The sequence below is a fragment of the Aegilops tauschii genome, chromosome 5, assembly GCF_002575655.3.
Source record: "Aegilops tauschii subsp. strangulata cultivar AL8/78 chromosome 5, Aet v6.0, whole genome shotgun sequence".
In the NCBI taxonomy this organism is placed as follows: Eukaryota; Viridiplantae; Streptophyta; class Magnoliopsida; order Poales; family Poaceae; genus Aegilops; species Aegilops tauschii.
In genome coordinates this window covers 4880415-4952503 of record NC_053039.3, presented here as the reverse complement: position 1 = coordinate 4952503, position 72089 = coordinate 4880415, and the positions used below count along the sequence as shown (strand labels likewise).

At 43.6% G+C, this 72089-nt stretch overlaps 3 protein-coding genes across 8 annotated transcripts; 1 reads left to right on the top strand and 2 right to left on the bottom strand.

Annotated features, from left to right (window-relative positions):
* Positions 1-30883: 30883 nt before the first annotated feature.
* Positions 30884-34065, top strand: LOC109769217 (MEIOTIC F-BOX protein MOF). 2 transcript variants are annotated; one of them, XM_020327968.4, is made up of 4 exons: positions 30884-31030; positions 32089-32932; positions 33181-33336; positions 33573-34065. In XM_020327968.4, exons 2-4 carry the CDS (start codon positions 32105-32107, stop codon positions 33768-33770), a joined length of 1182 nt encoding a protein of 393 aa, XP_020183557.1. In that variant the 5' UTR covers positions 30884-31030; positions 32089-32104; the 3' UTR covers positions 33771-34065. The 2 variants fall into 2 exon arrangements, with proteins under 2 accessions (XP_020183557.1, XP_020183560.1); XM_020327971.4 differs by having other exon boundaries at positions 30892-31030; positions 32134-32932.
* A 374-nt stretch (positions 34066-34439) lies between these two features.
* On the bottom strand, positions 34440-50178 carry LOC109769218 (protein ALWAYS EARLY 3). Of its 3 annotated transcripts, none has more exons than XM_020327972.4 (21): positions 49965-50178; positions 49624-49708; positions 46329-46459; positions 45621-45716; positions 44831-44893; positions 44322-44399; positions 42841-43030; positions 41759-42021; positions 41300-41672; positions 40720-40803; positions 39596-39876; positions 39450-39497; positions 38302-38613; positions 38028-38206; positions 37678-37960; positions 36635-36793; positions 36335-36499; positions 36094-36234; positions 35786-36010; positions 34888-35178; positions 34440-34779 (listed from the first exon to the last, which is right to left on the bottom strand). In XM_020327972.4, the coding sequence occupies exons 3-21, from the start codon at positions 46431-46433 to the stop codon at positions 34606-34608; spliced, it is 3510 nt and encodes a 1169-aa protein (XP_020183561.1). In that variant the 5' UTR covers positions 46434-46459; positions 49624-49708; positions 49965-50178; the 3' UTR covers positions 34440-34605. The 3 variants fall into 3 exon arrangements, with proteins under 3 accessions (XP_020183561.1, XP_020183562.1, XP_045084168.1); XM_020327973.4 differs by having other exon boundaries at positions 41759-42009; positions 49965-50158; XM_045228233.2 differs by lacking the exons at positions 49624-49708; positions 49965-50178 and adding an exon at positions 47148-47287.
* A 4812-nt stretch (positions 50179-54990) lies between these two features.
* On the bottom strand, positions 54991-63770 carry LOC109769219 (uncharacterized). 3 transcript variants are annotated; one of them, XM_020327974.3, is made up of 10 exons: positions 63547-63770; positions 62647-62831; positions 62316-62571; positions 61926-62148; positions 61708-61828; positions 60502-60714; positions 60256-60309; positions 59315-59431; positions 57770-57827; positions 54991-56096 (listed from the first exon to the last, which is right to left on the bottom strand). In XM_020327974.3, exons 2-10 carry the CDS (start codon positions 62806-62808, stop codon positions 55102-55104), a joined length of 2199 nt encoding a protein of 732 aa, XP_020183563.1. In that variant the 5' UTR covers positions 62809-62831; positions 63547-63770; the 3' UTR covers positions 54991-55101. The 3 variants fall into 3 exon arrangements, with proteins under 3 accessions (XP_020183563.1, XP_020183565.1, XP_020183564.1); XM_020327976.4 differs by having other exon boundaries at positions 62316-62583; positions 63547-63769; XM_020327975.3 differs by having other exon boundaries at positions 63401-63550.
* Between the last annotated feature and the right edge of the window lie 8319 nt (positions 63771-72089).

The window sequence follows — 72089 nt, the reverse complement described above, 5'->3', positions numbered from 1 at the left end:
CACGAATCGAGACTGGGATTTGTCACTCTGTGTAAACGGAGAGGTATCTCTGGGCCCACTCGGTAGGACATCATCATAATGTGCACAATGTGACCAAGGAGTTGATCACGGGATGATGTGTTACGGAACAAGTAAAGAGACTTGCCGGTAACGAGATTGAACAAGGTATCGGGATACCGACGATCGAATCTCGGGCAAGTAACATACCGATAGACAAAGGGAATTGTATATGGGATTGATTGAATCCCCGACATCGTGGTTCATCCGATGAGATCATCGTGGAACATGTGGGAGCCAACATGGGTATCCAGATCCCGCTGTTGGTTATTGACCGGAGAACGTCTCGGTCATGTCTGCATGGTTCCCGAACCCGTAGGGTCTACACACTTAAGGTTCGATTACGCTAGGGTTATAGGGAATAGATATACGTGGTTACCGAATGTTGTGCGGAGTCCCGGATGAGATCTCGGACGTCGTGAGGAGTTCCGGAATGGTCCGGAGGTAAAGATTTATATATGGGAAGTCCTGTTTTGGTCACCGGAAAAGTTTCGGGTGCTATCGGTAACGTACCGGGACCACCGGGAGGGTCCCGGGGGTCCACCAGGTGGGGCCACCGGCCCCAGAGGGCTGCGTGGGCCAAGTGTGGGAAGGGACCAGCCCCTAGGTGGGCTGGTGCGCCTCCCACTAGGGGCCCAGGGCGCAGGAAGGGGGGAAGGGGGAAACCCTAGGCTCAGATGGGCCTAAGGCCCACCTAGTGGTGCGCCCCCCTCTCTTCCCCTTTGGCCGCCCCCCTAGATGGATCTAGGGCTGGCCGCACCCCTTGGGGGGAAACCCTAGATGGGGGTGCAGCCCCTCCCCCTCCCCTATATATAGTGGGGGTTTTGGGGCTGCCATAGACATGAGAACATCTCTCTCTTGGCGCAGCCCTACCCCTCTCCCTCCTCCTCTCCCGCGGTGCTTGGCGAAGCCCTGCAGGATTGCCACGCTCCTCCAACATCACCACGCCGTCGTGCTGCTGCTGGACGGAGTCTTCCCCAACCTCTCCCTCTCTCCTTGCTGGATCAAGGCGTGGGAGACGTCACCGGGCTGCACGTGTGTTGAACGCGGAGGCGCCGTGGTTCGGCGCTTAGATCGGAATCAATCGTGATCTGAATCGCTACGAGTACGACTCCTTCATCCGCATTCTTGCAACGCTTCCGCATCGCGATCTACAAGGGTATGTAGATGCACTCCCCTTCCCCTCGTTGCTAGATTACTCCATAGATTGATCTTGGTGATGCGTAGAAAATTTTGAATTTCTGCTACGTTCCCCAACACTGGCATCATGAGCTAGGTCTATGCGTAGTTTCTATGCACGAGTAGAACACAAAGTAGTTGTGGGCGTTGATGTTGTCAATTTACTTGCCGTTACTAGTCTTATCTTGATTCGGCGGCATCGTGGGATGAAGCGGCCCGGACTGACCTTACACGTACACTTACGTGAGACAGGTTCCACCGACTGACATGCACTAGTTGCATAAGGTGGCTAGCGGGTGTCTGTCTCTCCCACTTTAGTCGGATCGGATTCGATGAAAAGGGTCCTTATGAAGGGTAAATAGAAATTGGCATATCACGTTGTGGCTTTTGCGTAGGTAAGAAACGTTCTTGCTAGAATCCCATAGCAGCCACGTAAAACATGCAACAACAATTAGAGGACGTCTAACTTGTTTTTGCAGGGTATGCTATGTGATGTGATATGGGCAAAAGGATGTGATGAATGATATATGTGATGTATGAGATTGATCGTGTTCTTGTAATAGGAATCACGACTTGCATGTCGATGAGTATGACAACCGGCAGGAGCCATAGGAGTTGTCTTAATTTATTGTATGACTTGCGTGTCAATGAAAAACGCCATGTAATTACTTTACTTTATTGCTAACCGTTAGCCATAGTAGTAGAAGTAATAGTTGGCGAGACAACTTCATGAAGACACGATGATGGAGATCATGGTGTCATGCCGGTGACGAAGGTGATCATGCCGCGCCTCGAAGATGGATATCAGAGGCGCAAGATGATATTGGCCATATCACGTCACTTTATGATTTGCATGTGATGTTTATCATGTTTACATCTTATTTGCTTAGAACGACGGTAGCATAAATAAGATGATCCCTCACTAAAATTTCAAGAGACGTGTTCCCCCTAACTGTGCACCGTTGCGAAGGTTCGTTGTTTCCAAGCACCATGTGATGATCGGGTGTGATAGATTCTAACGTTCGAATACAACGGGTGTTGACGAGCCTAGCATGTACAGACATGGCCTCGGAACACATGCGAAACACTTAGGTTGACTTGACGAGCCTAGAATGTACAGACATGGCCTCGGAACACAAGAGACCGAAAGGTCGAACATGAGTCGTATAGCAGATACGATCAACATGGAGATGTTCACCGATGATGACTAGTCCGTCTCACGTGATTATCGGACACGGCCTAGTTTGACTCGGATCATGTATCACTTAGATGACTAGAGGGATGTCTATCTGAGTGCGAGTTCATTAAATAATCAGATGAACTTAATTATCATGAACATAGTCAAAAGGTCTTTGCAAATTATGTCATAGCTTACGCTTTAGTTCTACTGTTTAAGATATGTTCCTAGAGAAAATTTAGTTGAAAGTTGATAATAGCAATTATGCGGACTGGGTCCGTAAACTGAGGATTGTCCTCATTGCTGCACAGAAGGCTTATGTCCTTAATGCACCGCTCGGTGTGCTGAACCTCAGCGTCGTCTGTAGATGTTGCGAAACATCTGACATACATGTTTTGATGACTACGTGATAGTTCAGTGCGTAATGCTAACGGTTTAGAACTGTGGCACCAAAGACGGTTTTTGAAACGTCGCAGAACATATGAGATGTTCCGAAGACTGAAATTGGGATTTCAGACTAGTGCCCACGTCAAGAGGTATGAGACCTCTGACAAGTTTCTTAAGCCTGCAAACTAAGGGAGGAAAGCTCAATCGTTGAGCATGTGCTCAGATTGTCTGAGTACCACAATCGCTTGAATCGAGTGGGAGTTAATCTTCTAGATGAGATAGTGATGGTTCTCCATAGTCACTGCCACCAAGCTATTAGAGCTTCGTGATGAACTATAACATATCAGGGATAGATATGATGATCCTTGAGCTATTCGCGATGTTTAACACCGCGAAAGTAGAAATCAAGAAGGAGCATCAATTGTTGATGGTTAGTAAAACCACTAGTTTCTAGAAGGGCAAGGGCAAAAGGGATACTTCATGAAACAGCAAGTCATTTGCTGCTCTAGTGAAGAATCCCAAGGTTGAACCCAAACCCGAGACTAAGTGCTTCTGTAATGAGGGGAACGGTCACTGAAGCAGTACTACCCTAGATACTTGGTAGATGAGAAGGCAGGCAAGGTCGACAGAAGTATATTGGATATACATTATATGAATGTGTACTTTACTAGTACTCCTAGCAGCACCAGGGTATTAGATACCGGTTCGGTTGCTAAGTGTTAGTAACTCGAAATAAAAGCTGCGGAATAAACGAAGACTAGCTAAAGGAGAGATGACGATATGTGTTGGAAGTGTTTCCAAGGTTGATGTGATCAAGCATCGCATGCTCCCTCTACCATCGAGATTTGGTGTTTGCGTTGAGCATGATTGGATTATGTTTATCGCAATACGGTTATTCATTTAAGGAGAATAATGGTTACTCTGTTTATTTGAATAATACCTTCAATGGTCTTGCACCTAAAATGAATCTCGATCGCCATGATACACATGTTGTGCCAAAAGATATAAAATAGTATGGATAGTACCACATACTTGTGGCACTGCCATTTGAGTCATATTGGTATAGAACGCATGAAGAAGCTCCATGTAGATGGATCTTTGGACTCACTCGTTTTGAAAAGATTGAGACATGTGAACCATGTCTATTGGTATATATGCATGAAGAAACTCCATGCAGATGGATCGTTTGGACTCACTTGATTTTGAATCACTTGAGACATGAAAATCATACCACATGGGCAAGATGACTGAAAGGCCTCGTTTTCAGTAAAATGGAACAAGAAAGCAACTTGTTGGAAGTAATACATTTGATGTGTGCAGTCCAATGAGTGCTGAGGCGCGCAGTGGATATCGATATGTTCTTACTTCACAAGATGAGTTGAGTAGATGCTGAGAATATTTACTTGATGAAACACAAGTCTGAATTATTGAAAGGTTCAAGTAATTTCAGAGTGAAGTTGAAGATCGTCGTGACAAGAGGATAAAATGTCTATGATGTGATCATAGAGATATCTAAGTTACGAGTTTGGCACACAATTAAGACATTGTGGAAAGTGTTTCACAATTAATACCGCCTGGAACACCACAGTGTGATGGTGTGTCCGAACATCATAACTGCACCCTATTGGATATGGTGCATACCATGATGTCTCTTATCGAATTACCACTATCGTTTATGGGTTAGGCATTAGAGACAACCGCATTCACTTTAAAAGGGGCACCACGCAATTCCGTTGAGACGACACCGTATGAACTATGGTTTAGAGAAACCTAAGCTGTCGTTTCTTAAAAGTTTGGGGCTGCGACGCTTATGTGAAAAGTTTCAGGCTGATAAGCTCGAACCCAAAGCGGATAAATGCATCTTCATAGAACACCCAAAACAGTTGGGTATACCTCCTATTTTAGATCTGGAAGCAAAAGTAATTGCTTCTAGAAACGAGTCCTTTCTCGAGGAAAAGTTTCTCTCGAAAGAATTGAGTGGGAGGATGGTGGAGACTTGATAAGGTTATTGAACCGTCACTTCAACTAGTGTGTAGCAGGGCACAGGAAGTTGTTCCGGTGGCACCTACACCAATTGAAGTGGAAGCTTGTGATATGATCATGAAACTTCGGATCAAGTCACTACCAAACCTCGTAGGACGACGAGGATGCGTGCTACTTCAGAGTGGTACGTGATCCTGTCTTAGATATCATGTTGTTAGACAATACTGAACCTACGAGCTATGGAGAAGCGATGGTGGGCCCATATTCCGACAAATGGTTAGAAGCCATGAAATCCGAGATAGGATCCATGTATCAGAACAAAGCATGGACTTTGGTGAACTTGCCCGATGATCGGCAAGCCATTGAGATAAATGGATCTTTAAGAAGAAGACGGACATGGACGGTAATGTTGCCGTCTATGAAGCTCGACTTGTGGCAAAGAGTATTTTCACAAGTTCAAGGAGTTGACTACGATGAGATTTTCTCATCCGTAGCGATGCTTAAGTCCGTTGGAATCATGTTAGCATTAGCTGCATTTATGAAATCTGGCAGATGGAAGTCAAAACAAGTTTCCTTACCAGTTTTCGTAAGGAAAGGTTGTATGTGATACAATCAGAAAGGTTTTGTCGATCCTAAGGATGCTAAAAGGTATGCTAGCTCCAGCGATCCTTCCATAGACTAGAGCAAGCATCTCGGAGTCAGAATATACGCTTTGATGGAGTGATCAAAGTTTTTGGGTTTATACAAAGTTTGTTAGAAACTTGTATTTACAATAAAGTGAGTGGGAGCGCTACAACATTTCTAATAAGTATATGTGAATGACATATTGTTGATCCGAAATGATGTAAAATTTCTGGAAAGCATAAAGGGTTGTTTGAAAGGAGTTTTTCAAAGGAAGACCTGGATAAAGCTGCTTACATATTGGGCATCAAGATCTATAGAGATAGATCAAGACGCCTGATGATACTTTCAAAGAACGCACACCTTGACATGATTTTGAAAGAGTTCAAAATAGATCAGCAAAGAAGGAGTTCTTGGCTGTGTTACAAGGTGTGAGTATTGAGTAAGACTCAAGACCTGACCACAGCAGAAGAGAGAGAAAGGACGAAGGTCGTCCCCTATGCTTTAGACGTAGGCTCTACAGTATGTTATGCTGTGTACCGCACATGAAGTGTGCCTTGCCATGAGTTGGTCAAGGGGTACAATAGTGATCCGGGAATGGATCACATGACAGCGGTCGAACTTATCCTTAGTATCTAGTGGACTAAGGAATTTTCTCGATTATGGAGGTGGAAAGGAGTTCGTCGTAAAGGGTTACGTCGATGCGAACTTTGACACTAATCCGGATGACTCTGAGTAGTAAACCGGATTCGTATAGTAGAGCAGTTATTTGAAATGGCTCCAAGTAGCGTGTGGTAGCATCCACAAGATGACATAGATATTCGTAAAGCACACACGGATCTGAAAGGTTCAGACCCGTTGACTAATAACCTCTCTCACAAGCATAACATGATCAAACCAGAACTCATTGAGTGTTAATCACATAGTGATGTGAACTAGATTGTTGACTCTAGTAAACTCTTTGGATGTTGGTCACATGGTGATGTGACCTGTGAGTGTTAATCACATGGTGATGTGAACTAGATTATTGACTCTAGTGCAAGTGGGAGACTGTTGGAAATATGCCCTAGAGGCAATAATAAATTGGTTATTATTATATTTCCTTATTCATGATAATCGTTTATTATCCATGCTAAAATTGTATTGATAGGAAACTCAGATACATGTGTGGATACATAGACAACACCATGTCCCTAGTAAGCCTCTAGTTGACTAGCTCGTTGATCAATAGATGGTTACGGTTTCCTGACCATGGACATTGGATGTCGTTGATAACGGGATCACATCATTAGGAGAATGATGTGATGGACAAGACCCAATCCTAAGCCTAGCACAAGATCGTGTAGTTCGTTTGCTAAGAGCTTTTCTAATGTCAAGTATCATTTCCTTAGACCATGAGATTGTGCAACTCCCGGATACCGTAGGAATGCTTTGGGTGTACCAAACATCACAACGTAACTGGGTGGCTATAAAGGTGCACTACAGGTATCTCCGAAAGTGTCTGTTGGGTTGGCATGAATCGAGACTGGGATTTGTCACTCCGTGTAAACGGAGAGGTATCTCTGGGCCCACTCGGTAGGACATCATCATAATGTGCACAATGTGACCAAGGAGTTGATCACGGGATGATGTGTTACGGAACGAGTAAAGAGACTTGCCGGTAACGAGATTGAACAAGGTATCGGGATACCGACGATCGAATCTCGGGCAAGTAACATACCGATAGACAAAGGGAATTGTATACGGGATTGATTGAATCCCCGACATCGTGGTTCATCCAATGAGATCATCGTGGAACATGTGGGAGCCAACATGGGTATCTAGATCCCGCTGTTGGTTATTGACCGGAGAACGTCTCGGTCATGTCTGCATGGTTCCCGAACCCATAGGGTCTACACACTTAAGGTTCGATGACGCTAGGGTTATAGGGAATAGATATACGTGGTTACCGAATGTTGTTCGGAGTCCCGGATGAGATCCCGGACGTCACGAGGAGTTCCGGAATGGTCCGGAGGTAAAGATTTATATATGGGAAGTCCTGTTTTGGTCACCGGAAAAGTTTCGGGTGCTATCGGTAACGTACCGGGACCACCGGGAGGGTCCCGGGGGTCCACCAGGTGGGGCCACCGGCCCCAGAGGGCTGCGTGGGCCAAGTGTGGGAAGGGACCAGCCCCTAGGTGGGCTGGTGCGCCTCCCACAAGGGGCCCAGGGCGCAGGAAGGGGGGGAAGGGGGAAACCCTAGGCTCAGATGGGCCTAAGGCCCACCTAGTGGTGCGCCCCCCTCTCTTCCCCCTTGGCCGCCCCCTAGATGGATCTAGGGCTGGCCGCACCCCTTGGGGGGAAACCCTAGATGGGGGTGCAGCCCCTCCCCCTCCCCTATATATAGTGGGGGTTTTGGGGCTGCCATAGACATGAGAACATCTCTCTCTTGGCGCAGCCCTACCCCTCTCCCTCATCCTCTCCCGCGGTGCTTGGCGAAGCCCTGCAGGATTGCCACGCTCCTCCAACATCACCACGCCATCGTGCTGCTGCTGGACGGAGTCTTCCCCAACCTCTCCCTCTCTCCTTGCTGGATCAAGGCGTGGGAGACGTCACCGGGCTGCACGTGTGTTGAACGCGGAGGCGCCGTGGTTCGGCGCTTAGATCGGAATCAACCGCGATCTGAATCGCTACGAGTACGACTCCTTCATCCGCGTTCTTGCAACGCTTCCGCATCGTGATCTAGAAGGGTATGTAGATGCACTCCCCTTCCCCTCGTTGCTAGATTACTCCATAGATTGATCTTGGTGATGCGTAGAAAATTTTGAATTTCTGCTACGTTCCCCAACACTTATCGCACCCGATCATCACGTGGTGTCTTGGCACGACGAACTGTCGCAATGGTGCATACTCAGGGAGAACACTTATACCTTGAAATTTAGTGAGGGATCATCTTATAATGCTACCGCCGTACTAAGCAAAATAAGATGCATAAAAGATAAACATCACATGCAATCAAAATATGTGACATGATATGGCCATCATCATCTTGTGCCTTTGATCACCATCTCCAAAGCACCGTCAATGATCTCCATCGTCACCGGCTTGACACCTTGATCTCCATTGTAGCGTCGTTGTCGCCTCGCCAACTATTGCGTCTACAACTATCGCTACCGCATAGTGATAAAGTAAAGCAATTACATGGTGATTGCATTTCATACAATAAAGCGACAACCATAAGGCTCCTGCCAATTGCCGATAACTTTTACAAAACATGATCGTCTCATACAATAACGTATATCATATCATGTCTTGACCATATCACATCAAAAAAAGTTACACGTCCTCTACTTTGTTGTTGCAAGTTTTACGTGGCTGCTACGGGCTTCTAGCAAGAACCGTTCTTACCTAGGCATCAAAACCACAACGATTTTTCGTCATGTGTGCTATTTTAACCTTCAACAAGGACTGGCCGTAGTCAAATTTGATTCAACTAAAGTTGGAGAAACAGACACCCGTCAGCCACCTTTATGCAAAACAAGTTGCATGTCTGTCGGTGGAACCGGTCTCATGAACGTGGTCATGTAAGGTTGGTCCAGGCCGCTTCATCCAACAATACCGCCGAATCAAAATAAGACGTTAGTGGTAAGCAGTATGACTATTATCGCCCACAACTCTTTGTGTTCTACTCGTGCATATCATCTACGCATAGACCTGGTTCGGATGCCACTGTTGGGGAACGTAGCATGCAATTTCAAAAAAATCCTATGATCACGCAAGATCTATTTAGGAGATGCATAGCAACGAGAAGGGGAGAGTGTGCCCACGTACCCTCGTAGACCAAAAGCGGAAGCATTATTTGAACGCGGTTGATGTAGTCGAACGTCTTCGCGATCCAACCGATCAAGTACCGAACGTACAGCACCTCCGAGTTCAGCACATGTTCAGCTCGATGACGTCCCTCGAACTCTTGATCTAGCAGAGGGTCGAGGGAGAGTTTCGTCAGCACGATGGCGTGATGACGGTGATGATGATGTGATCTGCGCAGGGCTTCGCCTAAGCACTACGACGCTATGACTGGAGGAGTAAACTGTGGAGGGGGGCACCGCACACGGCTAAGAGAACAATTGACGATCTATGGGGTGCCCCCTGCCCCCGTATATAAAGGAGGAGGGGAGGAGGCCGCCGGCCTAGGGGCGCGCCATGGTGGGGGGAACCCACTAGGACTCCAAGTCCTAGTAGGTTTCCCCCTTCCTTCCTATGGAGGGGGAAAGAGGGAAGGGAGAGGGAAGAGGAGAAGGAAAGGGGGGCGCGCCCCCTCCCCTAGTCCAATTCGGACTCCCTATGGAAGGGGGTGATGTCGCTTGAAGCTACGTCGGTATTTCCCCAAAGAGGAAGGGATGATATGCAGCACAACGGCGGTAGGTATTTCCCTCAGATATGAAACCAAGGTTATCGAACCAGTAGGAGAACCAAGCAACACAACGTAAACAGCCCCTGCACACAAATAACAACCACTCGCATCCCGAGTGTGAAAGGGGTTGTCAATCCCTTTCGGGTAACAGCGCCAGAGATGGCTCGTGGACGGGAAAAAGTTGTAATAGATTGATAGATCGAACGCCAAATAAATAAATAATAATAAAACGCAGCGAGGAATTTTTGTGTTTTTAGTTTAATAGATCTGAAAATAAATGCAAAGGAAAAGTTGATCGCAAAGGCAAATATATGAGAAAGAGACCCGGGGGCCGTAGGTTTCACTAGTGGCTTCTCTCAAGAAAAATTAGCAAACGGCGGGTGAACAAATTACTGTTGGGCAATTGATAGAACTTCAAATAATCATGACGATATCCAGGCAATGATCATTATATAGGCATCACGTCCAAGATTAGTAGACCGACTCCTGCCTGCATCTACTACTATTACTCCACACATCGACCTATCCAGCATGCATCTAGTGTATTAAGTTCATGGAGAAACGGAGTAATGCGATAAGAATGATGACATCATGTAGACAAGATCTATCTATGTAGATATAGACCCCATCATTTTATCCTTAGTAGCAACGATACATACGTGTCGCTTCCCCTTCTGTCACTGAGATCAAGCACCGTAAGATAGAACCCACTACAAAGCACCTCTTCCCATTGCAAGATAAATAGATCAAGTTGGCCAAATAAAACCCAAATATCGGAGAAGAAATACAAGGCTATAAGAGATCATGTGTAAAAGAGATCAAAGAAACTCAAATACTTTCATGGATATAAAAAGATAGAACTGATCATAAACTCAAAGTTCATCAGATCCCAACAAACACACCGCAAAAGAGTTACATCATATGGCTCTCCAAGAGACCATTGTATTGAGAATTTAGCGAGAGAGAGGAAGCCATCTAGCTACTAACTACGGACCCGAAGGTCTACAAAGAACTACTCACACATCATGGGAGAGGCACCAATGGAGGTGGTGAACCCCATCCGTGATGGTGTCTAGATTGGATCTGGTGGTTCTGGACTCTGCGGCGGCTGGATTAATATTTCGTCGACTCCCCTAGGGTTTTGGGAATATTGGGGTATTTATAGAGCAAAGAGGCGGTCCGAGGGCACCCGAGGTGGGCACAACCCACCAGGGCGCGCCTGGGCCTCCTGGCGCGCCCTGGTGGGTTGTGCTCTCCTCAGAGCACCCCCAAGGCGCAGCCAGGGCCCATTATGTGTCTTCTGGTCCATAAAAATTCTCTGTGAAGTTACGTTGAATTTGGACTCCGTCTGATATTGATTTCTTGCGATGTAAAAAATATGTGGAAAACAGCCACTGGCACTTGGCACTATGTCAATAGGTTAGTACCAAAAAATGATATAAAATGACTATAAAATGATTGTAAAACATCCAAGATTGATAATATAACAGCATGGAACAATCGAAAATTATAGATACGTTGGAGACGTATCAGCATCCCCAAGCTTAACTCCTACTCGTCCTTGAGTAGGTAAGTGATAAAAACAGAATTTTTGATGTGGAATGCTGCCTAACATGTCATATCATATTATTTTCTTTATAGCATGGACATTTGGACTTTTATTTGATTCAAAGCAATAGTCTAGTCTTGACATGATAATTTAAATACTCAAGCATATCAACAAGCAACCATGTCTTTCAAAATATCAATGCTAAAATAAGTTATCCCTAGCCCATCATGCTCAACCATTGATCCATTCATGAAACACACTCGCATATTAGCTACACCCAATACTCAAGTACGATCATGTTGCCTCCTAGTTGGTGCTTTTATAAGAGAAGATGGAGACTCAAATTCAACATAAAAATTGCATAAAGTAAAAGAAAGGCCCTTCGTAGAGGGAAGTAGGGATTTGTAGAGGTGCCAGAGCTCAAAGCGAAAAACTTAGAGATCAAAACATTTTGGGAGGTGTATCCATCCCACCAACGAAAAGGACTTAGAGTTCCCAACACTTTCCATGCTAGATATATCATAGGCCCTTCCCAAACAGAAAATAAAGGTTATTTCTTTTTCCACCATACTTTCACTTTCCATGGCTAGTTGTATCCACGTTGCCCTCCATACCAACACTTTCCAAGGATTTATTATTTGACAACATAAAGTAAATTCATTTTTTCATTTCGGGACTGGGCATCCCTAAAACATTTGCCTTACTCTCGTGCAATGACAAGTGAATATATAAACACTCATCGTGAGAATAACACATCCAGCATGGAAAATATTAGCCACCCCTCACCGCTTCGCGAGCGAAACGAACAAACAAAAGAGAAGTTTATTTTGAAAATTAGAGATGGCACATACAAATTTGCTTAGAACGGCAAAAGAATACCGCATATAGGTAGATATAGTGGACTCATATGGAAAAATTGGGTTAAAGGTTCTTGGATGCACAAGTAGAGATCATACTTAGTGCAAAATGAAGGCTAGCAAAAGATTGAGAAGCGACGAACCAAGAAACGAATAATCTCATAAGCAAGCATTAAGCATAATTAACACCGAATAATGCACCACAAGTAGGATATAATTTCATTGCATGACTATTGACTTTCGTGCTTGCATAGGGAATCACAAACCTTAACAGCAATATTCTTACTAAAGCATAATTACTCATCAACATAACTCACATATCACATCATCACATCTCAAAACTATTACTAAGAATCAAGTTTATTTTATCCAATGATCTTCATGAAATTTTTTATTATATCCTTCTTGGATATCTATCACTTTGGGACTAATTTTCATATGTTGCTTTTCATAAGCTCAAACAAATATAAGTGAAGATCATGAGCATAACTTTTTTCTTTCTCTCAAAATAATTTAAGTGAAGCAAGAGAGAATTTATTGAAAATTTTATTAACTCTCAAATAAATCTAAGTGAAGCAAGAGAGCATTTCTTCAAAAATACTAAGCACACCGTGCTCAAAACGATATAAGTGAAGCACTAGAGCAAGTCCATAGCTCATAAAAGATTTAAGTGAAGCACAGAGAGCAATTCTAGCAAGTCATGACATAATTTTGGCTCTCTCAAATAGGTGTGTCCAAAAAGGGATCAAGACTTAAAACACAAAATAAAACAAGCAAAGAGTCATATCATACAAGACGCTCCAAGCAAAACACATAGTATGTGACGAATAAAAGTATAGCTTCGAGTAAAATACCGATGGTCGTTAGAAGAAAGAGGGGATGCCACTCGGGGGCATCCCCAAGCTTAGTTGTTTGCTAACTTTTGGATAATAGCTTGGGATGTCGGAGCATCCCCAAGCTTAGGCTCTTATATCCTTTATTCCTTCATCCATCGTAAGATAACCCAAAACTTGAAAACTTCAATCACACAAAACTCAACAAAACCTTCGTGAGATCCGTTGGTATAAGAAAGCAAACCACTACTATAAGTATTGTATCAAACCAATTCATTTTTTTTGCATTATATCTAATGTATTCCAACTTTTCTATGGCAAAAACTCATCAAAGAAAACCATAGAGCCATCAAAATAAGCATAGAACACAAAGAAAACAGAATCTGTCAAAACAGAACAGTCTCTAGCAATCTGACTATTTTGAATACTTCTGTAACTCCAAAAATTCTGAAAAATTAGGAAGACCAGGGTAATTTGTATATTAATCTTATGCAAAACGAATTGGCATTTTATCACGCTCTGGTGATTTTTAACAATTGTTTTCGTGAGCGCATAAGTTTCTGTTTTTCAGCAAGATCAAACAACTATCACCCAAGAAGATCCTAAAGGCTTTACTTGGCACAAACACTAATTAAAACACACACAAAAACACAATCATGACAGTAGCATAATTGTGAAAACACACAAGAACAGAAATCAAAAAGCAAAATAAAATTTTATTCATTGGGTTGCCTCCCAACAAGCGCTGTATTTTTACGCCCTTAGCTAGGCATAAAGCAAGGATCTAAGTATTGTCATATTTGGTTCGAAATCCATAAGATGCCCTCATGATTGATTCATATGGTGGCCTAATTCTTGTTCTAGGAAAATGTTCCATACCTTTCCTCAAAGGAAATTGGAACTTGATATTGCCTTCTTTCATATCAATCACGGCACCGATAGTGCGTAAAAAGGTCTACCAAGAATAATTGGACAAGACGGATTGCAATCAATATCAACAATAAAATCTATGGGCACATAATTCCTATTTGCAAGAATAAGAACATCATTAATTCTTCCCATAGGCTTTTTAATAGTAGAATCCGCCAAGTGCAAATTCAAAGAACATGATTCAATATCGGTAAGACCAAGCGCATCACATAAAGATTTCGGAATTATAGAAACACTAGCACCCATCTCACACAAAGCAAAACACTCATAATTTTTTATATTGACTTTGATAGTAGGTTCCCATTCATCATGCAATTTTCTAGGTATGAGACTTATAATTCCATTTTTTCTTCAAAAGCTTTCATCATAGCATCAACAATATGTTTAGTAAAAGCTTTATTTTGTTCATAGGCATTGGGTGAATTTAACATGGATTGCAACAAAGAAATACAATCAATCAAAGAGCAACTATCATAATTAAAGTCTTTGTAATCCAAAAGAGTGGGCACATCACTAGTTAAAGTTTTGACCTCTCCAAACCCACTTTTATCAATTTTCTCAACAAGATTTCCACCCTCCAAAATATCGGGACGCCTTATAGCTAAAGTTGACTCTTGTCCAGTCCCTTTTTCATCAATATTAACTTTACTAAACAAGGAATCGATAGAAGAAACACCAATCATTTTAAGATCTTCATCACTTTTACGAAAGTAATCACTAGAAAATGCTTTTTCTAAAAATTCTCTTTTAGCTCTAAGCATAGCGGTTCTTTTCTTACTTTCATCCATAGAAAAATAAAGAGATTTAATTGATTCATCAACCTTAGGCACAAAATTGTCATCTTGAGATTTTCCACATCATGAGAAATTCTATCAATACTTCTAGACAAATCATCAATCTTATTCAGCTTTTCTTCCATGGTAGTGTTGAAAACTTTTTGCGTGTTGATAAATTCTTTAATATTGTTCTCAAGATCAGAGTGTTCCTATTATTATTATAAGATTGATTTCCATGGGAATTACCATAATTATTAGAGGAATTATTAGGAAAAGGCCTAGGATTAAAATTACCTCTATAAGCATTGTTATTGAAATTATTTTGAGAGATAAAATTCACATCTATGGCATCACTATTTTGCTCAATCAAAGTAGACAAAGGCATATCATTAAAATCAATAGGAGCACTTTTACTAGCAACCAATTTCATAAGAGCATCAACTTTTTCACTCAAAGAAGAAATGTCTTCAACCGAATTAATTTTTTTACTAGTAGGAGCCCTTTCGGTATGCCATTGTGAATAATTTGCCATGATATTATCAAGCAATTTGGTGGCTTCACCCAAAGTAATTTCCATAAAAGCACCACCCACGGCGGAATCAATAAGATTACGAGAAACAAAATTCAACCCCGCATAAAAAATTTGTATGATCCTCCAAAGATTTAACCCATGATCTGGGCAATTCCTTAGCATCATTTTCATCCTTTCCCGAGATTGTGCAACATGCTCATGTTCAAGTTGCTTGAAATTCATGATCTGGGTTCTAAGGGAAATAATTTTTGCGGGCGGAAAATACTTAGTGATAAAAGCATCTTTGCACTTATTCCAAGAATCGATACTATTGCGAGGCAAAGAAGAGAACCAAATTTTTGCAGAATCACGCAAGGAAAACGGAAATAATTTCATCTTCACCACATCATTGTCCACATCTTTTTTCTTTTGCATATCGCATAATTCCACGAAGGTATTAAGATGGGATGCGGCATCCTCATTAGGAGTACCGGAAAATTGATCTTTCATGCATAACAAGATTCAGCAAAGCAGTATTAATATCACAAGACTCCGCACTAGTGGCGGGAGGAGCAATCGGAGTGCCAATAAAATCATTGTTGTTGGTATTTGAGAAATCACATAACTTGGTGTTCTCTTGAGTCATGATGACTACACAACAAGATTGCACTCAAAAACAGATCCGGCAAGAAAACAGTGAACAAAAAAAGGGCGAATAAAACGGCAAATTTTTGTGAAGTGGGGGAGAGGAAAACAAGAGCAAAATGGCAAATAATGTAAATTGCGAGGAGATGAGATTTGGGATTAGGAACCTGGTATATGTTGAAGATCCTCCCCGGCAACGGCGCCAGAAATTCCTTTTGATGTCGCTTAAAGCTACGTCGATATTTCCCCAAAGAGGAAGGGATGATGCAGTAAGCGGCGGTAGGTATTTCCCTCCGATATGCAACCAAGGTTATCGAACCAGTAGGAGAACCAAGCAACACAACGTAAACAGCCCCTGCACACAAATAACAACCACTCGCAACCCAACGTGTTAAAGGGGTTGTCAATCCCTTTCGGGTAACGGCGCCAGAGATGGCTCGTGGACGGGAAAAAGTTGTAATAGATTGATAGCTCGAACGCCAAATAAAATAAATACTAATAAAACGCAGCGAGGTATTTTTGTGTTTTTAGTTTAATGGATCTGAAAATAAATGCAAAGGAAAAGTAGATCGCAAAGGCAAATATATGAGAATCAGACCCGGGGGCCGTAGGTTTCACTAGTGGCTTCTCTCGAGAAAAATAGCAAACGGTGGGTGAACAAATTACTGTTGGGCAATTGATAGAACTTCAAATAATCATGACGATATCCAGGCAATGATCATTATATAGGCATCACTTCCAAAATTAGTAGACCGACTCCTGCCTGCATCTACTACTATTACTCCACACATCGACCGCTATCCAGCATGCATCTAGTGTATTAAGTTCATGGAGAAACCGAGTAATGCAATAAGAACGATGACATGATGTAGACAAGATCTATCTATGTAGAGATAGAACCCATCGTTTTATCCTTAGTAGCAACGATACATATGTGTTGGTTCCCCTTCTGTCACTGGGATCAAGCACCGTAAGGTCGAACCCACTACAAAGCACCTCTTCCCATTGCAAGATAAATAGATCAAGTTGGCCAAACAAAACCCAAATATCGGAGAAGAAATATGAGGCTATAAGAGATCATGCATAAAAGAGATCAAAGAAACTCAAATACTTTCATGGACATAAAAATATATAACTGATCATAAACTCAAAGTTCATCAGATCCCAACAAACACACCGCAAAAGAGTTACATCATATGGATCTCCAAGAGATCATTGTATTGAGAATTCAGCGGGAGAGAGGAAACCATCTAGCTACTAACTACGGACCCGAAGGTCTACAAAGAACTACTCATGCATCATCGGAGAGGCACCAATGGAGGTGGTGAACCCCATCCGTGATGGTGTCTAGATTAGATCTGGTGGTTCTGGACTCAGCGGCGGCTGGATCAATATTTCGTCGACTCCCCTAGGGTTTTGGGAATATTGGGGTATTTATAGAGCAAAGAGGCGGTCCGGGGGCACCCGAGGTGGGCACAACCTACCAGGGCGCACCTGGGCCTCCTGGCGTGCCCTGGTGGGTTGTGCTCTCCTCGGAGCACCCCCGAGGCGCAGCCAGGGCCCATTATGTGTCTTCTGGTCCATAAAAACTCGCCGTGAAGTTTCGTTGCATTTGGACTCCGTCTGCTATTGATTTCCTGCGATGTAAAAAACATGCAGAAAACAACAACTGGCACTTGGCACTATGTCAATAGGTTAGTACCAAGAAATGATATAAAATGATTATAAAACATCCAAGATTGATAATATAACTGTTGGAAATATGCCCTAGAGGCAATACTAAATGGTTATTATTATATTTCTTTGTTCATGGTAATTGTCTATTATTCATGCTATAATTGTGTTATCCGGAAATCGTAATACATGTGTGAATATATAGACCACAACTTGTCCCTAGTAAGCCACTAGTTGACTAGCTCGTTGATCAACCGATAGTCATGGTTTCCTAACTATGGACATTGGATGTCATTGATAACGGGATCACATCATTAGGAGAATGATGTGATGGACAAGACCCAATCTTAAGCATAGCATAAAAGATCGTGTAGTTTCGTTTGCTAGAGCTTTTCCAATGTCAAGTATCTTTTCCTTAGACCATGAGATCGTGCAACTCCCGGAGGGCCCCGTGGGCTGAAGTGGGAAGGGAACCAGCCCCTAGTGGGCTGTGCGCCCCCCCCCCCATGGGCCTCCCCCCATGCGCCTAGGGTTGGAAACCCTAGGGTGGGGGGGCTTCCCACTTGCCTTGGGGGGCAAAGCACCCCCTTGGCCGCCGCCCCCCACCCTAGATGGGTTTGGCCGGCGCCCCCCCTTCCCAGGGGGCCTATATAAAGGGGGGAGGGAGGGCAGAAAGATCACAGCCTTGGGCGCCTCCCTCCTCCCCTACTACACCTCTCTCTCTCGTAGAAGCTCGGCGAAGCCCTGCCGGCATCCCGCTACATCCACCACCACGCCGTTGTGCTGCTGGATCTCCATCAACCTCTCCTTCCCCCTTGCTGGATCAAGAAGGAGGAAACGTCGTTGCACCGTACGTCTGTTGAACGCGGAGGTGCCGTCCGTTCGGCACTCGGTCATCGGTGATTTGAATCACGGCGAGTACGACTCCGTCATCCACGTTCATTGGAACGCTTCCGCTCGCGATCTACAAGGGTATGTAGATGCACTCCTTTCCCCTCGTTGCTAGTATACTCCATAGATGCATCTTTGTGAGCGTAGGAAAATTTTAAAATTATGCTACGATTCCCAACAGTGGCATCATGAGCCAGGCCTATGCGTAGTTACTATGCACGAGTAGAACACAAAGAAGTTGTGGGCGTTGATGTTGCCAATTCTTCTTGCCGCTACTAGTCGTTTCTTGTTTCGGCGGCATTGTAGGATGAAGCGGCCCGGACCGACCTTACACGTACGCTTACGTGAGACAGGTTCCACCGACTGACATGCACTAGATGCATAAGGTGGCTAGCGGGTGTCTGTCTCTCCTACTTTAGTCGGAACGGATTCGATGAAAAGGGTCCTTATGAAGGGTAAATAGAAATTGGCAAATCACGTTGTGGTCATACGTAGGTAAGAAACGTTCTTGCTAGAAACCTACAAACCACGTAAAAAAACTTGCAACAACAATTAGAGGACGTCTAACTTGTTTTTGCAGCATGTGTTATGTGATGTGATATGGCCAGAAGATGTGATGAATAATATATGTGATGTATGAGATTGATCATATTCTTGTAATAGGAATCACGACTTGCATGTCGATGAGTATGACAACCGGCAGGAGCCATAGGAGTTGTCTTTATTATTTTGTATGACCTGCGTGTCATTGAATAACGTCATGTAAATTACTTTACTTTGTTGCTAAACCAGTTAGCCATAGAAGTAGAAGTAATCATTGGCGTGACGACTTCATGAAGACACAATGATGGAGATCATGATGATGGAGATCATGGTGTCATGCCGGTGACGAAGATGATCATGGTGCCCCGAAGATGGAGATCAAAGGAGCATAATGATATTGGCCATATCATGTCACTATTTGATTGCATGTGATGTTTATCATGTTTTGCATCTTATTTGCTTAGAACGACGGTAGTAAGTAAGACGATCCCTTATGATAATTTCAAGAAAGTGTTCACCCTAACTGTGCACCGTTGCGAAGGTTCGTTGTTTCGAAGCACCACGTGATGATCGGGTGTGATAGATTCTAACGTTCGAATACAACGGGTGTTGACGAGCCTAGCATGTACAGACATGGCCTCGGAACACACGCAATACACTTAGGTTGACTTGACGAGCCTAGCATGTACAGACATGGCCTCGGAACAAAGAGGACCGAAAGGTCGAGCATGAGTCGTATAGAAGATACGATCAACATGGAGATGTTCACCGATCTTGACTAGTCCGTCTCACGTGATGATCGACACGGCCTAGTTAACTCGGATCATGTTTCACTTAGATGACTAGAGGGATGTCTATCTGAGTGGGAGTTCATTGTGTAATTTGATTAGATGAACTTAATTATCATGAACTTAGTCTAAAATCTTTACACTATGTCTTGTAGATCTAATGGCCAACGTTGTCCTCAATTTCAACGCGTTCCTAGAGAAAACCAAGCTGAAAGATGATGGCAGCAACTATACGGACTGGGTCCGGAACCTGAGGATCATCCTCATAGTAGCCAAGAAAGATTATGTCTTAGAAGCACCGCTAGGTGATGCACCAATCCCAGAGAACCAAGACGTTATGAACGCTTGGCAGCAGCATGCTGATGATTACTCCCTCGTTCAGTGCGGCATGCTTTACAGCTTAGAACCGGGTCTCCAAAAGCGTTTTGAGAAACATGGAGCATATGAGATGTTCGAGGAGCTGAAATTAGTTTTCCAAGCTCATGCCCGGGTCGAGAGATATGAAGTCTCCGACAAGTTCTGCAGCTGTAAAATGGAGGAAAATAGTTCTGTAAGTGAGCACATACTCAGAATGTCTGGGTTGCACAACCGCTTGACTCAGCTGGGAGTTAATCTCCCGGATGATGCGGTCATTGACAGAATCCTCCAGTCGCTTCCACCAAGCTACAAGAGCTTTGTGATGAACTTCAATATGCAGGGGATGGAAAAGACCATTCCTGAGATATATTCAATGCTGAAATCAGCGGAGGTGGAGATCAGAAAAGAACATCAAGTGTTAATGGTGAATAAAACCACTAAGTTCAAGAAGGGAAAGGGTAAGAAGAACTTCAAGAAGGACGGCAAGGGAGTTGCCGCGCCCGGTAAGCCAGTTACCGGGAAGAAGCCAAGGAATGGACCCAAGCCCGAGACTGAGTGCTTTTATTGCAAGGGAAGTGGTCACTGGAAGCGGAACTGCCCCAAATACTTAGCGGACAAGAAGGCCGGCAACACCAAAGGTATATGTGATATACATGTAATTGATGTGTACCTTACCAGTACTCGTAGTAGCTCCTGGGTATTTGATACCGGTGCGGTTGCTCATATTTGTAACTCAAAACAGGAACTACGGAATAAACAGAGACTGGCGAAGGACGAGGTGACGATGCGCGTCGGGAATGGTTCCAAGGTCGATGTGATCGTCGTCGGCACGCTACCTCTGCATCTACCTACGGGATTACTTTTAAACCTCAATAATTGTTATCTAGTGCCACCTTTGAGCATGAACATTGTATCTGGATCTTGTTTAATTCGAGATGGCTACTCATTTAAATCCGAGAATAATGGTTGTTCTATTTATTTGAGAGATATGTTTTATGGTCATGCCCCGCTGGTCAATGGTTTATTCTTGATGAATCTCGAACGTGATGTTACACATATTCATAGTGTGAATACCAAAAGATGTAAAGTTGATAACGATAGTCCCACATACTTGTGGCACTGCCGCCTTGGTCACATTGGTGTCAAGCGCATGAAGAAGCTCCATGCAGATGGACTTTTGGAGTCTCTTGATTACGAATCATTTGACACGTGCGAACCATGCCTCATGGGTAAGATGACCAAGACTCCGTTCTCCGGAACAATGGAGCGAGCAACCAACTTATTGGAAATCATACATACCGATGTGTGCGGTCCAATGAGTGTTGAGGCTCGCGGAGGATATCGTTATGTTCTCACTCTCACTGATGATTTAAGTAGATATGGGTATGTCTACTTAATGAAACACAAGTCTGAAACCTTTGAAAAGTTCAAGGAATTTCAGAGTGAGGTTGAGAATCAACATGACAGGAAAATAAAATTCTTACGATCAGATCGTGGTGGAGAATATTTAAGTCACGAGTTTGGTACACACTTAAGGAAATGTGGAATAGTTTCACAACTCACGCCGCCTGGAACACCTCAGAGAAACGGTGTGTCTGAACGTCGTAATTGCACTCTATTGGATATGGTGCGATCTGTGATGTCTCTTACCGATTTACCGCTCTCATTTTGGGGCTATGCTTTAGAGACTGCCGCATTCACTTTAAATAGGGCTCCGTCGAAATCCGTTGAGACGACACCGTATGAATTATGGTTTGGAAAGAAACCTAAGCTGTTGTTTCTAAAAGTTTGGGGATGCGATGCTTATGTCAAGAAACTTCAACCTGAAAAGCTCGAACCCAAGTCGGAAAAATGCGTCTTCATAGGATACCCTAAAGAAACTATTGGGTATACCTTCGACCTCAGATCCGAAGGCAAGATCTTCGTTGCCAAGAACGGGTCCTTTCTAGAGAAGGAGTTTCTCTCGAAAGAATTGAGTGGGAGGAAAGTGGAACTTGATGAGGTGATAGTCACCCCTTCCGAACCGGAAAGTGGCGCAGCGCGGGAAAATGTTCCTGTGGTGCCTACACCGACTGGGGAGGAAGTTAATGATGATGATCATGAAGCTTCGGATCAAGTTACTACTGAACTTCGTAGGTCCACAAGGACACGTTCCGCACCAGAGTGGTACGGCAACCCTGTCCTGGAAATCATGTTGTTAGACAACGGTGAACCTTCGAACTATGAAGAAGCGATGGCGGGCCCGGATTCCGACAAATGGCTAGAAGCCATGAAATCTGAGATAGGATCCATGTATGAAAACGAAGTATGGACTTTGACTGACTTGCCCGATGATCGGCGAGCCATAGAAAACAAATGGATCTTTAAGAAGAAGACGGACGCGGATGGTAAAGTGACCATCTACAAAGCTCGACTTGTCGCTAAGGGTTATCGACAAGTTCAAGGGGTTGACTACGATGAGACTTTCTCACCCATAGCGAAGCTGAAGTCCGTCCGAATCATGTTAGCAATTGCCGCATACTATGATTATGAGATATGGCAGATGGACGTCAAAACGGCATTCCTTAACGGCTTCCTTAAGGAAGAGTTGTATATGATGCAGCCGGAAGGTTTTGTCGATCCTAAGAATGCTAACAAAGTATGCAAGCTCCAGCGCTCAATCTATGGGCTGGTGCAAGCATCTCGGAGTTGGAACATTCGCTTTGATGAGATGATCAAAGCGTTTGGGTTTACACAGACTTATGGAGAAGCCTGTGTTTACAAGAAAGTGAGTGGGAGCTCTGTAGCATTTCTCATATTATATGTGGATGACATACTATTGATGGGAAATGATATAGAATTCTTGGAAAGTATAAAGGCCTATTTGAATAAGTGTTTTTCAATGAAGGACCTTGGAGAAGCTGCTTATATATTAGGCATCAAGATCTATAGAGATAGATCAAGACGCCTCATTGGTCTTTCACAGAGTACATACCTTGACAAGATATTGAAGAAGTTCAATATGGATCAGTCCAAGAAGGGGTTCTTGCCTGTATTGCAAGGTGTGCAATTGAGCACGGCTCAATGCCCGACCACGGCAGAAGATATAGAAAAGATGAGTGTCATCCCCTATGCCTCGGCCATAGGGTCTATTATGTATGCCATGTTGTGTACCAGACCTGATGTAAACCTTGCCGTAAGTTTGGTAGGAAGGTACCAAAGTAATCCCGGCATGGAACACTGGACAGCGGTCAAGAATATCCTGAAGTACCTGAAAAGGACTAAGGATATGTTTCTCGTTTATGGAGGTGACGAAGAGCTCGTCGTAAAGGGTTACGTCGACGCTAGCTTCGACACAGATCTGGATGACTCGAAGTCACAAACCGGATACGTGTATATTTTGAATGGAGGAGCAGTAAGCTGGTGCAGTTGCAAGCAAAGCGTCGTGGCGGGATCCACATGTGAAGCGGAGTACATGGCAGCCTCGGAGGCAGCACAGGAAGCAGTCTGGATGAAGGAGTTCATTACCGACCTAGGGGTGATTCCCAATGCGTCGGGCCCGATGGCACTCTTCTGTGACAACACTAGAGCTATTGCCCTTGCGAAGGAGCCCAGGTTTCACAGGAAGACCAGGCATATCAAGCGTCGCTTCAACTCCATTCGTGAAAGTGTTCAAAATGGAGACATAGATATTTGTAAAGTACATACGTACCTGAATGTAGCAGATCCGTTGACTAAACCTCTCCCTAGGGCAAAACATGATCAACACCAGGACGCAATGGGTGTTCGATTCATCACAATGTAACTAGATTATTGACTCTAGTGCAAGTGGGAGACTGTTGGAAATATGCCCTAGAGGCAATAATAAATGGTTATTATTATATTTCTTTGTTCATGGTAATTGTCTATTATTCATGCTATAATTGTGTTATCCGGAAATCGTAATACATGTGTGAATATATAGACCACAACTTGTCCCTAGTAAGCCACTAGTTGACTAGCTCATTGATCAACCGATAGTCATGGTTTCCTGACTATGGACATTGGATGTCATTGATAACGGGATCACATCATTAGGAGAATGATGTGATGGACAAGACCCAATCTTAAGCATAGCATAAAAGATCGTGTAGTTTCGTTTGCTAGAGCTTTTCCAATGTCAAGTATCTTTTCCTTAGACCATGAGATCGTGCAACTCCCGGATACCGTAGGAGTACTTTGGGTGTGCCAAACGTCACAACGTAACTGGGTGACTATAAAGGTGCATTGCGGGTATCTCCGAAAGTGTCTGTTGGGTTGGCACGGATCGAGACTGGGATTTGTCACTCCGTGTGACGGAGAGGTATCTCTGGGCCCACTCGGTAATGCATCATCATAATGAGCTCTATGTGACTAAGGCGTTAGTCACGGGATCATGCATTGCGGTACGAGTAAAGAGACTTGCCGGTAACGAGATTGAACAAGGTATTGGGATACCGACGATCGAATCTCGGGCAAGTAACATACCGATTGACAAAGGGAATTGTATACGGGATTGATTGAATCCTCGACATCGTGGTTCATCCGATGAGATCATCGTGGAACATGTGGGAGCCAACATGGGTATCCAGATCCCGCTGTTGGTTATTGACCGGAGAGGCGTCTCGGTCATGTCTGCATGTCTCCCGAACCCGTAGGGTCTACACACTTAAGGTTCGGTGACGCTAGGGTTGTAGAGATATGTGTATGCGGAAACCCGAAAGTTGTTCGGAGTCCCGTATGAGATCCTGGACGTCACGAGGAGTTCCAGAATGGTCCAGAGGTAAAGAATTATATATAGGAAGTCAAGTTTCGGCCACCGGGAAAGTTTCGGGGGTTACCGGTATTGTACCGGGACCACCGGAAGGGTCCCAGGGGTCCACCGGGTGGGGCCACCTATCCCGGAGGGCCCCGTGGGCTGAAGTGGGAAGGGAACCAGCTCCTAGTGGGCTGGGCGCCCCCCCATGGGCCTCCCCCCATGCGCCTAGGGTTGGAAACCCTAGGGTGGGGGGGCTTCCCACTTGCCTTGGGGGGCAAGGCACCCCCTTGGCCGCCGCCCCCCACCTTAGATGGGTTTGGCCGGCGCCCCCCCCCCTTCCTAGGGGGCCTATATAAACGGGGGGAGGGAGGGCAGAAAGATCACAGCCTTGGGCGCCTCCCTCCTCCCCTGCTACACCTCTCTCTCTCGTAGAAGCTCGGCGAAGCCCTGCCGGCATCCCGCTACATCCACCACCACGCCGTTGTGCTGCTGGATCTCCATCAACCTCTCCTTCCCCCTTGCTGGATCAAGAAGGAGGAGACGTCGCTGCACCGTACGTGTGTTGAACGCGGAGGTGTCGTCCGTTCGGCACTCGGTCATCGGTGATTTGAATCACGGCGAGTACGACTCCGTCATCCACGTTCATTGGAACGCTTCCGCTCGCGATCTACAAGGGTATGTAGATGCACTCCTTTCCCCTCGTTGCTAGTATACTCCATAGATGCATCTTGGTGAGCGTAGGAAAATTTTAAAATTATGCTACGATTCCCAACAATAACAGCATGGAACAATCAAAAATTATAGATACGTTGGAGACGTATCAGGGGGAGCGGCTACCCCTTGTGGGCTGCCTCCCCTCTCCCCTATGGCCCATGTAGGCCCATTACTTTCCCCAGGGGGTTCCGGTAACCTCCCGGTACTCCGAAAAATACCCGAAACGATCCGGAACCATTCCGGTGTCCGAATATCATCGTCCAATATATCAATCTTTACCTGTCGACCATTTCGAGACTCCTCGTCATGTCTGTGATCTCATCCGGGACTCCGAACAATCTTCGGTCACCAAAACACATAACACATAATACAAATCATCATCGAACGTTAAGCGTGCGGACCCTACGGGTTCGAGAACTATGTAGACATGACCGAGACACATCTCTGGTCAATAACCAACAACGGAACCTGGATGCTCATATTGGTTCCTACACATTCTACGAAGATCTTTGTCGGTCAAACCGCAATGACAACATACGTTATTCCCTTTGTCATCGGTATGTTACTTGCCCGAGATTCGATCGTCGGTATCTTCCTGGTTCGGCAACGCTACCGCCTCGATTCGAGGATGCATTTTCTCGTGTCGGGTTGTGCGGCAGTAGTAGCGGCAGTGGCAGCGGTAGTACCGCCCATAAGCGGTAGTACCGCGGCTACCACCGCTACTAATGCCGCCCATACGCCCTCTCTCTCCCGTTCTCCCTCTGCTTCTTCTACTCTTAGTCTATGCGGTAGTACCGCTGGTGGTCACGGTAGTACCACTACGACTAGCGGTAGTACCGCTCTGTACGGGCTGAAGAGGGGGGTAACGGTTGGATTGGTTCCCCCACTATAAAAGGAGGTCTTCTTCTCCAAGTTGACCCACCTCTTTTCCCCAAGCTCCATTGTTGCTCCAAAGCTCATTTTCGCCCGATCTCTCTCCCTAGCCAATCAAACTTGTTGATTCTTTAGGGATTGGTTGAGAAGGCCCGGATCTACACTTCCACCAAGAGAAATTTGATTCCCCCCACTAATCCCTTGCGGATCTTGTTACTCTTGGGTGTTTGAGCACCCTAGACGGTTGAGGTCACCTCGGAGCCACATTCCATTGTGGTGAAGCTTCGTGGTATCGTTGGGAGCCTCCAATTGAGTTGTGGAGATTTCCCCAACCTTGTTTGTAAAGGTTCGGTCGCCGCCTCCAAGGGCACCAATAGTGGAATCACGGCATCTCGCATTGTGTGATGGCGTGAGGGGAATACGGTGGCCCTAGTGGCTTCTTGGGGAGCATTGTGCCTCCACACCGCTCCAACAGAGACGTACTTCCTCTCAAAGGTAAAGGAACTTCGGTAACACATCCTCGTCTCCACCGGCTCCACTTTTGGTTATCTCTTACCTTTACTTGTGCAAGCTTATATTGTGTTGTATCGCTTGCTTGCTTGTGTGCTTGTTGTTGTTGCATCATATAGGTTGCTCACCTAGTTGCATATCTAGACAACCTACTTTGATGCAAAGTTTAATTTGGTAAAGAAAAGCTAAAAATTTGTTAGTTGCCTATTCACCCCCCCCCCCCCCCCTCTAGTCAACTATATCGATCCTTTCATCATCGAGACTGGTGAAGGAGGAATAACCCTCAGTAATCCATGACCAATTAGCTACACTACAGAGATACCATCAGGAGTGTGTTATGAGGTATCACCCTCGGAACTCGATAGTAGCTCTGCAGAGTCGTACAACTAAAGGGAAGTGTCCGTGATGTGTCGGTCTCTGTACATTGATCACCTTGATCGAGACATCCGGTAATAAAGCGGGGGCAACAGGGACAAGGTGAGGGGTCACTGATGGATCATTAAGCAACCTACACTAAGCATATACGATAACAGGTAAAGTACAATAGCAGGTTACAAAAGCAGGCTATGCATTAGAATGGGAGCTATCGAACAACAGTAGCAAAATTTAATGCAAGCATGAGAGAGAGAGAGAGAGAATGGGCGATATAGGAATGATCAAGGGGGTTTTGCTTGCTTGGAGGCTCTGCAGACAAAAACGGATTCTCAACGAAGTAGACGATAACCGGATCATCGACGGTCTCGGAGTCTACCGGAAAGGAGGTAATGGAGGGGGAAACAATAAATAACAGAGCAAACAGTGCAACACAGATGCAATGGCATGGCAAGATGTGTGGGTGACATGCTCTAATGCAACCCTAAGCATTTTAAAAGAAGACGGAAAATATCCCAGGTATTATCCGGTACATTGATTTGGTAGCAAAAGTTTAATGTTTGTTATGTTAGAAGGGTGTGGCGGGTATGTGGATGGTATAATCGGATTTTTTATATTTGTCTGATCATTTTTCATATATAAATTATTTTCATCTGACTTGCGATTTAATTTCTATGAATTTCTAAAGTTTAAATGAATTTCTAAGTGCACCCGGTGCAGTGCACCCAAGTGCACCCAGGACTGACTGTTAGGACCCAGTTGACTGGTCAGCTGCCTATTCAGCAGTCAATGTTGACCGTTGACTGGTCAACACGACACATGGGACCCAGTTGTTAGTGTCTCATATCAAATTAACAGCTACATATTTTATTTAATTAGCTAGGGCCTACATGTCATTGACAATTTTACTTAATTGAGTAGTTCATTAATCCATCAGGGGTAATCAGAGGGGTGGGACCCCGTGGTCAGTGGCACAAGTCGGCCTTAGGGGAAATTGCGCATGCGCGCGAGCACCAATAGAGGAGCGAAGGAGCAGGGCGCGGTCGTGTGTGGCCAGCGCGCGGCTGGCAAGCGGCGGGGCGGGGCGGGGCCCGGGCGTGAGTGGCTGCAGCGGCTGTCGGCAGCAGAAGTGGCGGCAACAGGCGGCAGCAAGCGCGGCGACATCCGCAGGCAGTCAAGGGCGCGCGGCGAGGGAGCAACAATGCACGGGCTCGCATGGGCGGAGGTGCACTGGAGGGCGCGGGCGGCGCAGCCGGGGGCCCCAGCAGCCGCAGTACGAGGACGGCGGCCGCGGTGAGCACGGCGAGGGGCGGCAGGAAGTAGCAGCAGGGGCACCACGACAGCAGGCGGCTGCGAGCGCGGCCTGGGGCCAGAACGAGATGCGGAGGCGCCGGCGACCATATCTAGGGGCAGCTCGAGGTAGCGCCGACAGCCAGCAGAAGCAGCAGACTAGCAGCAACCAAAGCAGGTGGAAGCGGCAGCACGTGGGGCCACACAGAGGCGGGTGCGTGGAGAAACGGGAAGGGAGGGAGGTGCGCGATCTCACAGTGAAGCTCGAGGAGGTCCCTACGAGGGCGAGGGTGCAGCGTCGGCGGTAGATCGGGTGATGGCATGCGGTCGCCGAGGTTGGGGAAGACGACGCAGACGACTGCGATGGAGCTCCCTGGCTCCGATCCATTGACTCAGACGACGGAGATGAGGACGACGGTCCTTGTGGGCACCAGCGGATGGCAAACGGTGGCCGGTGGCCATGGTAGTTGTGATGTCCCCGATTCAATCGTACACTAATCATACACGCAAATGTGTACAATCAAGATCAGGGACAGGGAAGTAAATCCGTGCGTCTCGTAGAACGAAAAAAACACGTTTTTTCCCTTTCCGAGAGTCATGCCTGTGTCTTTCACGGAAGCAAATCCGTGCCTCCACGAAGAGTAAATCCGTAACTCTCGCGGAACGAAACAAAAAAACACTTTCTTTTTTTCCTTTCCGAGAGGCACGCTCGCGAAAGCAAATCCATGTCTCCACGAGAAGTAAATATGTGCCTCTCATGGAAGGAAAAAAGAAAACATGTTTTCTCGTGCAAAGTTTCTTCTTTTTTGTCCAAATCCTAAGAAAAATCGGGGGAAACAAAAAAACCCAAAAAAATCATCTACAAGCTGAAAATGCGTACAAAAGAATAAAAAAAAAGTAAAATCCAAAAGGAGCGCCTAGAGCGCGATACATGCCAGCGGCTGAGAGCGTGCCAAGTAGTTGGATGCGCCTATTCCTCGCGTTACGCGAGACGAGGGCGAACCCTCGCGTCGGGGGGAGTCCCATATGGGCCGGTGCAGCCCTCCGGGCGGCCATGGCCTATTATTTTTGTTCTTTTTTCACTTCTAGCTTTTTTCTGTTTTTTTGTTCTTGTATTTTGCTTTATTTTTATACTTTACAAAAATATTGAGCAAGTTTTTGAAAAATGTTGAATAAGTATCAAAAATATTGAACGAGTATATGAAAAATGATAAACAAGTATTTGAAAATGTTGAATAAGTATTAAAAATATTGAACAAGTATTTGCATTTTTTTAAATGAGTATTGAGATGTTGAACAAGTATTTGAAAAATGTTGAACAAGTATTGAAAATGGTGAATAAGTATTGAAAATATTGAACAAGTATTTGAAAAATGTCAAATAAATATTAAATAATGTTGAACGAGTAGTAGAAAAACATTGAACAAGTATTTAAAAAATGTTGAAATAAGTATTAAAATATTGAACAAGTATTTAATAAATGTTAAAATAAGTATTAAAATATTGAACAAGTATTTAAAAAATATTGAATAAGCGTTCTGATAATGTTGAACGTGTATACAAAAAATGTTGATCACTCATTAAAAAAATTAACACATACGAAAATGTAAAGTGAAAACGAAAACAAACATAAAAAAAGAAAAGAAAAAGAGAAAATGAAGAAGAAAAAAGAAAACCAACCAATATTGTTGAAGAAAAAAAACCAAACAAAAATTGGAGAAGAAACAAAATGCAAGAAAAGAAACAAAAAAACAAAATGCAAGTAAGAAAGAAAAATATGAAGAAGAAAAAAAATAAAAGAAAACAGAAAAAAGGGCTCGAATAGCCTCAAATAGGACGCGCCCTACAACTTACCACGAGAGGGACCTAGAAGGATTGGCTAGCAGCATGGAGACCAGGGATCGAACCCTGGTTCTCCCATTTCCTCTCCTGTATTTTTAATCCCTACGCACGCGCCAGTGGGCCGGTCCAATACGACGCAGGTAGAGGAAAACCTTCGGCGAGCCAGAGTTCCCCTCTCGCCTCGCTTGAAGCGATAAATAGTCGCCGTGCAAGTAGCACACCCCAAATAACCATTGAGGGCTCTGAAGAAGTACTCCTCAATTAGCTGCTCTCCATCCATATTGGACCTGGGTCTGCGGCCACACCGGGCCTAACTATGTCAACAGAAAGCAGTCGGCCCAGTTGCTCGGCAGGAAAAATAAGACAAGCCGACCCAGCAGTTCAGCCAGCCGTCGCACGCACAGGCACAGGGTGAGAGAGTGAGACGCCGCCGGTTGCTTCGCACGGCTGCGTCGCCGCCGCCGCCGCCGCCGGCGACCAGGAGGCAGGACGCCCTACCACATAGCTACCGGCTACTGCGAGGTCAGCGCGCCATTCCTCCAGCTCGTTAATTTCTTTCTCGCAATACGGAGATCGATCCCAGGGCGAAACCCTAGCACAAAACTGATTTCTTTTCCCCACCCAACTGTAAGTAAATCCCAGTACATATGCGTACGTACGTGCTTCGGATGATTCCATCGGTCAAAGCCCTATGTTGCTATATATCACCGCGCGTTTGCAGATCACAGGGATGGTTCCGATCGATTTTGTTGGGACTGGATGCTATGTTGCTGCTGCTGCTGCAGCTGCATATAATCTTCCAAGTCTCCAAATGTGTAGAATATACATACACGCAGTAGTTCCATAGATATATTGACCTGGGTCTACTGCTTGTCTATGAACGAATTCCATAGGTTGGTGCATACGCAGGCATCCTTCGTGTTGGGGATCGACAACTATTGTTTTTACTGATAGCTGAGAAAAAGAGCTCATTTGGGGATCACGAATTCCCTGTACCATTCAGTGAAGTGGACCGTACTCTTTTCTCAGAGTTGTTAGAATCTTATGCTTGGTTGCAAACTATAATTACCATGCTTTGTGTGTAGAGCACCATTTTTTTATCCTCCTGCTGCTCATCAACATCAAGGATAACGTTTTCTAACCACCGTATATGTATTTTCCATTCTTCTTTCTCTCCTTTTGTCTTTCCTTCTTTTTTTCTGGAAATGGATGTAAGTGTAACCAAACTGAGTTTCTTAGTTTGGTGTCCAATAATCGCTGTACGAGGTTAATTTTGTTAAGGTTGTCATCTTATTTCTGGAGTCTACTCTGAACTGGTGGGCAAGTCTGTTTTAATAATTTGTGTATGAAAAGATTCATAGAATTCCTTGTACTGTTTTAAGGATTATTCATGATTTTTTAGCCCGCAAACTAAATGTGACGACCTTGTACATACGTGGTATTCATATCATTTCTTTGGATAAATCGTCCCATGAATGGAAAGGGGTCATCTCTCTGTATTTGTAACTTCTAAGATGTCTCTGCGGAGTGTTTATCTGTTATTTTGACTATTGATTTATTGCCCTGCTGGATACATGCAGCCGGCTGTTTGATGAAATGTCAGAGCTAGCTTCAATCCCCTGCAGTTCCAAGAGGGCGCGAGGCACCAGTGATGGTGTCGACAGGCTCAGCAGCCTTCCAGACGAGCTGCTACACTGTGTGATGTCCTTCCTGCCCATGCCGGAGGCCGTGCGCACAAGTCTGCTCTCGCGGAGGTGGCGTAATCTCTGGTCCTCTACGCCATACATCCGCATCGACGACCAGGACTTTATGGATGACGGCAAGCTGAAGAAATTCGGGGACCGCCTGCTGCTCTTGCGCGACGGCTCTACTTCCTTGGATGAAGCCTGGATCTCTGTGCACCATGTTGCTGATAGGACCATGTGTTATGAGTGGATTCGTCATGCCATCGTGCACAAAGCTCGTCTCCTTCATGTTTCTGGATTTGTCCTTTTGGATGGCACAGCCATGTTTCCTTCACAGCACCTCAAAACAGTCAGGCTCCAATATAACTTGTTGAGATATGGGTTCTTTAGGCCACTGAACTGTGACTGCCCAGTGCTTGAGCATTTAGAGCTGGAGCATTGTGGTTTGTGGGACCTGAAGGAGATATCATCGAGGTCACTCAAGGCTCTACGTATCATTGGTTGCCATATCTTTGATGATCTCGTGATTTGTGCTAGCAACCTTACCCATGTCTCTATCATTGACCCAAGCTGTGATCCTGGTGCTATAGTAACTAGGGATCTGTCTTCTCTAGTAACAGCCTCGGTTAGTCTGACATCTAGGTTTCATTATTATAAGCGAAACACAATAACGGATCATCGTCTACTTGATGGCCTCTCACATGCCACCACCTTGGAGTTGCATGCACCATTACCTGAGGTACAAACTAGTTCTTCTTTTCATCATATCCATACAAGCCTAGATGAATATATTTGCTTCCCTAGTTAGATTTTGTTATATAGTTGCTTCTCGGATTTAAATTCAGAGGATCTTCGCGTTTTGAGCTTACTTGTTTCTGTCTTGTGTGCTAGTATTATTTTAACAGGCTAGCATGGAAAGATCGAATAATCAAACTATTTAACTCACTGTCTTTGATCATTTTGATTTTACCTCTGATGAATATGAAGGTCTCATTTGAGAGAAGTTTGAGGACATGCCCGATGTTCAGCAACCTGACAAGCCTGGTGCTGGGTGAGTGGTGCATGGCTGCTGACTTCTACCCGCTGCTTCGCATCCTCCAGCGCTCGTGCAAGCTGAAGGAGCTAAAACTTAAGCTCACAAAGGTATACTTACTCAAAACTATGTATATACCATTGTTTTTAAGGCGGTAAGGCGACCTAAGGCGAGCACCACCCGCTCTAGCGCCTAAGGCGGGCATATTTGTAAGGCGCTGCCCGGGCGCCTTACCGCCTAAGCGTCCAAGGCAGGACGCCTTAAAAACAATGGTATATACAGTTATACACCAGTTGATCTGCTAGGGTAGAGAACCTCTGACCAATAATATGTTGCGATTATGCAGGAGGAATTTAGTACGTGCAAGGATTCTGAACCTGCTCTGTCGTCAACAAGGGGAGCACTGCCGTCGGGCTCAGGCAGCCACCCTTGCATCGAGAGGGTCAAAATCTGCTGCCATGAACATGATCCAAGGGTTAGCTCGTTGGTGCAGGCGTTGCAGCTGATTGTCGGTGATGTGAAAATCAGCATCGAGCATCGCTGATCTATGGTAAACTAGACCTTGTTTTGTTTGGGGGACCTGCAACCCTTGGTCAGTGCCGAATTAATGTGTGGAGACAAGATTGCTTTGGAGACGCTGGCGTTTAACGACACAGGGGCATGTTTTTAGACAATGGGTGTGGATGTGTGGTCGAATTTTGCTATAATCCACATGTGATGGTTAATCTGACTAGTGTCATTTGCATGATGGATTATGAGCTAGTTCTTTGAAAACGCTATGTAATGTGAGTTCTGAAATCATGTTTTAGATAATGGGTATGATCGAATTTCGCTATCCACATGTGATGATTGATCCGAGCTAGTTCATCGTCATAGACTAGTTGAGTGTCATTTGTGGAATCATATAAGAAACTGTGTGTAGGATCCAGATGCCCTGTGTTCTCGTTGTTTCATTCATCTCAAGACCAATTTTGGCAACTTTAACATGACTTTCTTCTTCAAACCCCTAAGCTGCTGCTGCTGCTGCTGTTTCGGATATTTGGAACCAAGGAAATGCAAAGACCTTTGACAATGTTTCACCTAGCAAGGCTTCTTGGTTTGGCAATTTTTCAAGAGAGATCCCTTGTCTTTTCTTTCGGGTCCCCATGCGCACCTTTCTTTTGCACTTTATTGGTTTTAATATTTTTACGCTCGAAAAAAGATCAAGGGAGACTACACGATAATAGTATAATAATAACTAATAAGATAGGTTAGGTACACCTTATACAGACTCTTGAAAGCTTTTAGAATACAAGCCACATACCATTGTCAAGTTTCTTTCTTCCTACATATGTATATATAAATAACGAAAGAAGAGAATGTTCGGCCATGCATGAACACTAGCCACTAGGGGTGGGTATCAGCGCCAGCATCTGGTTCTTGATGATACCCATGCACATCTCAATCTCCCTGAAGATGGGGACGTTCTGCGAGCTGCACGGTTGCAGCCGCGACAGCGCTGAGTCGAGAATGTGCGCCACTTCCGCAGGGTGATACTGCTTCTCCGTGCAATTCTGATGCATCAAAAAAGATGGCCCGTTACATTACAACTCGTAAGATGAACCAGAAACATTGTGACCGAAGAAAGAATTCGTAAGATCTCTGATGATTGATTTACTTACCTGTATCATCAGGATGGTCGCTACACAGGACGAAATCAGCTCCGATGGGAACTGGGCTTCGGAGTCGCTGCCGTTGGGCAATACTCTTGGACTGGAAATGTTATTAGTTGCTGCAGCAGGGTCGAAGCGGCCCGAGGCGCTGTTATCTGAATTCGCCTGCCCGGAATCGGGTGGTATCCGCCTTATGCCTAGTATGCTCGAACCAGAGCCGGTGCCACGGAGGTTCAGATTGTCTAGTGCTTCCCCTATCTTGGCAAAAGCGTTCTCTCCTTCGCTTACTTTGCACATTGCCTGGTTAGACAGGAAAAAAAAGGCACAGAGCAAACATGAACATTAATTAAAACAAAGCACAGACTTGTACATCAGAAATTGCAAAGACAAAATAAAATAGGACTTGGAACAACTCTACAAGCTGAATGCTCAATGTATCCAACACTAAACCTAACTATGCGGGTAAAGCATACTACAGAGCATGGAATGCACATACGAAAAAGAAAATGCGCTGATGATTAATGAAAATAATTCTGCGTCTTTACTTCCCTCAAGGACTGAACTTAACATATATGATTGTTCGATATAAAAAATTTGGTTGTCTTTGCTACATACATACATCTTCACTTTCAGTTTCACATATTCTACCATTTGCAAAATATTTACTCTTCGATTACCAATTTGAATACAGGTTGCTCAGCTGGTTGAAAAGAGTTTACTTTCCTGCGTTCTGATAACACGTATACTTATGATTATTACCATGCAGTGAAACTGATCTTTACAGGATGCTGATGGTGATCAATCGAAGTATATAAAGGCATGAATATATTATATTCAGAACATCAAGGACTCCTGGACTGGGTGGCATAACATGAAACTGAAAGAAATACAAGTGTGACTGTCTAACCTGAACAGCGACATCAACCATCGTTTTAGCTTTGGACCTTGAAGTCTCAATAATCTCCATCACTTGGGATCCAGACTCCTGATTAATATAACCAAAAAGGTTACTAGATGGGTCTGGTGTTCTGTTAAAAGCTCCACCATTTTCCGTGGATTTATTAGGATATGACTGCGTTGGCTGCCCATGAAATGTGTTCCGTTGCCGCAGACAAAGCAACGCTGAAGCCACCTGAGTATGAAAACATATTGTAAGTACATAGAATTCACGAACGGAACCACTGCAAGTAACACGTAGAGCTGGGAATTAATTACATGATCATTCGAATCTCTCAGCTGTACAAGAACCATGGCGTATTGCTTCCTGAAGTGCTCCAAATCTCTAATAATTTCCCCATCCTTTTGCTTTCCAGACACTTCTTCGTTCATGTGCCTCAACTCTACCAGCAAGGCTTCCTACAAAAGATTATATAGTTCAAAACGTAAATACAGCTGGACACTTGAGTCGAGTAAAAATCCCAAAGCATTAGAGAAAATTCCACAAACACAAGCTTGCCTTCTTATCAAGAGCACGCGATAGTTCAGCAAGAGCCCTTATATCTGCTTCCCTTTCCTGAATCTGTGACAGTGTACATGGCTGGCCGTACATTGCCTGCTGTGCAGCGACTGTAGCCTCGTTTGCTGTGGTTTTGGCCTGTGCAATCGAATCAAATGCATCCCCCTGCAAGGGAACAGTTAACACTGAGTATACAGAGAGTATATAGATTATAGTAGCTTGCTTCATTTAAATACTTATGGTGTTGCTTCATTTAAATACTTATGGGGTGACAGTTGCACCAGCACTGTCAAAACTCACATTTGGTATGAATCTTGGTGCACCTCCACCACCATATTCTTTGGACCGATCCTCGAACTTTACTTCTGAGAAGCTGCTGTAGTATTTATTCACGATATTTTGGCGTCTGAGAGACTCAGGGAAATTTTCCAGTGGGTGTAACGGCATACAATCAATATCCTGCAAAGTAACAATTTCGTCAACAAGAACCTTGTTTGGGTCAGTAACAGCAACCTATTTGACACGCCACATATTTCATCTTTACATCGGTGTTTCTTATTATATTCCAACAGAAACAAAAAAGAATCATTTGGCACTGAGTCACTCATAGAAAATTCTTCCATAAGCATGCCCCTTCCCTGGATGCGACACAGGTGAAAGCATAGTGTGCAAGGAATGCAATTCACATAGTAGCCAAAACACAGAATGTGTACTCCACACATTGATAGGCATTGTCCTAGAATGTGCGGTCAAATCATTTACCTTTGATCAATACTCCGTTTATGATTATTTAGATTGGACATAAGAATAAATATTGGTAGATTATTGTCTAGAAAGAATACGCTTGCCATACTACAATTTTTTAAAAAATTTACAAATGTAATACAGTATAAACTTGCGGTTGAAATTGTGTTCTGGACACAATGTGGATGTCCAAAACAAAACTTTTTTGTGACTTTACGACTAAGCAATTGCTAAAGATCCCCGGCAAAATAAAATAAAATTGACAGCACCCAAAAGCAATGCCAAACAGTCTTTAAAGCAAAGTCAGGGGTGTACTTGGTCTAAGATACTCAAATGTAAAGAGTAAACCATTACAAAAATGTATTCTCCTAGTTTCTCAGTTTAGCATTAAATACTTGTTCCCCTAGCCTTTTGGTTCATCCACACAGCCATACATCACTACCAAAGTAAGAGAATGGGTTTACTGAAATCATGCATTGCGGAACATATCCAAGAAATCAAAACATACAACAGGAAATGTCTTAAACCAGAAGATATAAAATAAAACATACCACCAAAATGATAAAAAGAAACTTGATAGACATTGGTTACCAACTTACCATCACAAACTCAACACCCAGCTCCGGACGATCAAATTGAACCCGACAGCGATTACGGTCGACAGTCAAAACACTCCCATCATGAAGTTCTCTTGTTTTGGGATGACAGGCTATAACGCGCTGCCCAACTGCTAAGGGCCGAGCAAGATCAGTTGGTAGACCTTCTCGAACACCAGACTGAAGTTCAGCATAGTGTTGTCTGACTGACTCGCGATACTGAGAAAGCTTTTCCCTCTCCTCTTGTAAAAACTGCTTTGACAATCGACGTGGCTTTCCAAGAGAACTGCAAAACAGTAGACTCAGAAAAACAAACGAAGCAAAAGCAAACAAGGCAACTGAAGATAACAGACCTCCTTATAACACCCCACTCGACACGAGTCAGCCTTGGTACATGACCCAGCTTTACATGATTCAAGTACTCCACGAATTCACTCTTCGCAAACCATGGATAATCAATTGCACTATAGAACCACTCAGACATGCACCATCTCCGGAGGAAACGTGAAGATAAGCAGTGAGAGAGCTTGTCCTGGAACAGGTCAGGGTAAATTTAAGTTGTAACTTTCACACCTTGCAAATGATTGCATTGATCAGCAAATTTATCTTGATAAAACAATATCAAACCTTGAGTTCAGTAACGTTATTCACTGGGTAGGAAACATTATCGCACGAATCATCAGCGCCCTCAGCAGGCTTGCTCTCTGGAGCAAGTGCTTTCAAAATGCCTAACTTGCGCCGGCTTTTAGACTTTGATGCCGAGTCCGATTGCTGAGTTATTGCATTTTCTGTCGTGTCCACCGTATCCATGGCTTCTTTTCCAAGATCAGCATGTGCTGGAGAACTTTCCTGTGCTTTGGACTTGTTTTGTTTTGAAACTGGACTAACATGAGTATGCCTACCTTTATTAGAAGATACCTTCCCTTCTTCAGCAGAAGCCTAGCAAATGAAGATGTACAAGCAAATTTATATTCATTTACACACAAAGGAGAAAAATAAAAGGTAAACTTGGCTATGTCAGGTTTAGAACAAATTTCACAAAGCCTGAGGTTCTTAATTTGTTGGGAGTCACTGTAGTGGTAGTAGATCACCCAGGGAATATTTACAAAAAAGGCAGGATGTTTGTAAGGGGGATACTTTGTCAATAACAAAAGAGTCACTTCGATTAAGGTACGTCTAAGCAGTACCCTGTTTACTATATATCAATGTATTTACTTCAAAATTATCTACCACATGGATAAGAGGAGAAATTTTCTTTAAAACAAAAGGTCATACAACAAAAAGGTATCATCTCCTAAGGTGGAGAAGCTGCCTTTTTCCCAAGGTTAATGGGGGTTTAGGGATTAAGGATTTGTGAAGGCCTAATTTTATTCTTCTTGCTGAATGGTGGTGGAAATTAGATTAAGGGGTCTGCAGCAGGACATTGTCAAAAACATATATTGGCAGCCTCTTAATGTCACAGATGAAAAACAGACACAATCTCCTCGTTGGACTGATTTGTTGACTGAAACTATATTTCCAAACGATTAAAACAAATCTGCACAATGCGGCCTGGTTTTCAGAAGATTATTTATTATGCTAATATATTCTGTGTTATATAATCAAATGGACAAAACTGCAATTACTGAGGCTGCGGTACTAAATCCTTGCTTCAATCGTGCATTGGACTTAAATGCAAAAGAATCAACTGAAAGTTCGTAGTATTTTAGATGAGAACTTGAGAAGTGATTATCAGGAACCAAAGGAAAAGACAAGACTACAAAAGGACAGCGCACCTCGGTCTTCTCACTATCTTTTAGTGTATTCTTCTCATCTTTGGAGATCTGTGCATAAAGCAACAAAATATATGCACATCATAAGCAGCATAGACTAACAATAATGTGGCTTGTGTCATATTGAACAGGGACAGTTTTGGAAATACCTTCAATATGGAAGACTTTCTTTTCTTTTTCTCCATTTTAACACCACATTTACAATCATCCTGCTTTACTTCAGAAGTACTCCCGTCATGATGGTGATCTTTAGAAAGTCTAGCTTTTTTCCTAGTAACCACCTCGTTGCCTGCAATTTCTGACTGCCTTTTGATCTTTTTTGTTTTTCTGGGCTTATCTTTTTTGTCAAATAATGATACTGCTGCAGGCACACTAGGCTTATCATCAGATTCATTGTCTTTGCTTCCATCCTTGAACTGTGCCGATGATTCTGGAAAATAGTTAGGGCAGTAGCACAATCAAACACGGAACATTAACATATCAATCATAAGTCAACTCTGCAATATCATTTTTTATCCATATCTTTTGTGGGATTTTCACATGAAAGTGTGACGTTTAGAACTTACAAGCAATCTACCTGTAGACCTGGTTAAACAATTTGTTCACTATAGTTACGAAGCTTATTATTGAGCAGTATCCCCAGTATGTAAAAGTCTTGTGTCGCAAATAGAAACCGGCAAATTGAGTGAAGTGTGTTGCACGTAAAACAGATCGAGCGCAGCACAGCAAATCTTTGTTTAGAGTATATATCCAAGGCAGAGCACAACTACAGCATTGCCCAGAAACTAGTCAACTGTAGACAGGTGCTCAATAGCATTATAATGATTGATAAAACAAGAAACATTCATTGCATCCATTTCTTCCAAAAGACATAAAGCAACAACAGTGGTGCAGGCATGTTTAGAGCTGTGGGGTCTAAAAACAGCCCTTATGTGGAAAGGAATTAACACAGAACTTCTTAAACGATTAGAGCTCGTAGATAATCAACTCTGACTCAACCATTATACAGCACTGTCTCGTAGCTTTATCCCTATGACTGTATAAACTTTCTGTATCTCCATGCAAAAACATAGTGAACAGGAATGAGATTGGAAAACTAATTTGATTGCAACAACCCAAGTACTGAACTCTGCTAAACTGTGCATTGCATTTGCATGGTTCTACCACATAATTAGAGAATTTGCATGATAATGGATAAAATGAGGTGCATGGAAATCGAGTACTGAAAGTATAGCTCACAACATCTGAAATTAGCACCATAGATAAGACTAACCAGATTCAGCGATAGAAGAAGGTTGTAGAATATTCACAGAGATATCAGCTAATGTATGTAACGCGTCGAGAGCTGACAATTCATCTGCAGAACAAAGACCAGTCAGGCAAACAGGAGCAAAGATTTGGGCTATGTAGATATCAAAGCAAGAAATCCAACAAGTTATCCTCCTCAGGAAGTTTGTAGGCAGATTGACTGTTTATTTTGCAAGATGCAACAACTCAACAGGACAATCAATATTATGAAATAAAAATTGATGATAGACAATGCCAGCACAGGGCATACTTATTTTTCATCACATGGTCGAGAAAATGCTGCACATATAAGAAGAAACTCAAACAATTTGTCCACCTTGCTGAATACTATTGCCATTTGACAGTTACGATATGTCTATTGTATTCGGTAGTTGAGAAAATACTGCACTGCACAGCTTTGTAAAAGATGAGACTCAAGCCCCTTAAACCACCATACTGATAGTTTCACACATGCTAGAAGCCTAGAAGAGATAATGCTATGACTGTATTTCAATAATTTAATTACTTTTGCCCAAAAATAAAAGATATTGTTAGCACACACGTACCGCCAAAAAATAGTTGGCGGCTTCTTTTGTTTGATTTGTTAGATGGCCATGAACCTTTACTTCCAAATACATCCAAATCTGATATATCCTTGGCCTTTCTGGAACTACACCCTTCTTCGGTGCCACTGCAAGCCTCTCTGTCATCCTCGAATTGATCTTCTGTTTTGTGTGCAGCTTTCTTTCTTCTCTTTTGTGACCTCTTAACTTTTGGCTTAGACTTGCCAGACACAGAACCTTCGTTATTCAGAAAATAGGAAGCATCTTTGGGATAGTCACCAGTCTCTGCTTCCCTGCTTCCTAAGCTACCTTCCGGATAATCAGCCTCTACTTGAAATCCATGCATCTTTGAACTCCCCATCTCTGAATCTGCATTCTGCAAGGATCGTTCAGCAAATATGATTATGCAATTACTTTGTGAGATGAGTGGCCTAAAGATAAAGAAGAGATTACGGCTCTTACTTTTCTGTCGATACTTTTACCAGGAGACAGGAACATTTGACCACTGGATCTTCCAGATGTTTGAGAAACCTGAGGTGAGCCTCTTTGACAGACCTCTGCCAGAGCTAAAGCAGCTAGAGCACCTTCATCATCACCATTATTAGCATCTGGTTTTGCTTGTCTATTTGATGGACCTATCTTGTCATCTCGCTGGTACATGCTTGCAACAGGCACTCGTGGAGTCCTTTTTCCAACAGCACGGGGCTTGTTACCTACAAACAAGTCTAGACAAGTTTCAGACCTCAATCCTGTTTTTCTTTGTTCAAGGAAAGTAAAAGGTGCACCATTGTTTGAACTAACTTCACCTCCTGCCAGAGAAACTGAAGCTAGAAAACATGCCAAGAAAAGTATATATAATACTATCATGACTGTAATCCTGTGAGATCTTTTACCAAAACTGTTATGATCATAAGATAGTAGAGAATTCTAACTTAGGATTTTTGATAGAAAACTGTAGGGGGAAGCCCCAACATTAGACACAACTAAACAAGAACCCAAATTCATGTCCGTGAGGACTTGAACCCAGGTTGTGGGATTGTCCATCCACTCCCCTGCCCAAGTGAATTAGGCTTGCTTCTAATTCTAGCTTACAATTAGTATGTTGTTGCTGATTTGCTATAACATACTGTCAATTAGAAGTTTACGACAAAACATAGAGGTATCCATATATATTAAATAACAAAGGAAAACATAAAACGGTACACAGATTTCTTGTAGATTGTGAAATGTTTTCTGCTCACAGTTCCATTGTAGATTGTGAATTGTTACAGTAACTAGCATGCTAACGTCGAATGAATTTGGACATAGAAACTTTTTGAATGAAATTGTGAACTGTTTTGTGTTTTCCTTTGTACCACCTCTGTATCAAAATAAGATGTTTTTGCAGTTCAATTTGAACTGCAAAAACGTCTTACATTTTGATACAGAGGGAGTAGATAAGAACTTTATTAGATCCAAATGACAAAACTCTACTAAAAGATAAACTAAAAGGAAATACGAAAAGAAAAGGACAGATGCTTCTATGATTTCAATGTTCAAATTACCTCCAGAACGTTTCTTCTTCAACAAAGAAAGGCATCCATAGCTCGATGAAGCAGGCTGAGATTGCAATAGATCAGGGTAACGTGTATCAGATGCCTTCGACACAGACTGAAGCTTTGCACGGCCACGCTTCTGTGGCTTCCTAGAAGTTTTTGGTGAACCATTACTCTCATGGTCACTGTTACTCCCATCCTACAGTTCAGAACAGATGTCCATGGTCATAAACACAATGTTCAAGAAAGCGGTAAGCGTAAGCGGAGCGGAAGGCCACAGCTTAGAGCAATGGCTGCTTAAGCGCAGCTTAACCGGGATTAAGCTTTTTTTTAATTGGCCAGATTTTGGCTGTTTTTGAATAATATGCACAAGAAAACAGGAAATATAGCACATAGGTAACTGAAAATCTGAAATAGCATATAAGGTTGAGATTCAGTGGTTTACACACCACAACAAATAGCCAAATAACACATAAGGATAAGGTTCAGTGGTTCACACAGCAAGCATAAATGCATAATATTGTCTTAGAGCATATAAGATAAATGGCAGCTGCAGGCAAGCAGCAGCAGCCAAACAGCAGCCCCAGCCCAGCCCATGTAGTAGTTCAGATCCAGTTCGGGCATGAGAAGGAAGAATGCATGGAGCTGAGTTGGATGCAGAACAGGAGCAGCTGCCACTGGAGCTCTCTTCTCCCCCCTCCCCTTCTAACCCAGTAAACCCTAGCCGAATAGGCCAGTATTGGGCCAAGCCTTTATACCCACCTTTTACCTCCAGCCCGTGGCCCATTTCTCACTTTTTGAACGCTTAAGCGCGCTCAGCGACCGCCTAGCCAGCGCTCAGCGCTAAAGCGGCAGCTAAATCCCGCTTTTTTTCGCTTAACGCTAAAACTTCCGCCTAGGGCAGAAGCGAAGCGTTTAGCTGTCGCTTAGCGCTTAAGCGTGCTTAAGCGGCGCCTAAAAACGCTTTCTTGAACATTGCATAAACATTCTTGATAAACGCAATAAAATGATATAGCATACTGACAGACAACTTCTCTAAACTGTAAAACAAAGCTGCTCGAGCCGCATATGAAAACATAAGTGCTACATCCACCATTCACCTATGTGTTGTAATCTTCTTACGAGATAAATTCATTTCACTTAATGACGCTGAAGTAATTCCTCAAAAATGTTGCTATAAATGATGGACAAGCAATGGAGTCTGCCTGGAAACCATTAAATAGCTTAAGCTAGTCAACACAAATGACTATTACAATCTTAATAGTGGAGCACCTAGGCATTTCAGTACAACTATATTATTAGGTGCAATAAATAGTTCTTGGTCTCAGAATCTGTACTTGATATAGTTTTTGCATATATCAAGAGTCGAATAACATTTCATACACTACTTATGGAATTCTTGTTCTACCTCCATAACATTTTCAGGTAAACTACAGTCTACAGTACAGAAGAAGCTTTTGAATACTATAGCCGTTCAAGTTTAACCTTACCAGAATATTATAATGATCAGTCATCATCGCTATCAACCCTGCAGCAGTAGCAGTTCCCTCTGGAAGAGACAAATATGCCTGGACATGCAACAAAGCTTGGTCGAATTATCAGCATAACCAAAAATAACAGAAAAAACTTGAAATTAGCAAAAGAAAGACAGATACATGCAAAATGAACTGTAATACTTATACGATCTATTTGACCGACCTATCATGAATGCATCAGTGCGTGGTGGGGGATATGGTTGGAAAAGAAATGGATGGAATCCGAGATCTTGGTAGATGAAACAGATAAAATTAGTAGATGGAATCTTATGCTATGGATATTTCAAGTATTGCTTTGCTAGAGATTATCCCACTGATCTACAAGAAACAGAGCATCATAACAACAAATTCATGTCACAAATTTTAATCGGGATTGAAAAGTTGAAACTAGGTGGTGCATGATGTGGAATCAAGTGCAGACAGTTCAGAAGAGCCACCGTATACAAAGGAAGGCTGGGATTTACCCTATTCATGTTGTAAAGAGCCTCCACCATATCAGATGTTCTATCATGGACGGCACCAGCCACCTGCAAGTTGAAATGAACAATCAGTAATATGAATAGAGGTCTCAAACTAGATATTATTAATCCTTGCCCAAGCCACCAGCAGGATCAGAGTTAACGAGACTGGTAACTTTGCCAGGTTAGGTGGCCTCTTAGGACCAGAGATGCAGTTAACCAAAAGACTGGCTGACCAGAGTAGGATTTTGACTAAGCCGGCCAAGTCAGATTTGGGTGTGCACTGAGTTGAATCTTGGCATTTAGCTGACTAATCCCACTGTCAACAGTCCTGAGGGAACCCAAGGTGTGTACATCACTGCCACTACTACTTGAAACTCACACGGTTGAACTTCCTTAAGGAATGCAAGGATCTAACAAAATATATTATTGCTTATTGGTAGGTGGGAGAATGATGTACGCATAATAATAATATGGTGCATTAGCTTCTCATATACTGTGTACATGATATAACAGCATGACCTGATGGATTACCAAAATTATTTTCCCTGTTTGTAAACCACATATATTTAATAAAAGGGGCCCTTAATAAAAAAGGAAAATAACAAACATGTAGTCCGAGCAGCAACCCAGGTACACAGGACCACATTGCTGCTAGATATAAGGAATTTCTCAGGTAATCATGTTGATGTAGGACAGTACAACGAAAAGATGGCATGTGGTTGCCTAAATAACAAATTTCTAACTCTTCCATAAAAGTAATACCACTGTACAATAAAGAGGGTAGAGATCAAACCTTCCTCCAATCTTTTCCATATTTTCTATAAGCTGCATAGAAGCGCTCCAACTCATCTTTGCTCCACTGAGAACCAAGGTCGGATAGTTTCTTCTTCTGCAGATAAATGTTTCTTTGATCAATGGTCAACAATGTAATTGATATAATATAACCCACAGTAATCTAAATAAACAAAACAGATAAATGCATTACTGCATTAGCAATCCCCAATCCATGCTTGAAACTTCTTTCCCAAGGAAATATAAGGCAATTAGAAAACTTGACAATCCTTGACAGTGCACACCATTTACCAGATCATGTGAGCAAGCACAAGTTCAGACTTCAGAATAATACACGATAAGGAAAAAAGAGTAAGTTGCATGTGGGGAAAAAATATTTGTTTGTTGATTAACAAAAATATAATGTACATATACTGTTATAGTTGTCCTAATTGTTACATTTAGCAAGCGTGTTAGTATCTATGCTACTTGCATCTTAATAACATCACACAATTGTACATATCATACAGAAGTAGTGACCATTGAAAACATATGGCAAGCAACATAGCACACATATTACAATAAAACCCAGATAACACCAAAACTCCGATAAAACCAGAGGCTGACTGACTTTTTTGTCCAAGTCATACCACTGGCATGAAATTTGGAATTTAGATGAATCAAATGCTGATTTAAGACATTCAAGACACTGCTGAGTGCAGATACTTACTCGCACTTTATTTTTATGTACAACTGTTGCATCCTTTTCCGGCCAATCTTCATTAATTTTGGCATAGCGCTTGTTTACATTTCTCACTTTTCTTGTGGAAGACATTGAAACTCACAGAACTGCCTGAAAGTCTGAAACACAATTCACTTGAGATTAGCCAATTTTCTTCAGTAGCTCTTGGATGAAAAATGCAAAGGAAAACTGAATAAAAAAGAGGTAAACAGGAAGGCTAACAATATTTTCCAGAATAGAACATGCATTTACATACACAATCTTCATGAAATGTTATATATAAGGAAAGTTCTTTTGGTGGGGAGTATGTACCAAAGAAAAGAACCACTGTTGCAAAATACAATTAAATATTTCTATTTAGCTCTACAATCAAAAGAGCCTGTTAAGTTCTCCATATCCACCCTTAACTCTAACCATTTTATATTTGAATAAACAGTCCCAACCAAGCCTAACCTAAGTATACGCAGCAAGACTGCTATTTTCTCAGTTGGTGCACAGCCTAGCCTTCTCTTCCTTTTCCCCTGGACTGCTATTTACTTCATTTTCTTCCAAACAAGAGACAGCCTGTCATTCCTTCTATTCCAGCCGAGACACAACATAAACATAAATGCACTCACACATCGATACCCCAGGCCAAATGAACCATAAATCGTTTTCCACTACAACAATTTGGCAGCACCCATTCCCTTCCAGAATCTCAGCGGAATTAACTTTCTTCTACTCCCGCTGAAATTTCCTCCGGAGTTTAGGAAGAACATATACTAGGGTTTCTTGCAGAAAATCGGAAGAACGGCAAGAAAGGATAACCTGGATCTGGATCTGGATCTGGGAGAGAGGGGGCAGCAGGGGGGAATCGGCGTTAGGAGCATGGACTGGCGCTGCTCGGGTTGCCGATGGGGCACCGCGCCACTCCTTACCCCGGCGATGTGCCTTCAGGAGAGGACAAATTGCTCGATCTGTGTCCGCTTAGGGGGTGTGTGGGTGGGGGTGAGGGTGGGTGGGGACGAGGGTGGGGATGAGGATGGGTGGGGGCGAGGGTGGGTGGGGTGGGGGCAGGATAAGAAATAGGCACCCGGTTTATGGGGTGAAGGAAAGGAAAACGCGGAGCGAACGAACAGAAGGGCAACAGAATGGTAATTTCAGTAACAGGGTGTTCTTTAGGTGAAAAAGAGAGGTTCTTTTGATGGTCTGCGCCCACATTTCTACATATAAATACCATGAGGAATCAGTTAACAAGTTCCAGGATTGTATACCTTGCTACAATTACAACATGAATAAAAGTCAGCACGCGGCACATGATTAATTTACATGACCAAATTGTAATATAAAAGGGTAGGAAATAACAATCAGACGTACATTGTTGACGCCCAGGTGGTAATTAATTCTTAGATGCAAAAAAGAACTTTGTGCTTTTGATGTGTCTACTCAATCTCTTTCCGTCTTATCATCGACGTGCGTCATACTCTTTCTGTTAACTTGTGACTAATTAGTAATTACCAGCACTTCTGTTGATTAATTTCAAGTGTGTTTGACAGCTGTTGAGGGCACTTTATGGTTAAGATGGGGACATTGGGATCTTGGCATGGACAGATAGCCAGAAGTGTGTAAGGTGCATGCTTTAACACAAAAAAGTGTGCGTGTAGTGTTTGAATATGGTCAAACCATGAGTGTCACACGTACGGTATTTTCTGGTCACTCTACTAAGTGGTTCCGTTCTATGGATAGCTCGATAAAGTTAGAATAGGTGCATCCTATACTGGCTAGCCGACATGATAAAAAGCATGTAGGTTTAGCTTTAAGATAATTGAATGCCTAAGTACTAAAATGCATCACCATATACTATAGAACAGATTGTGTATTTGCTTGGAATCTTATTAGTTATAACTTCTGCAAAATCAGATGATAAAAAAATTATGAAGTTGCTTAATTGTTCTCAACAGTGAAAGCTTGCATTGCCCTGCTGAACTAGGCAAGCGTCCAGAATCTATCCTTGCATGGTGACTACTATGTGCCCACGGCAAGATTCTGCAAGCTCACCATGGTTGGATGTTGACTAGGTCATGTAAGTTGATTAAAGAGACCTTGTACATAAATGCGAGTGTGAGATTGTCGGAGTCGGGAGAGTCAATGAAAACCTTCCCAACACCGTCACTTGTCAAGCTGAGGGAGGCCTCAAGCCCTAAGTGCCCACGAATGCTGTCGTCATCCAACATTCCTGCTCGTTACTGTTGTTGCTTGTTTGTCAGAGCAGCTCCGAGCAGTTTATACAATTAGGATGATGTACCAAAGCATGATGAGTAATTTAGACTGGAGTTGGTTGAAATGTCGACCTGATCATCATGGTTGTGTTTTTGCCTAACGTGACATTCCAGGAGATTCAGATGTGCACAAATGACATCTACTTTTGGAAGGAAGGATTTTCAAAGTTTGGTGCACTTCTGTTCCATTTCAAATACTTCTATGAGAGCACTCCCATTTCAAATACAGCATTTAGCACTAAACCTGAAAGGTTAAGGTGGGGAGGCCAACCCTGCACATTCACATGGAAGTGGAACATGTACACAGTGGAAAACACTTCAGCGTGAAAGGTTCATTCCGACATGAAAAGAGTGTGCAACACATTCAAGGTCACAGAATGAAAAGGTGTAGTTTTCACTCAATCCGAGACCTTAAAAAGTATGGGTCCCACCGGTGGTTCCCCTGTATTTTGGTTGGGTCTCCAGCAAAGGCTTTCCTAATAAGGCCAACACGAAAGCTCGCCAATGGCATGAGTGACTCCTTTGAAATAACGGCTAACGACTTCACCGCACCTACCAAAATTGCCCGTCCTCAAGCAGCTTGCGGTCCCTAAAGGCTAAAGAGCCGACAAAATTGGAAGGAAGGTGCTCTTCCAGTTCTAAACCTAAGCATTTTCAGACAGATAGTGTCGTCCTTCCATATTTGATCCTCGAGATTAATCCCTTGTCATCCCATCACTGTTGCCATATAGTTTTGTTGCCCATCCACAACGCAATATACTACAAGATGTAATTTTGTTGGGGCATTATAAATAATAACCGCTCACTAATGCCATCATCCATGGAGATAACTAAGCATACGTGCTACGGCCGAACAAATTACTACTAGCATGTTTGTCTTGTTGTCCATCCATCCCTAATGCAACATACCAAAGAAAAAAAACACCCTCTGCCCAAAACGTAACCACATTTAGATGCCAAACCGCCTCTGCCCAACATTGGTGTTAAAGAGGAAGCAGATTGGGAATTAGGGGCGGGAAAAAAACCTCGGATTTGGCGGGAGGGGAATCGAGGGGGAGGAAGGCGCGGCCGCGAAGCACCCCGCCTGCGCGCGCGTCGAGCTCGGAGCTCCTGCGGAAGGAAACCAACGGAAATGTCACGCTGCTGCTGCTGCTGCTGCTCGACCACGCGCCTAGGGAAATGCCTGGCGCCAAGGGACTGCCGCCCCCGCCTGCCTCCCGCGGGGGCGCGCGTGCGTGCGTGCGCCGGCAGGCAGCTGCCCCGCTCGCTCCGCTAGGGCGCGCTACCGGAGCTGCTCTGGCCTGCCCGCCGGCCCGCACCGGCCGGCCCTATGCGCGGAGGGAGATGGAGGAGGCGATAGGCTCACCTGGCAGTGGAGCCGCCGGACGGCGCCGCCGCGGGAGGCCGCGGCGCGATCTGCGTGCGTCGCCGCGCGGGTCGGAGGAGACGAGGGAACGAATTGCGAATGGGGGAGGGGAAAATCGATGGGGTTTGGTTCGCTCCAGGCGAGGGTGGGGAAAGTGGCTGCCGCACGCACAGCACAGGGGCTGCACCCGGTGCACTGGACGGAGGACGTCGTCGCGGTTCAAATTTGAATTTTTCTTTCTCAAAAAAGAATCTTTCGAAGAAAACACCATAGCAGGTAGGCACAACTCTCTTTTTTCTTTGAAAATGGCTCGAGTCAATTATACAGGTTCACCGAAAATACAAAGCATCCCAACATTATAATAAAAAGTATCAATGTTTGGGGACCATCTCGACCAGGACGCCTCCACGAGGATCGAGGATCGCTTCTTTCACATGCCTCCCGGCGGTACAAAGCACCGCCGAAATAAGGGTGAGGGAGAGCCGTTATCCCATCCCGACGCCGCCACCATCGTCTCGCCACCGACGATCGGGGACAAACCCTAAAACTGTTCATACCGCTACCACGGACCGGGTAACTCAAATCTAAGGTTCCCTCGTCCCCCACCATCACGGCAGCGGCGCCAGCGGTTGAAGGGATGAGCAGCCACCACCTCCTATTTCGTAACCCTAGGTAGAAACGATATGGATATGTAGTCACGGGTTTTTAAGTACTCCCTATGATCCATATTACTTGTCGCTCAAATGGATGTGTTTAGCACTGAAATTTTAAGTACAATATATAATTTAGTTTTTCACGTAACCCGGGAAAAAAATGAGTAGCTGATTTGTTGTCGAAAGTGACTGCACGCCAAATTTTAATCCTGAATTACACGAAGTACTGCTCGGTATCAGAATCATATGTTCCTTTTTCTTCTGGGCAGCTTGTGTTTGTGAATTCTAATTTGACGTGTTACATACTAGCATTATCTATGTCATATACTTTAAAATAACCTTTTAAGTTTTCTACTCGGACTTTATGCACTGGGTGCACGATGAGTCCCGGCGGACTGCATGTTTCTTCCTTTGGAGTTGAGTCTAGCGGAGCCGGAACAGAGAAGGGTGATATTGAGGAAAATTTCAAAATGTACATACACCCGGTGCACCGGACATCCGTTCAAAGCTACTAGAAAATGTTTCATAAAAGAAGAATCAGGTACTCCCACCGTTCCAAAATATAGTGCATATAGATTTTTTGAAAAGTTGAACTTTGTAAACTTTGACCAAATTGATAGAGAAAACTATTTATATCTAGAATACCTAATATATAAAATATGAAACTACATCTTGAGATGAGTATAATGATATATATGTATATGTTTGGCATTCTAGATGTAAATGTTTTTCTTCAAAAACTTGGTCAAAGTTGATGAAAAAAATATGTATGCACTACATTATGGAATGGAGGGAGTAATATTTACAGCACATGTAGGCAAAACATTAGAATACATGGTGTCATGGTGATTTATGTATAAATTTTATTTTTTATAACTAATTCAAAAGTGAAAAAATAGCATTGCCCTTTTTTAGTTAGAAAATAATAGCTTTAGCAGCAATGATGGACTTTATTTGATACCCAAAAAATACCAACTTGGTGTGGGGGATGTCTACTTTTTTCCCTCTCGGTGGCTTCTGCAATGAATTCTTATCTGAAGTTTTATGGTATGTTAGATACCAATATTATCTATGTCATAGATATTTTTCTAAAATAATTTTTTAAGATGTAAAATGTGCCTGGGATGCATCGTGTGCATAACGAGTCAGGGTGAATCGGATGTTCTCCCTTAGAGGGTGAGGGTAGACTAGCCGCGCCACAGTGCATTCCTTATACCTACTCTTTTACTCCATTCTAGATTAGTTAAATCATAACTGTGCTCTCACCGCAAAATAAAATCATAACTGTGCTCTGAGTCAGATTTCATTTAAGTTGGCTAACTTTATAGACAAAAACGTTAAAATAAAAAATTCTCCTCATCAACTTCAGATTCATGGTGATCGTGTATAATTTTGATATAGTGGTATTACAGTTTTTATATATGTATACATAGTAAAATATACGGAATTTCAAATACAAGACTTCAATTAATTCGAAATGAAGGGAACAAATTTGAAGGGTTGCTTCTATTCACGGAGAAACTGCCACTGGAGCCCCCACCGGTCATCCACCTCACCGTTTTCTCTCCCAACCTAGCCGCCGCCCGCCGTCGCTGGCCCCGCCCCGCGGCCGCGTCGCATCAACTTATCACGTCGGCGGCTGGTTCCTCCCTACAGCTCCTCCGTCTAGCCCGCCCGCAGCTCGTACTCCTGAGTCCACCGAGCACCATCCTCCACGGTTCGCCGCCCAAGCCGGGAAGGATGCAGAGGCACGTACGGGCCGCAGCTCCGCAAGAAGCAGGAGGCGGCATCCTCCTCGCCTCCGCCCCGGCCCCTGGCGGCCTTCGCCGAAGACGACATCCAAGAAGGTAACAGGCCCTTGTCCATCCCCTTGGCTGTTCCTTCTCCTCCCCATAGTAGACAGGTTTGGAGGATGCTATTCAGACATGGCACTATTCAGTAACAAAATATGCACAAGAATTTTAGACATATCTCACATGGCTAGAATCTAGAAGCAGCATTGAATTAGTGTTTATTTCGGTGGAGATCATGAAACAGTACACCACTAAAGAGGGATAACTTGCACAGCTCAGTTGCACGCTGTTGCTCCATGGCCGTATTTCTGCTATGGTTGCAGGCTTGGAGCTCCACTTTGCCGAACCTTGGGCTGTGTTCTGCAGAGTGGAGAATATAAAGGCCGCCCATATACCACTTCAGTTGAAATTTCTTTTCTAGCGCCTATACCTAAGAGTCACTTGCATCCGTAGGAGTATTTCTTAAATCTGAACTCATGTACAATGCCCTAGCTAACGAGTATTTGACAAAAAAAAACTACCACTTTTGTGGTTGGCGTCCCACAGAACTACAACTTTGAAAATTTTGACCGAGAACTACCATTTTTTTCGTAATTCATCCCTGAAAACTATACCTTTCGGTTGATGACTGTTTCAAACGTTTGAAACGGGAAACTGACATCTGTGGCCCACATGTCAGGACTGACCGTTATGACAGGGGGGCCCACATGTCAGCAGTCTTTCTCCTCCGTCCACTCCACTCTTCTCTCCTTGACATTCTCTCAAACACCTTGAGGGCACTCAAATTTTTCTTTCTCCGCCGCCGCTGCCAGACCTCGCCGGTGAGGTGAGCTCATGAGCGCGGCGAAACAACTCTCAGTGCGCGCGAACGGGCTGCCGTCGCCGGGCTCAGCGTCCAAGGCCGTCCCTGCATCACGCCCCCGCCCCGGGCTGCTCCGCGTGGAGCGAACAAGCCTCGGCTAGCCAGCTTGCAGCGGAGCGGACGTGCAGGCGTGGCGGTCGAGCACCTCCGCGGGCGACGAGCACGGCTGGCCAGGCTGCGAGCAGCAACGAGTACACGAACGGGGAGCAGCAACGCCACGCCGGGCTCCTGCTCGTGTTCGTTGATGCGCCGTGCTCCTGGAGAGAGAGAGAGAGAGAGAGAGAGAGAGAGATGCTCTTTTTTTTGGCTGGATTCAGTTTTGGGAGATGGGCAAAAGTTTAATTCCCCGAAATATGGAAAATTAAAGGATGGTGAATTAATATGAGGGGTCGAATAGAGATGCTCTTAGCAGGTACGCCCACCTTCCCAAAATATAAGATGCGCTTGATTTTTTTCCTTATCTACATCACACGACTTATAATTTCCACTCACTGTATGTCTACAGAATTAGTACAAGGACACGTGGAATGAATTGTTCTGCAGAACAAATACAACCATATCATTTGTACATGTTCAATCTATATATATTTTGTGATACCGTCTATTCTTTCAATTTTCAGCTTGCAACATTTCCATCTTTTTTCCCCAATGATTTGGAGACTGCCGTGTGGTTGCAACATTTTCAGTTGGCGGTGCAGGTATTGCCGTATTGGGTTCCAACGCGATGCTCGAGCCGTACCTCTGCAGTCAGAATAACCAACCATAGAGGTCCCCGCAAAAAACATTAACTACATTTTTTCGATAAATGGTGGATTTTATTGGCTCAAAATGGAGCATAAAAAAGATACAAACACAAAGAGCACACACCCGGCCTCTGCATAGTTAGGATGCACACAGCCAAATCCTCCCACACACAAAACACGCTGACAAATAGCAAAGTCATGTATGACCAAAGCTATAAGTAGGCGAGAGACAAAAAAAACAAAGCAATTAGATCTACGATTGGCAAACTACAACAAAGACCATATCCGCGCCAACCATGTTATGACACCACATGAACGACGAGGTTCTTCAACAGCAACGCCTTCAAGAAGGGAGCGATGTACAATCGCCGCATCACCGGATTCAACCACACAGGCTGGAATCTAGGTTTTCACTCTGAAGAATCAGTCCGAGCATATCCGAGCAATGTCTTCAACAAGGTAACGATGTAGAAACATCGCCATTGCCAGGTATAACCAACATAGGTCAGACCAAGGCTTTCACCATCGAACTCGAGACCGGGTGCTCGTGTAGCACCCTCATACCATCGACGTCACTCATGTGTTGTCGCCGCCGCTTTTTCACAATCTCAGCAGCTACATGCGATTGACCGCCGCTGCTACACCACCATCCCTCCGCGTCAAACCATCATCCATAGTTTGCATCTCCATGCCGAAATCAACCGCCATATATATATTGGGATCTTTCAATGTGCCGTCTAACGGGTTTACTTGTTTTCTGGTGCCATGCATTTGTGTTTCTGCAGTCAAAGTACATACATCAAAGCACTTTCAAGGAGAAAGAGAAAGCTTCACAAACAGAGGAGCAAGGAAGACCACCTGTTTGCTGATGAGGACAAGTTTGTAATAACATCTGCCTGCAGAAAGGAAAGAAACTCGAGGAGGAGCGAAAATGGCAAGAGGAAGAAACGCGGCGGCAGCTTCGAGAAGAAGAAAGGGAAGATGTAAGCTCTATTCATTTGTTTATCGTTGTTTACATTGTGCATGATAGTACATGAATCAAGATTGAATGCAACATTGCGTGCGTGACGGTCGATGCCGGCCTCGCTAGGGGGAGACCGGCGGCGTGGAGCAGGCTGCGACCGCGCGCTCGAGGGCGTCCACGACCTCGGTCATGGAGGGGCGCTCGTGTCCGATGGGGCCGACGCAGTCCGCGGCGAGGTAGCCGACGTAGGCGAGGGCCTCGGCCTCGTGAGATGTCGGCGTGGGCAAACGTGGGTCGAGCACACGCGCGACGTCGTCGGCGACGATGTGCGGCACGGCGAAGTCGACAATGTTCTTCGGCATCACGCTCTCGGCATACCGCTGCACGACATGGCAGCCGGACATGAGCTCCAGGAGCACCACCCCGAAGCTGTACACGTCACTCTTGTCCATCATGTGCTGCAAGCGGTAGTACTCCGGGTCCTTGTACCCCGCCGTGCCCCACTGCTTCTGCGGGTTGTCACCGTTGTCGTCGAGGGGATTGAGGACAGAGGATTGCCCCAAGTTGGTGACTTTGGCGATCCACAAATTGCCAAGGAGGATGTTGGCGGACTTGATGTCGCGGTGGATGATGGGCGGCACGGTGTGGACGTGCATGTACTCGATGCCGCGCGCGGCGTGCAGCGCGATGGTGAGGCGGCCGCGCCACCACAGCACCGGCGCCGCCATGGGACTGCGCTTGTGGAGCTGGTCGTAGAGGGTGCCATTGATCATGAGCTCGGACACTAGCACGCATTCACCGGACTCAGAGCAGCACCCCAGCAGGCACACGATGTTCTCGTGGCTGGCGCGCGCCAGAGCAATCATCTCCGAGTTGAAGGCCATCTCGATGTCGCGGTTCCAAGACTTGGCCCGTTTTATCGCCACCTCGCGCCCGTCCGGGAGCGTGCCGCGATATACCGACCCGAATCTCCCGGACCCGATCCGACAGTTGTCGTCGAACTCCTCCGTCGCTGCCCGTAGAGTGTCAAGTGTGAAATGCTCCAGCAGACTGCTCCTGCTTTTCAAAAGCCGCACGGCGACCAGCTCATCCGGCCTCTTCTGGTGAGTACGTCCGACTGCAGGTTTATGCATAACAACTTTCTATAAAATGCATCGAAAAGGAGAAAAGAAATATATAACATTCAATCCTACAAATCTAGTAACAATTAATTGACATAGGACAATTTCTAAGTATTCCAATACTCAAACTTTCTTTTCTGAAATGCATTTAAGAAAAACTTTCTATGAAAATCCTTCGAACCAAAGAGACCATACTGGTTCCTTAAATGAAAACCAACTATACCTACTGCCTCACTTAACTGATCACGGTACTGTTCAAAATGATAGTGATTTCTTGACGCGAGGACTCGTAGCTTTGGTGCTTCTCTGCACCGCAGGACATTGTTGCACAATACATAATCTCATTCGAACGATGGACATATGCACATGTAATATGTTCCTATGTAGGACCGTGATAACCGGTAACTGAGTGCCACCACATACTCCCTCCGTTCGGAAATATTTGTTCAAGAAATGGATGTATCTAGATGTATTTTAGTTTTAGATATATCCATTTTTATCCACTTCCGCGACAAGTAATTGTGGACGAAAGGAGTATTTGGTTGTCCCACTTATTCTTCACATGTATTTTTTCTCTAATTACATGCATATATGCACTAGAAGACAAAAAACTAATGTCATTCTATATTCTCACTATTTTGAAAATCCAAAATGTTTTGCAGCTTAAACTGTTGGTCCGCTGCAAAAACCGTTTTCACATAAAAGATTCATCGCGACGAGATCTTCAAAAGTAAATCTCATGTTGGTATGTTTCGACGATTTTTTTGGGGTAAAAAATTACTATGCTTGGGCTATGTAACTTACCACGCATGTGGTATGCTAGTTATCCTGGTATTTCCACATAAATTTTCAGGGGCATAAAAAATGGTTCTCCCGTCCTTTTTTGCGAGATCCCACTTTTCTCCACATGTACATGTATGTATGCACTATAGGACAACAAAGCCGATATCATACTAGTTTCTTCCCATTTTAAAAATTCAAAATGTTTTATAACTCAAATCGTCAGTGCGATGCAAAATCGTTTTCACATAAAAAAATTCATCGCAACGTGATCTTTGAAATTAGATCTCATGTTGGTATGTTTCGACGACTGTTTTTGGGCTCAAAAGTTACCACACATGGACCATATATTACCATGCTATTTTCACATAAGTTATCGGAGTATGTTTTTCAACAACTTTTTCCTCTTGTTGGTCAAAATTATCGCGGTATTTGTACGTAAGTTACCAAGATTATTACCTGTGGGATGTTCTTTCTTTTGGGGGGGGGGGGGGGGGGGGGGTGTCAAAAGTGACCACACATGGGCTACATAAGTTACTACGTTTGTGGTATGCAAGTTATCGTGTTATTTTCACATAAGTTACCGGGGGTACATTTTTTTAAAACTTTTTCGCCTCCTCGGTCATAGTTATCACGGTGTTTGAAGTAACTTATTGGGTATATGGTTCTTATATTATCGTGCTATTTTCATATGGTGTATGCTGTTCGGCAATTTTGCCAAAAAAAAACTCTAGTGTGCCAGTTAACCCCCTTACTATGTATATGGTTTCATTTATGCATATTATGTTTAATCATTTATATTTTCTAAGACATTAAACCATTTATCAAGCATATATGGATTTCTTGGAGAAATAAGTGTCATATTGGTATGGAAAGGTAGATGGATTACCTGGCATAGTTGGACTTCGATACAACAAAAAGCTTGATGGTCTGGAGAATGATAAATCCTGATTGCAACAAGAAAAGTATATGCTCAATCTTTTTGAAGTATGTGCTCAGTGAAAACAAGTTTAATAGGTGTCCAATGCTCCCAAGCAAAAAAGGTTATGTCACCATACATTTTTAAAGGACCGACGAGAAGAGAAAACATGAAGAAGTTTGCTTGTAATAGTAATAACTAGCAAAGTGGCCCGAGGGTCAATATATGATTTTTTTATGTTTTTCTCTAGTTTTCTAAGCAGTAATAGCCCATGCATGGTAAAATCACTGAGATATCCCTTCTTTTAGATCTCTTCGGGGACATCATAAAAAATGTCAATATTTTGGTCATCATCATCATCATCATCATCATCATCATCATCATCATCATTATTATTATTATTATTATTATTATTATTATTATTATTATTATTATAAATACCTAATAGTGTTTTACTCCCACAAATAAAGTAAAACCTATACTATAGATAATCGGCATGCCAATTTTATGCTAAAAACCACACAAGGAATATTACATTCATTGTTTATAGATAATCGGCATGCCAATATTATTATTATAAATACCTAATTGTATACATTCATTGTTTATAAGTTTCAAATGAGCTTTAAATGATGGTAGAGAGTGTAGACATTTATCCAAGCAATGCATAAGGAACAAAAATGCATTTTAACTTCTATTAGTAAATGTGTGCATGCAATGCACGTTGTTATTAGATAGTCTACTAATTGCATGCTCATATTAGATTGGATATTAATAGCACCTTAATTATATGATTAGTGATGCCGTTAATATTTGGTATGGCATTAATTACACGTTAAATATGTTGATTACTCACCATTGAAGCAATCTAGGTCATTGGATTGATATGATTTAATAGCCTAGATTAGTTGGACCTACCTCTTTAGGTCTTTTTATATTGGTATAAGATGTGCCCAGTATGTATATCTATCGGTTATTTACTTCCTCGTTTTCTGTTAACCAGTATTCTCCACTCGTTCTTTGTTTGGCAAGGCATGCTTTTATTTTTGCCTGAGTAAAAATTGAGTTTGAACTTAAAAAACCCAAAAAACAAATGAAATAGAGAAGTTTTTAACTGATTTCACCATTGTCTTATTTTAAGAAAAATGATTAAGCCGAAGTCACTTGTCTTGTTGGTAAAAAAAAGCAACTTGTGTTATTGCTCTACATAGGAATGTTCAGAGTCTTTTCTTTTCTTTTATCTTCAGCGGCGCTTGGGATATTCAAAGTCAATTCACTTTTTTTGTTTTGTCTTTCCGATCACGATGGCAAAAACTAGTGACAAACAAGTAAAGACCCACTGTTTGGTTTGAAACCCAAAATGAACACCCGAGGAATGTCTACATCATCCAGTACAATATGCACAAATTTGTCATGGCAGCACCACACCACCACTACAAGCAGCAGCTAATGGCAGTGCACAAGTAGTATCTCTGTTATGCGGGAAAAATGCCTCCTTTTGGTGGTAAAACTCACCTCGTTATCCATCTCTTCTAGTCCTTTGGGTGGACTAATTTGCCGCAGTTGGTCGGATGACGTAGCACAAACAGCCACCGACATTACCTCATCCACCAGCTCGGAGACAGAGCTCATCTGCAGCAGCAGCAGCAACACCACCATCAACAACAAAAAAGGCACATAATTACATACTTCCTCTTTGGTGTCGACTGACATTGGCAAATATGCTTGTGGCGGCGAATTCAATGTGCTGGTTTTGATGCCCACTTTGGTAGCAGTGTAGGCGACGCTCGAATGCCCGGCTGCATGTGTCGTGTGTTGTCGGCCGTGCCGGCATTTCGTATGTCTTGTGATTCTTTAGGGCTAGGTTGGCTAGATGTGCTTGTCGGCATTCAGGTTTTCGCCCGGTTTCCCTTGATAAACCGAGTAGTATTTTTCCTTTCTTCTTCTTTTTGCACCGGCCTTTATTCTGTGCTTTCCTTCTTTGAAGGTGTTTTTGTAATGCCCATTTCTAATTGATGGATTTGGCAGTTCTTCAACCAACATTCAAAATTACGTACTTATGTTTTTCTAGTGTTGTGTGCATTTGGGATGTACCAACTTATCAGTGGACCTTTTAGTACCAACAAATCATTGCCATTGTGAATTAGGATTAACGATCATGGTGTATGCAGCAGTATAAACCATGTGAGGTAAGATTACCACACGCATGTGCGGGATGAGGTAATATTATAACATGCGGGTGAGAATTCAATGCATGTGAGGTAAGATTACAATATGCCGGTGAAGTAAGAGAACGACATGCGTGCGGTAAGATTTCTTGAGAAGTTTGCACCAGGGTGAAGAATTACTTGTTCTTCACCCTGGATGACGAATAGAGTTTCTATATATTAAGGGGAACGGAACACTTGAATATTGCTTGTCTGAAAATTAATACTATACGTTTCGGGGTAACTCACCTCGGAGCTTTCCTTAAGCCCACCACAATGCAGATCGCCGGAATCAGCTTCCACCTGCATAACAAGCAACGACACTTCACCTCATCCACCGTTAAGAAACAAAAGTGAAAACAAAACAGATCTGCTAATTCTTAAGTCAAATATCAATCATGAAATAACTATTAAGGTTACTTAAAAACTAGGATATAAAAAAGCTCCCAAATGTAAGGTTGTTGGAGGACGCCATGTTCCTGGAGCGAGCATTACTTGTGGTCTTGATGATCTTGTCACGGCAGCTTCGATAGAACTGTCCATACTTCTTGTTTCATCGAGCCGAGTGATAATATGCTGCACACTAACTGGTCTTTTCGCTGGGTTGGACTCGATGCACTCTATCCCTATCTCAGCGCATACTCGTACTTGCTCCAGCTGTATGTCTCTTTCTGATTTGTCCAATCTGTAACTCCAACTTTCAAGTATCTACAAATTGCATATGTGATTCATGAAAATATGTGTTATACACTACATATCTAGTTTAATATACTATCGCAAAACACGATGTAGAAGTGCATAGTCACATACATTTGGACCTCAGTGTACAAAACAAGTTTGAAATAAAATCTAAGTGGGGTACTTATGCTAATTAATCATAAAGAGTTAAGGTGTTTCCATGGATTTCAACAGTAACTAGGCGCCAGTGAGTTCAACCAAGAAAAAGTAGCTAGACACTTGTTGAAGTTCGAGATAATTTAAACCGAGTCAACATGATGGTTCTTACTCCACTGCCCACACGAAGACTAGTCGCGGAAATTTAAAATCGATGAAGTCACCACAATCGACGGAATACCGTCGACCACTGAAATAATAATCCATATTAACGAGACATGTGTCGTCAAACCAAATATTTGACCCCTGGTGAATTAGGACTATAACTATAACCATTTAACCAATAATTTATTCTTTTTGCATAATTAGTCAACTCATACGATCGACTAAGTATTCTGATGCATTTTTACTTCTATTCTCTCACCATTGTTATTAGTACTCACTAGGTCTTTAAAGACTGCATTTTTTTTGCATTAAGCTCCCACAGCTCTGGAAGTAATTTGTCCTATTACTTTTTGTCCATATGACTCTATATGCTAAGAATGATATCAAACAAAGTCTCAAAAAAGGACGAATTCCATTGTGGACCATTTGTTGCTAAAATTAACCATGCTACATCGATGTTAAAACCAAAAAAAAGTTGGTTCATGTTAGTTTTCTAGAATTTTTTAGTCCTAAACATGATGTAATCTGGTAATAATTTTACATATTATTCTCCTTAACAAAGGTTGCATTTTGTAATTTACTATAAATAGAGTGGTATCATACATGCAAACCTCTACAAAATAAAAGGTACCATGGTACTAAAAAATTAAATCGAAGTTAAAATGAAGCCTTTATATTAGAAAGGTGACAAAGTGTTCTTACATTCTCAACATCTTCATAGCCCCTCTTTCCGGTTAGTATCTCTATGATTATGACGCCAAGACTGTATAAGTCAAAACGGTATGTGACTTCGCGGTTGCTGAATTCCGGTGCCAAATATCCCCTTCAAAAAATTAATATTGATCGAATAAGTTAATCAGCAAAGGGTCTAAATCATAACAATAAAAAAAAAGAGATTTGAATAGGCTTAGCTCGCTCACACCGTTCCCCATATTTTTGTTGTGAAAGCGCGACTTTGCTTTTCATTAAAGCACCTTGCTAGACCAAAATCAGCAATTTTTGGTAGCATATTATCATCCAACAAAATGTTTTGAGGTTTAAGATCCAAGTGAATAATTCGATTTTGGTGGAGGTAATGTAAACCCTCACAAACCCCATTGATTATTTTGTAGCGCTTTCTCCAGTCAAGTCCAGTAGATGCATCTATGTAAGGGAGAATAGAAAGTTAGTTTAGTATTATTTGACATACATGCAAACCTTAAATCTTTGGACGGTAGGTGGTATACCACATGGTTAGTCTTATACCGATGGGATATTTGGACCAAATAATCTTAAAAAAGAAACATATGTTCAAATAAAACTTTGTCTACCAGTGATGTACTGATCAAGAGCTCCATGAGGTAGGTACTCAAAGCAGAGCAATCTTTGTAGTACATCTGCCATGACAAATTTTCCATTGTAGCTGTCTGCTCTCCCTTGTGAGTCAACACAATATCCAATAAACCGTACCACATTTTTGTGCTTCACCTTTATCAGACATTCAACCTCTCGGAGGAATTCTTTCTCATACATATATGTCTTAGATAGTCTCTTCACAGCAATGGCCTCACCGTTCTCAAGCATTCCCTACATTTGCAACTGTTTGTGGCATGAACTAAAATCTTGAGATCAACTAACTATGACAGTTGAGAGTTGTCTTACCTTATAGACCACTGCAAACCCACCTCTGCCAATTTCCCGCTCATCAGAAAATCCATTGGTGATATCTTCCAGCAGTGATAGTGGAAGGGCCTTCGGTTCTACCTTTTCATCCCAAAGCATGCGCTCCAGGTCACTTTGTGTAGTACTTGAATGGCGATCCATTTGCAATTAGACGACACAGTATCCTGGAGAGTGAGAACAAGAGCAACCTTATTAAATCGTTGCTAGTACGGATGTAAAATGCATAACCAACATAAAAAGCATCCCGAGTGACCGTGGAATTGTTCAAAGGTAAACAAGCTTGAATAAGAACAGGCCGGGCCTCGTTTTCCTCTTGTGGTAAACCCCACAAAATCAACCTAAAAAGCACTTGCCCCTCTAAAGTAGTTCAAAGTAATGGATACAGGGAAGTGGATGGAAACGCCTTCATGGCCTTTTCTCTGATAAAAAGGTGGAAGGAAACAACCCAGGGACAAGAAGAGTTATTCATTTCTCGTCCTGAATTAAACGTCAAGAATCTTCGTCGGATGAACTGAGCCTGCGGATCCCCCCAACACACACACACACACACACACACACACACACACACACACACACACACACACACACACACAAAAGAAGGGCCAAGCCTGCGGATGCTCGTTGAACCCAAAAAAGGTCCAATATTCACTGGAAGCAGGAGAATAGAACACCCGGGCACGGTGAGTAGATCCAAGGAAAATGGTAAGCAGGGCGAGTAGAATGGTCTTCTAACCACGATCTGCTCAGCAGATGCAGAAAATTTCCGGCAACCTCCCAACCGATAGAATCAGAGTACTTAACAAAACTGCAATCGGCTACGAACTACAGTAGTTACTAGATCAAAGAAGAAGCATATAGATCTGCTAGGAATTTGCGCACCTGGTTGAGTGGTTGACCGCAATGAAGCAAACCCCAGCTGATTAGTGAGGCGAAGGTTAGGAGTCGGGCCGTGGGAGAAGCGATTGATGCGACGTATGACCAACCCAACTACTTGCTTCTTTCTGTATATTCTCATCTTTTGCTACTTGCCTCTTTGCCTTGTCTTTTCCTCTGAAGCTTTCCCCAACCCGGAGGCTGTCAGGCTAACTGCAGATTCAACCAATAGAACAAGGACAATTAGATGTGTACGTACGTGTTAAATAACTGGTAGAAGAGACCAAGATGGAACCACTCCGCTCCGCCTAACCCACGTGAGGCAAGGCAAGCCTCCTACCAGAATCATTACCGTGCGCCGTCGCCGCGATCTTGCACTAGTAGAAAACAGGGCTTTGGTTAAGGCCTGGGTAAGGGCATTAATCGCGGTTCACTCCCGAACTGAGACCAAAGGGGGCATCAGTCCCGGTTCGTGAGGCCAGGGCGTCGGCCGGGCCTTGAGGGCCATTGGTCCCGGTTCGTCTGACCCTTTTGGTCCCGGTTCCAGACACGAATCGAGACCAATGGGCCTCGCTCCTGACCCAACACCTTTAGTCCCTGTTGGTGGCTGGAACCGGGACCAAATGTTGTTCTTTAGTCCCGGTTCTAGCCACCAACTGCGAATAGTGCCACTGCTCTGTTTTTTTGGCCGGCCGTGGGAGATGTGTGTGTTGCTCTAGCTCACCTCCTATGCACATGAGGTGTTCGATGAAATGCCCGAGCCACACTTAAGATTTCTCCTCTCCAAGCTCCTTGTATGATTTAGATAGATACTTGTATAATTTTCTTACTTTTATTATTGTTTGTTATTATATAGTGCGATGGTTTTGGTATCCGCCCCGTCGGTCCTCGTCCTGTCTATGATTCGGATGTGGTATATATCATCTTTTATAACTATTTGTTTCATTTAGTGTTTATGACAATTATGCCGACCAACGTGACATAGATGTTTTTATCTAGGAGGTATGTGAACCGGAAATTCCAACCGACCCTCTTGTCGATAGGTTAAATTTAATTGAAAAAGAAAACAATTATTGGAAGAAAAAATTGAAAAGAATTGAGGAGGAGAAGATGAAATTGGAGTTGCATGTTCCGGATGTCGTCGATGATCACAAGATCAAGATGGATGCAATGCGCTTGAACATTAGAAAGATTAGAGTATATGCCATTCATACTGAGGCTTGGTACATTATGCCGTTGGATCAATTGTTACTTTAGTTGCGATTATGATCGTATTTGTTGTTGCATTGAAATGTTATACATAGTTTCAATGTATGGATTAATTAGATGCTCTAGAGAGCTATATGTTGTTCAATGAGAACTATGTATGAACTTTATGTATTTATTTTTTTAGTAATAACATTTGATCACTACTGTACTTTGGTTTTAATTGATGATGAACTTCTATTAATTTGGTCACTTCTCTACTCATGATGTTCTGTAATAGTTTTTGACACACTTAATTATATATAATGCACGCAGATGAACCGACAATGGATGTACGGTGATAGACGCACCTTCGAGTACATTAAGGGCGTGCATAATTTTCTCGAAGTGGCTGAGGCAAACAAGCAGAATGGTTTTATGTGTTGTCCATGCCCTATCTGTGGGAATACGAAGTCTTACTCTGACTCGAAAACCCTTCACATCCACCTGCTTGAGAAGGGTTTCATGCCACACTATAATGTTTGGACCAAGCACGGAGAAAAAGGGGTTATGATGGAAGACAACGAAGAAGAAGAGGATGATGACAACTATTCGCCCCCTGAATACGGTGATGCTGCAACGGGGGAAGCTGAAGATCAAGAGGAACCAGACAATGTGCCCGATGATGATCTTCGCCGGGTAATAGTTGATGCAAAGAGACAATGCCAAATTGAAATGGAGAAGTAGAAGTTCGATCGCATGTTAGAGGATCACAAAAAAAGGGCTGTATCCAAATTATGAAGATGGCAACACAAAACTCGGTACCACACTAGAATTGCTGCAATGGAAGGCAGACAATGGTTTATCTGACAACGGGTTTGAGAAGCTACTAAAAATATTGAAGAAGAAGCTTCCAAAGGATAACGAATTGCCCGACAATACATATGGAGCAAAGAAGGTTCTATGCGCTCTGGGATTGGAGGTGCAGAAGATACATGCATGCCCTAATGACTGCACCCTCTACCACGGTGCGTACGAGGATTTGAACGCATGCCCGGTATGCGGTGCATTGTGGTATAAGATCAGACGAGGTGACCCTGGTGATGTTGACGGCGAGCGCCCCAGGAAGAGGGTTCCTGCCAAGGTGATGTGGTATGCTCCTATAATACCACAGTTGAACACTACAAAAAAATACACTTCCGTGATGATACGTGTTTGTCGTAGAAGTGTTCCATGACATTACCAAAATGTACATCCATGACGATTTTATGACAGAATCAAGATAGGCATACCTGTGCTGTCGTAGAAGTGTTCCATGACATTACCAAAATTATCATCACGGAAGTGTCCACTTCCATGACGAAAAATCGCGTGTCACAAAAGTGCTTTCGTCAAGGGTGGCCGACACGTGGCATCCACCGTAACGGGTCGCCGTTAAGCTATCGGGTCCGGTTTTGGATCCGATAACCCGTTAACAGCCCGGACCAATGGCAATTTTCCACGTGTAAAATCATCATTGGCTGGAGGAAACATGTGTCAGCTCCCCGCTGGCACAGGTGTCACTCATCCAATGGGCGAGATGCGCTTATGAAATGTTGACACGTGGAATGGCACAAAAGTGGCCCATAAAGTTTAAATGGGCCGGCCCAACTAAAGGCCCACAAGATTTTGCGATCCATAACGGGCCGGCCCAGCAAAAGGCTAACAAGATTTTGCGGACCATAATGGGCCGGCCCAGCTAAAGGCCCACAAGATTTTGCGGGCCATAATGGGCCTGCCCAGCTAAAGGCCCGCGAGATTTTGCGGACCATAATGGGCCGACCCAGCTAAAGGCCCACAAGATTTTGCGGACCATAAGGCCGGCCCAGCTAAAGGCCCACGAGATTTCGCTGACCATAATGGGCCGGCCCAGCTGAAGGCCCAAAAGATTTTGATGACACTAGTAGGTGTTGGAGAACGTAGCAGAAATTCAAAATTTTCTACGCATCACCAAGATCAATCTATGGAGTAATCTAGCAACGAGGGGAAGGGGAGTGCATCTACATACCATTGTAGATCGCGATGCGGAAGCGTTGCAAGAACGCGGATGAGAGAGTCGTACTCGTAGCGATTCAGATCGCGGTTGATTCCGATCTAAGCACCGAAGAATGGTGCCTCCGCGTTCAACACACGTGCAGCCCGGTGACGTCTCCCACGCCTTGATCCAGCAAGGAGAGAGGGAGAGGTTGGGGAAGACTCCGTCCAGCAGCAGCACGGCGTGGTGGTGATGGAGGAGCGTGGAAATCCCGCAGGGCTTCGCCAAGCACCGTGGGAGAGGAGGAGGAAGAGGGGTAGGGCTGCGCCATGAGGGAGATGTGTTCTCGTGTGTATGGCAGCCCCAAAACCTCAATATATATAGGGGAGGGGGAGGGCTGCGCCCCCATCTAGGGTTTCCCCCCTCAAGGGGTGCGGCCAGCCCTAGATGGGGCTTGGGGGGGGGCGGCCAAAGGGGGGGAGAGAGGGGGCGCCCCACTAGATGGGCCTTAGGCCCATCTGAGCCTAGGGTTTCCCCCTTCCCCCCTTTCCTGCGCCCTGGGCCTCTTGTGGGGGGGGGGGGCGCACCAGCCCACCTGGGGCTGGTCCCCTCCCACACTTGGCCCATGCAGCCCTCTGGGGCCGGTGGCCCCACTTGGTGGACCCCCGGGACCCTCCCGGTGGTCCCGGTACATTACCGATATCACCCGAAACTTTTCCGGTGACCAAAACAGGACTTCCCATATATAAATCTTTACCTGCGGACCATTCCGGAACTCCTCGTGACGTCCGGGATCTCATCCGGGACTCCGAACAACATTCGGTAACCATGTACATACTTTCCCTATAACCCTAGCGTCATCGAACCTTAAGTGTGTAGACCCTACGGGTTCGGGAACCATGCAGACATGACCGAGACGTTCTCCGGTCAATAACCAACAGTGGGATCTGGATACCCATGTTGGCTCCCACATGTTCCACGATGATCTCATCGGATGAACCACGATGTCGGGGATTCAATCAATCCCGTATGCAATTCCCTTTGTCTATCGATATGTTACTTGCCCGAGATTCGATCGTCGGTATCCCTATACCTTGTTCAATCTCGTTACCGGCAAGTCTCTTTACTCGTTACGTAACTCACATCATCCCGTGATCAACTCCTTGGTCACACTGTGCACATTATGATGATGTCCTACCGAGTGGGCCCAGAGATACCTCTCCGTTTACACGGAGTGACAAATCCCAGTCTCGATTCGTGCCAACCCAACAGACACTATCGGAGATACCTGTAGTGCACCTTCATAGTCACCCAGTTACGTTGTGACGTTTGGTACACCCAAAGTATTCCTACGGTATCCGGGAGTTGCACAATCTCATGGTATAAGGAAATGATACTTGACATTAGAAAAGCTCTGAGCAAACGAACTACACGATCTTGTGCTAGGCTTAGGATTGGGTCTTGTCCATCACATCATTCTCCTAATGATGTGATCCCGTTATCAACGACATCCAATGTCCATGGTCAGGAAACCGTAACCATCTATTGATCAACGAGCTAGTCAACTAGAGGCTTACTAGGGACATGGTGTTGTCTATGTATCCACACATTTATCTGAGTTTCCTATCAATACAATTCTAGCATGGATAATAAACGATTATCATGAACAAGGAAATATAATAATAACCTATTTATTATTGCCTCTAGGGCATATTTCCAACAGTCTCCCACTTGCACTAGAGTCAATAATCTAGTTCACATCACCATGTGATTAACACTGACAGGTCACATCACCATGTGACCAACATCCAAAGAGTTTACTAGAGTCAACAATCTAGTTCACATCACTATGTGATTAACACTCAATGAGTTCTGGTTTGATCATGTTATGCTTGTGAGAGAGGTTATTAATGAACAGGTCTGAACCTTTCAGATCCGTGTGCTTTACAAATATCTATGTCATCTTGTGGATACTACCACGCGCTATTTGGAGCCATTTCAAATAATTGCTCTACTATACGAATCCGGTTTACTACTCAGAGTCATCCGGGTTAGTGTCAAGGTTCGCATCGACGTAACCCTTTACGACGAACTCCCTTTCACCTCCATAATCGAGAAAATTCCTTAGTCCACTAGGTACTAAGGATAAGTTCGACCGCTGTCATGTGATCCTTTCCCGGATCACTATTGTACCCTCTTGACCAACTCATGGAAAGGCACACTACGTGTGCGGTACACAGCATAGCATACTATAGAGCCTACGTCTAAAGCATAGGGGACGACCTTCGTCCTTTCTCTCTCTTCTGCTGTGGTCAGGTCTTGAGTCTTACTCAATACTCACACCTTGTAACACAGCCAAGAACTCCTTCTTTGCTGATCTATTTTGAACTCTTTCAAAATCATGTCAAGGTGTGCGTTCTTTGAAAGTATCATCAGGCGTCTTGATCTATCTCCATAGATCTTGATGCCCAATATGTAAGCAGCTTTATCCAGGTCTTCCTTTGAAAAACTCCTTTCAAACAACCCTTTATGCTTTCCAGAAATTTTACATCATTTCGGATCAACAATATGTCATTCACATATACTTATCAGAAATGTTGTAGCGCTCCCACTCACTTTATTAGAAATACAAGTTTCTCATAAACTTTGTATAAACCCAAAATCTTTGATCATCTCATCAAAGCGTACATTCCAACTCCGAGATGCTTATTCCAGTCCTTAGAAGGATCGCTGGAGCTAGCATACCTTTTAGCATCCTTAGGATCGACAAAACCTTTCTGATTGTATCACATACAACCTTTCGTTACGAAAACTGGTAAGGAAACTTGTTTTGACATCCATCTGCCAGATTTCATAAATGCAGCTAATGCTAACACGATTCCGACGGACTTAAGCATCGCTACGGATGAGAAAATCTCATCGTAGTCAACTCCTTGAACTTGTGGAAATACTCTTTGCCACAAGTCGAGCTTCATAGACGGTAACATTACCGTCCACGTCCGTCTTCTTCTCCATTTATCTCGGATTTCATGGCTTCTAACCATTTGTCGGAATATGGGCCCACCATCGCTTCTCCATAGCTCATAGGTTCATCGTTGTCCAACAACATGACTTCCAAGACAGGATCACGTACTACTCTGAAGTATTACGCATCCTCGTCGTCCTACGAGGTTTGGTAGTGACTTGATCCTAAGTTTCATGATCACTATCATAAGCTTCCACTTCAATTGGTGTAGGTGCCACAGGAACAATTTCCTGTGCCCTGCTACACACTAGTTGAAGTGACGGTTCAATAACCTTATCAAGTCTCCACCATCCTCCCACTCAATTCTTTCGAGAGAAACTTTTCCTCAAGAAAGGACCCGTTTCTAGAAGCAATTACTTTTGCTTCCAGATCTGAAATAGGAGGTATGCCCAACTGTTTTGGGTATTCTATGAAGATGCATTTATCCTCTTTGGGTTCGAGCTTATCAGCCTGAAACTTTTTCACATAAGCAGCCCCAAACTTTTAAGAAACGACAACTTAGGTTTCTCTAAACGGTGTCGTCTCAACGGAATTGCGTGGTGCCCCTTTTAAAGTGAATGCGGTTGTCTCTAATGCCTAACCCATAAACGATAGTGGTAATTCGATAAGAGACATCATGGTATGCATCATATCCAATAGGGTGCAGCTATGATGTCCGGACACACCATCACACTATGGTGTTCCAGGCGGTATTAGTTGTGAAATACTTTCCACAATGTCTTAATTGTGTGCCAAACTCGTAACTCAGATACTCATCTCTATGATCAAATCACAGACATTTTATCCTCTTGTCACGACGACCTTCAACTTCACTCTGAAATTACTTGAACCTTTCAATAATTCAGACTTGTGTTTCATCAAGTAAATACACTCAGCATCTACTCAAATCATCTGTGAAGTAAGAACATAACGATATCCACTGCATGCCTCAGCACTCATTGGACTGCACACATCAAAATGTATTACATCCAACAAGTTGCTCTCTTGTTCCATCTTACTGAAAACGAGGCTTTCAGTCATTTTGCCCATGTGGTATGATTTGCATGTCTCAAGTGATTCAAAATCAAGTGAGTCCAAACGATCCATCTGCATGGAGTTTCTTCATGCATAAATACCAATAGACATGGTTCGCATGTCTCAATCTTTTCAAAAACGACTGAGTCCAAAGATCCATCTACATGGAGCTTCTTCATGCGTTCTATACCAATATGACTCAAATGGCAGTGCCACAAGTATGTGGTACTATCATTACTATTTTATATCTTTTGGCACGAACATGTGTATCACTACGATCGAGATTCATTTTAGGCGCAAGACCATTGAAGGTATTATTCAAATAAACAGAGTAACCATTATTCTCCTTAAATGAATAACCGTACTGCGATAAACATAATCCAATCATGCTCAACGCAAACACCAAATCTCGATGGTAGAGGGAGCATGCGATGCTTGATCACATCAACCTTGGAAACACTTCCAACACATATCGTCATCTCACCTTTAGCTAGTCTCCGTTTATTTCGCAGCTTTTATTTCGAGTTACTAACACTTAGCAACCGAACCGGTATCTAATACCCTGGTGCTACTAGGAGTACTAGTAAAGTACACATTCATATAATGTATATCCAATATACTTCTGTCGACCTTGCCTGCCTTCTCATCTACCAAGTATCTAGGGTAGTTCCGCTTCAGTGACCGTTCCCCTCATTACAGAAGCACTTAGTCTCGGGTTTGGGTTCAACCTTGGGATTCTTCACTAGAGCAGCAAATAATTTGCTGTTTCATGAAGTATCCCTTTTCCCTTGCCCTTCTAGAAACTAGTGGTTTCACTAACCATCAACAATTGATGCTCCTTCTTGATTTCTACTTTCGCGATGTCAAACATCGCGAGTTGCTCAAGGATCATCATCTATCCTTGATATTTATAGTTCATCACGAAGCTCTAATAGCTTGGTGGCAGTGACTATGGAGAACCATCACTATCTCATCTAGAAGATTAACTCCCACTCGATTCAAGCGATTGTGGCACTCAGACAATCTGAGCACATGCTCAATGATTGAGCTTTTCTCCCTTAGTTTGCAGGCTTAAGAAACTTGTCAGAGGTCTCATACCTCTTGACGTGGGCACTAGTCTGAAATCCCAATTTCAGTCTTCGGAACATCTCATATGTTCTACGACGTTTCAAAACCGTCTTTGGTGCCATAATTCTAAACCGTTAGCAATACGCACTGAACTATCACGTAGTCATCAAAACGTGTGTGTCAGATGTTTCGCAACATCTACAGACGACGTTGAGGTTCAGCACACTGAGCGGTGCATTAAGG

Coding starts and splice junctions, on each gene's coding strand:
- LOC109769219 (XM_020327974.3), bottom strand. CDS start 62,808: ATGGATCGCCATTCAAGTACTACACAAAGTGACCTGGAGCGCATGCTT. Junction 61,829..61,925: donor ACAAAAATATGGGGAACGGT/GTGAGCGAGCTA, acceptor AATTTTTTGAAG/GGGATATTTGGCACCGGAAT. Junction 59,432..60,255: donor GGCTTAAGGAAAGCTCCGAG/GTGAGTTACCCC, acceptor CTGCTGCTGCAG/ATGAGCTCTGTCTCCGAGCT.
- LOC109769218 (XM_020327972.4), bottom strand. CDS start 46,433: ATGTCTTCCACAAGAAAAGTGAGAAATGTAAACAAGCGCTATGCCAAA. Junction 45,717..46,328: donor TACATAAAAATAAAGTGCGA/GTAAGTATCTGC, acceptor ATTTATCTGCAG/AAGAAGAAACTATCCGACCT. Junction 43,031..44,321: donor CTGATCATTATAATATTCTG/GTAAGGTTAAAC, acceptor TCTGAACTGTAG/GATGGGAGTAACAGTGACCA.
- LOC109769217 (XM_020327968.4), top strand. CDS start 32,105: ATGTCAGAGCTAGCTTCAATCCCCTGCAGTTCCAAGAGGGCGCGAGGC. Junction 32,933..33,180: donor TGCATGCACCATTACCTGAG/GTACAAACTAGT, acceptor ATGAATATGAAG/GTCTCATTTGAGAGAAGTTT. Junction 33,337..33,572: donor TAAAACTTAAGCTCACAAAG/GTATACTTACTC, acceptor GCGATTATGCAG/GAGGAATTTAGTACGTGCAA.